The 60,564-nt window shown below is 56.3% G+C and overlaps 2 protein-coding genes across 8 annotated transcripts; both read left to right on the top strand.

The window, feature by feature from the left end:
* The first annotated feature begins 1,299 nt into the window (after nucleotides 1–1,299).
* SCLY (selenocysteine lyase) lies at nucleotides 1,300–31,355 on the top strand. Of its 6 annotated transcripts, none has more exons than XM_060107101.1 (12): nucleotides 1,300–1,446; nucleotides 4,252–4,364; nucleotides 10,862–10,962; nucleotides 15,876–16,056; nucleotides 19,269–19,396; nucleotides 19,577–19,741; nucleotides 20,756–20,862; nucleotides 24,484–24,520; nucleotides 27,234–27,317; nucleotides 27,786–27,885; nucleotides 29,349–29,424; nucleotides 30,306–31,355. In XM_060107101.1, the coding sequence occupies exons 1-12, from the start codon at nucleotides 1,358–1,360 to the stop codon at nucleotides 30,457–30,459; spliced, it is 1,335 nt and encodes a 444-aa protein (XP_059963084.1). In that variant the 5' UTR covers nucleotides 1,300–1,357; the 3' UTR covers nucleotides 30,460–31,355. The 6 variants fall into 6 exon arrangements, with proteins under 6 accessions (XP_059963084.1, XP_059963083.1, XP_059963089.1 ...); XM_060107100.1 differs by having other exon boundaries at nucleotides 4,249–4,364; XM_060107106.1 differs by having other exon boundaries at nucleotides 1,300–1,523; nucleotides 4,249–4,364.
* A 1,025-nt stretch (nucleotides 31,356–32,380) lies between these two features.
* On the top strand, nucleotides 32,381–59,150 carry ESPNL (espin like). 2 transcript variants are annotated; one of them, XM_060107127.1, is made up of 10 exons: nucleotides 32,381–32,674; nucleotides 33,966–34,156; nucleotides 35,791–35,977; nucleotides 38,904–39,086; nucleotides 46,778–46,909; nucleotides 53,106–53,205; nucleotides 54,165–54,185; nucleotides 54,233–54,342; nucleotides 55,227–55,421; nucleotides 57,546–59,150. In XM_060107127.1, the coding sequence occupies exons 1-10, from the start codon at nucleotides 32,381–32,383 to the stop codon at nucleotides 59,148–59,150; spliced, it is 3,018 nt and encodes a 1,005-aa protein (XP_059963110.1). The 2 variants fall into 2 exon arrangements, with proteins under 2 accessions (XP_059963110.1, XP_059963111.1); XM_060107128.1 differs by lacking the exon at nucleotides 54,165–54,185 and having other exon boundaries at nucleotides 53,106–53,223.
* Nucleotides 59,151–60,564: the final 1,414 nt, after the last annotated feature.

The raw sequence follows: 60,564 nt of genomic DNA, 5'->3' as shown, positions 1-60,564 counted from the left end.
ACAAACATCCAATTAAAATTCAATTTTTTTTTTTTTTTTTTTTTTTGCGGTACGCGGGCCTCTCCCTGCTGTGGCCTCTCCCACTGTGGAGCACAGGCTCCAGACGCGCAGGCTCAGCGACCATGGGTCACGAGCCCAGCCGCTCCGCGGCATGTGGGATCTTCCCGGACCGGGGCACGAACCCGTGTCCCCTGCATCAGCAGGCGGACTCTCAACCATTGCGCCACCAGGGAAGCCCCAAAATTCAATTTCTTGACAAAGCATTCCTGCATTCAAATTCTGGCTCCATTACTCCCCGTGTAAAGTTGGGCAAGATGCTGACCTTTTCTGTACCTGACTTTCCTCATATATAAAGTGGGGATAAAGGCACCCACTTGATAAGGGTGTTATCAAGAGGAAACTAGTGAATACAGGAAAGGCGCTTGGAACAGTGCCTGACACATGCTCAGGGCTCAATTAAACTTAGAAATTGTTATTTTGTCAAAAGGGCGAGACGGGGGGTGGCTTCATTAGAATTCAAGCATCTGGATCTTTGCCCTCTCTCACCGCTTTCGCAACTGACTTGTGTTATGGTTGGCAGGATACACGAATGCTAGACATGTCCATTTGGCTGCCTCTCAGACAAAGCAACAGGTCGGAAACTCAGCCCATCACCTTCCCCGCCCCGGGGCTCCTTCCTGTCCGGGTAAAGGGACTAACATCCTCCTCCCTCACCCTCCCGCGTGCCCCACATTCAGCAGACCCCGTTCCCTAAATCTGTCCCGGATCCATCTTTCCTGCGTTTTGCGCCCGGGCCTGGTGTTCCTCGTGTCTTGCCTTGGCTCCTGTAACAGCCTCCACTCCAGACCCCTCAGATCCACCCGCAGGAAATGAGCCTTAATTTCACCCAAAGTCACCCAAGCAGAGGGTCGGATCATGGTGGAGCCCCCCGGGACAGCGGTGACGTAGGGCGTGGCCCGCCGGCCTCGGAGGACCGGGGCTCCCGCTCCAGCCGGGCGGAAGCACGCTGACCCCTCGCTCCCCGGCCGCCCCCGGGCCCCCGCCGCCCTCGCTCCCGGTGCCGCCTACCCGCTCACCGCCCAGGGCCCGCGCACAGCACTTCCATCCGCGCTCCGCCGCCGGGACCACGCCCCGCTGTGACGCGCCTGAAGCCCCGCCCCCTGACCGCACGCAGCCGGGGCCCCGCCTCCCGGCGGAACGCCACTGAAGCGCGAGGATTGGCTGGGAGGGCGCACCTCAGCCAATCCGGACTCGGCCCGGCCCTCGCGGCCCCGCCTCCTCCCGGTGGCGCTCCTGGCAGCTACATGCTCTGCGGGTTGGGGCCGAGCCCGGGGCGGCCGGGCTGGGAGGTGTTGGGATGGAGGCGGCCGGGCCGCGGAGCAGGGACGCGCGGGGGCGAGCGGCGAGTCAGCCTGGCAGCCGAGCAGAGAAGAGCCCGCCGGAGAGGTGCGCTCCTTGAGCGGAAGGCAGGGGAAGCCGTCGGCGCCCTCCTCCAGGAAGCCCTCCAGGCGCCGCGTGGCGAGGTCTGAGAGTGGCGGCCGGCCGGTGGTCACTCCCTGAGGGAGGGGGCGGTCAGATGGTGGTCACTTTCCAGGGGAGGGGTCCTTCCCGGAGAGGGGCCGCCAGCTGGCCGGTCTCTCGCGGGCATGAGGGTCCGCGCGGGGATGCAGCGCCGCCCGGCTGTCCGCGCGGGAGGCCTAAAGCAGGGATGAGCGCTGGGAGGACGAGCGGATGCGAGGCGTGGCCTGCAAAGGGCTCCGGGAAGGTGACGCTTGGGCTAAAACCTGAGTGACATCCAGGAGTGAGCCGCACAAGTTCTGGGAGCGAGCGCGCGGGGAAGAGGAAACCGCAGCAAAGGACCCGAGGGCAGGAACGAGCCCTCGGCGTCCAGGGCAGCGAAAACTGCGGAGCGGAGGGGCTTGGGGCAACTGTCCGCGAGCAGAGCCGCAGAGCCCAGGAAGGACTTGGGGTGTCCTGGAGGTTTGAGAGGGGAGTGACGTCATTTAATTATATTACAAATTACTACTTTATATTTTAAAGGAATCCTTCTGGCTGCTTTGTAGGGAGTAGGGGTTGCAGGTAGCAGGGAAGCCAGTTGGGAATCTTTTGTCCTAATCGAGGAGGGAGAGGCGGTGTGGACCGCAGTGGTGGCAGGGGTGGCGGGAGGAGGGTTTGTACTGAGAATAAACCCGCACTTGCTGATGCGTCCTCCGAGTAGGGGGGAGGTGGGGTTAAGAAGGATGCCCCGAGGCTGCTGGCCTGAGCACCTGGCAGAGTGGGGGTGAAGACAGGGGGCCACTCCAGCCCACAGAGCTGTTCCAGCCTGCTGGGACCTTCCCCTAGGTGGGGGTGGGGGGAGATGCATCCGTGTTTGTTTGTTTGTGAGTCTTCACCCTCAATCCAGGAATTTGTTAAATACTTTCTGGGTAGGAAGGGTAATCCTCTCTACCTGAGTATGAGGAGCGGGTGTGTGTCTTTAAAATGTGGGTCCAGGCCTAAATCTGCCACGTCTTTCATTAGGTCTCACTTGCTTGGAACTGAGAAAAGGGAGCTGGGAGAATGTACTGAGTGGAGAAGAGATTCGTGATGCCTTTTTCTTTTTGGTTATGACCTTAATAATTAAGTTTAGCTTCCCGTGCAATACTGATAGCACTTTAAAGAAGTAACAAGGGCAGAGTAATCTCTGAAGTGTTCTGAAATTCAGGCTTTGAATGAGCTTAGCCAAGCAGGAGATTGAAGAGCTGTGGTCACTAGTAGTTTGAGTAATTTTGGAATACTTATCATTGGAAGTGAGAGCAGAGTTAGGGGCACATGCAGGTTTAAGACTCAACAGGACCCAGGGATTCCTAATACCCGGGTGGCCAAGGATGGCTGCTCAGACTTCCCAAGCCCCAAAGCCTTGTGCTTGGGCATCTTAGAGACAAGATGCTGCATTAAAACACTCCATGGGGGGACTTCCCTGGTGGTCCAGTGGTTAAGAGTCCTCACTTACATTGCAGGGGCCACGGGTTTGATCCCTGGTCGGGGAACTAAGATCCCACATGCTGCAAGGCGCGACCAAAAGAAAAACACTCCATGGGTTAAAGAACCTGTGTTTTAACAGCCACCATTGGAAATTGTGCTTGAATTTTCATGTGGATTGGTTTAAATGCTATTGCTGACTTTAAAGTCAGGTGAAATAATTAATGGTATCTGGCAGGATTGCCTACTATTACATATTCACGAAAGTTTCTGAAAGTTTTTGATACTGGTAAAAAGATATATGGATAAATTTCACTTAGGGATCTTTCAGGGGCTGTGCACTTGGTGTGACATTTGTCACCTTATAAACCAAGCCCCTACTCTGTGCCAGCCGTCGTCCTCAGTGTTGGCGACAGAGCTGGGAGGAAAACGGGAGCTTGTGGAGCTGCTGTTCTTTTACTTTCTGTTGATACAGAGAATAAACAAGGAACAAGTCTAGTGTGTTAGATGATGGGGTGCCTTGGAGAAACGGGGTGCCAGGGGGCACAGCCCTGGGGAGGAGGGCATGGGTGGCTGCAATTTTATTTAGAGCCCAGTTTGCCTCACAAGAAGGTCAAGTTGGAGCAAAGACCTAAAAAGTAAGGGGGGGGGGTCGGTGTGGTCATTCTAGGCGAAGAAAACGGAAAGGGCAAAGGGAGGAGAAGCAAGCCTGCACATGCCCCCCACCCCGCAGAGGAGACTGCAGCTCAGGGGAAGCAGAGTGGGGAGAGGGGGAGCAGTGGTCGCCTAGATCACCCGAGCCTCACGGCCATCGCAGGCACTGCAGGGAAACAAAGGAAAACTACTGGTGAAGTGGTGAAGTTGAAAAACCAGGGAAAAGGCCCTGGGGAATGTGGGGCTCCCTGGGACTGCAAGGTTCCCCTGCTTCCTTCAGGAGGAAGGCCAGAGTCAGGTAGGTAGCCGAGGCCCAGCGGGCCACCCCTCCTACCAAGCGGTGGAAAGAAGTTTTGAAAGTTTTGAAAGTCCAAAGGGACAATTTCCTAACAGTGATAAAGGAAACTAGCAAATACTATTGATAGATGGTTGGAAAACACATATACATTTTCCATAAATAATGAAGATGTGGAGACTTCTGAGCACAGCTTGTAGAATCCGGCACATGTAAATGCAGAGAAACACCCTAACCTTGACATTATTTGCTTCTGTTGATATGATAGACAGGGTGCAGCTGTGTTTCCAGATTTCACCTTCTTTTCCCTAATAGGCACGTCTTTATTTTCTCTCCAGCAGGAAAGTGTATATGGACTATAATGCAACCACCCCCCTGGAGCCAGAAGTCATCCAGGCCATGACTGAAGCCATGCAGGAAGCCTGGGGAAATCCCAGCAGCCCTTACCCGGCAGGTAATTCTGGAAGACACACACAGATCAGAGACGTGGGGGGCAGAGGTACTCTTAGAGAAATTGTGTACCATGTGGTATGACTCGGTTTTGGATAGATTTTCTGTTCACGGCAAATCTTTAGCTGTGATTTTGGGTAGTTTTTTCCTGAGAAGCCCAAATTTGAGCCTTGTTGGTACCATAATCTTTCATCTTTAACATACTCTCCTGTCCTCCTTTCCCAGATGAAAAAGCTGTCTTATTAAGAGTTGTTTGTAGTGACAGTGCCTATTCAAACCCTGTCACGTATCTGTCTCAGTCAACCATTACAAAATTTACAAAATAGATCTTTTGCAACATCAGGATCACATAGAATCCTGGTCTCCTTTTTTTAAAAATAAAAATTACTTTCAAATTCTTTAATTATAAATATTCTTATATGTTTCTCGTTTATTCTTGTTTTAATGTAGAGGATTAAATTGGAGGTCTTGGAAAAGAATTTGCTTCAAATCAGGAGTTACATGGCAGAGTCACGTTGTGTCTTTCAGACAGTGAGCTGAAGCTGTGTCTTCTTATTTAATGCTTTATCAGGGATAATGAAGATAAACTGTCTTAACTGTGGATCACAATGAACTAAAATAACTTTCAGACTACTGCCATGCCCTAGGATTTAGCAATACCTGTGTACAAATTGATAGGCTTTTGTGGGTTTTCATGTCGGTTTGCTTATTGAAAGCTTCACAACTTGATGACTAAAAGCTTTTGCAAAATCAGATACTAGTCATTCATTAACTTTGTTGTTGGTTTATCTTATACATATGTTCTGGCTAATCTTCTGGAAGTTGCCTTGTAGCTAATCTTTCCTCTAGGGAAACTGAAGTTTCTGACGCATAAAACTGGAGAATCCAGAGAACAGTTAAGTGCTAATAAAAAGCATTTATCATGAAGAAATTTAGGAATAACCCTCAAGGAGAAATAACCCTTCTAGACCTGATGAAGCCTGTCTGTGGATTGCATGTTGCCTTGACAGCCTTTGTTTCCACAAATTAAGAACCATAACTAAAAATGCATTGCAGTAATTCTCTGTTGACACTCAGGTAGAAATGGAAAAGAAAAAGAAAAAGGAAAGAAAGAAAAAATCACCTGTATGATAGAATGGTTTAATTATTTTCACAATATTATGATTTAATAATGATAATAGTTTCTTGGAGGGTAATCTGTTTTAAGGCAGATATTAAGGCGGTATGGGAAGAGTTTAGAAACCCAAGATGTTTTTTACTACCTTGCTTATAACCTCAGTCAGTGTCCATCAGTCAAGGATGGATCACATAAAGTATGCAGAAGCCCTGGCGTGAGTTCTGGTCCCCCTTAAAGCAATGGTGTGGACTACATTGATGACCTAGGAGGAGAGTTGCGGCATTTGGCCCAAGTGGAAAATGCACGTTATAAATGTGCAGTGTGATTGATTTCCCCTGCCCACCACCCAAGAAAAAATTCTGTAGAGCAAGTATGGAAAATGTATAGTTTTTCTGTGAGAGACAGAAACTCCCAAATAACTGTAGATTAAACAGCTTGAAATTTATTTCTCTCACAGTCCAGGGCCCATGTGGCTGCTCAGCCACTACCAGAGATCCAGCTCCTTCTATCTTAAAACTTTTTCCATCTTTAACATGCACCTGCCCCTTGGGGTCAAGATGGCTCCTGCAGCTCAAGCCATCATGTAAGCAGTCCGGCCTGTGGGACGGAGAGAAAGAGGAGGAGAAAGGGCTGCCTCAGTCCTTTAGAGACACTTCTGGAAGTTGCAAGGACCACTCTGGCCTGTAACCCACTGCCAGAGGTTGGTCCCATGGCCACGCGTTGGCATTTCCGTTGCAGTGGAAGTTGGGAAATGGGGTCTAAATTCTGAACTCCTCTAAGACTTTCTTCATTTAAATGTGGCCTTAATGAAGATGTGTTCCAGCTGAAAATGTCTCCGTGGTAGAGGGAGGGAGAGTGGCAGCAAGGGCAGCCCCAGCACAGACGGGACGCCCGCCGGACGCTCCTGCCGCAGTTACCTTGGAGTAGTGGGACTGCAGGAGGTTTTGAGCATTTTCTTTTTGTATCCCGGTATTTAATTCTTCTACAGTCAGCATGCCTACTGTAATGAGAAGAAAACTTTACTAAAGCCAAGCTTTTGTCTCTTCAAAACTCTGTTTCTCGGGCCTCCCTGGTGGCGCAAGTGGTTGAGAGTCCGCCTGCCGATGCAGGGGATACGGGTTCGTGCCCCGGTCTGGGAGGATCCCATATGCCGCGGAGCGGCTGGGCCCGTGAGCCATGGCCGCTGAGCCTGCGCGTCCGGAGCCTGCGCGTCCGGAGCCTGTGCTCCGCAACGGGGGAGGCCACAACAGTGAGAGGCCCGCATACCGCAAAAAAAAAAAAAACAAACAAAAAAAACAAACAAACAAACAAACAAAAACTCTGTTTCTTAGCTGACACAGCAGTATACACGCTGTGCTATGACATTCCCCGGCTCACCCCCCAGCGCTTGTGGGTGCCTCTGGCTGTGGAAATGCGGGGAGGGTCACTGTGTGCACAGTGAGTTAGGTTGACCGTGCTCTCGCACGCACCCACGTCTCTTTATTAGTGAGAACCTGCATGGTGGGTGGGGATCAGAGCTCAGGTTCACAGCTGAGGGCGTCCTCTCTCAGAGTGGGCCAGCGGCCTGCAGCATCTCGGGCTGGTCCCCAGATGGAACCCAGCTCTCCTAGCCCCGGGTTCTGGAGTTTCCCCACCATCACCCCTCCTGCTGCAGTCAGGGATTCCCTAGGGCCTTTTCCCCAGGTGTCTTCTGACACACTCAAGGGCAGCCCTCCCTCAGGAGGGAGGGTCTGGGGCTCACCTTCAAGGGCTCCAGTCCTCCCCTGTGAGCCGTCCACTCAGCTTGCCTGGAGGGCGCTTACTCTGTGTCTGGTGGGTGGAGCAGCCAACAGACAAAGGTCCTGCTCTTGGGAGGGGGCAGCAGGCAGCGGGCAGTTAACAGATGCAAGTGTGTGAGGTGGACAAAGCCCTGTGGGGAGCAGTGAAGCCGGATAAAGGGCAGACAGTGCTGGGGGAGGGGTCCCCCTTTGCGGAGGATGATCCTAATCTCAGATGACATACGTTTGCAGATGAGGAGGGGACACCTGGGGAGGCACTTCGGGCAGAGGGTTGTGGGTGACAGCAGGGGCTTCGGGGGACCAAGGGGTTTGGGGGCAGTGCCACGCTGGGCTGTGGAGGCCACTGTGAGGTGAGAGCCGGCTCTCGTGGGCCTGGGGTGGAGTGCGTCTGGAGGGCCTGAGCAGAGGGGTGACATAACTGAGGTCACTCACGAGACCCCACACTCTGAAAACGTATTAAGGACCCCAAAGAGCCTCTGCTTATGCACGCTTTGTCTGTAGATATTTGCCATATCAGAACTTAACACTAAAAAACTTTAGATACGTATCTATTCATTAAAAGTAACAATAATAAATCCATTACATGTTAACTTTTTTTTTATGAAAAAGAAACTATCTTTTCCAAAACAGAACAGATTTAGTGAGAAGAATGGCACTGTTGTACATGTTTGAAAATCTTCAAGGTCTGGATAAACAGAAGATGTTTGGGTCCCATACCTGGCTCTGTATCCAGTCCATTGCAATATTCACATCACGTAGCCTCTGGAGGGCTTCCTTACATACCTGTGAGAAAATGAGTGAAAAAAAGGCAAATGATGTCTCAGTATTATTATGAAAATAGCTTTGACTTTGTGGACCCCCAGAGTTCCCCAGACCACACTTTGAACACAGGTGATTTAACCAATATTGGTTGAGTACCTACTGTGTGCTGAGCATTGTTCCTGGTGAGGGAAAAGCACAGAGCACAAAGAATTGTTGGGTTTTCAAGGCATTACCTTGGCCGCTTTGTGGAGAATGGACCACAGTGGGGTCCGTGGAGTTGGGGTCATGCCAGGGGAATATCACAGCAGTGGCCTTGACTCAGCTGGTGGCTGAGGCAGGGGGAGGTGGGGTTGGATTCTGGATATTTTTGACAGCAGTTCCTACAGGATTTGATAATGGGTTGGGTGATGGGGTAGGAGAAAGAGGAGCTTTCACCCTGGTCCCCTGGAAGGATTGAGTTGCCGTTTACTTACTGAAAAAGGAAAGGCTGGGAGCCTTTGAGAAAGGAGCCAGTTTGGGGGGAGGGAGGCAGGCATTCAGCTTTTTTGTTTGTTTGTTTGTTTTCGTTTTTAAATTTATTATTTATTTATTTTTGGCTGCATTGGGTCTTCATTGCTGCGCACGGGCTTTCTCTAGTTGCGGCGAGCGGGGGCTACTTTTCATTGCGGTGCGAGGGCTTCTCATTGCGGTGGCTTCTCTTGTTGCAGAGCACGGGCTCTAGGCGCGTGGGCTTCAGTAGTTGTGGCCCGTGGGCTCAGTCGTTGTGGCTCGCGGGCTCTAGAGCGCAGGCTCAGTAGTTGCGGCACACGGGCTTAGTTGCTCTGCAACATGTGGGATCTTCCCGGACCAGGGCTCGAACCTGTGTCCCCTGCCTTGGCAGGCGGATTCTTAACCACTGCGCCACCAGGGAAGTCCCCGGACGTTCAGCTTTGAATGTATGTAGTTTCAGATGCCTGTTGGACATCCAGGTAGGGTGAGTGGCATCCAGAACAAGGTCTGGGTTGGAATTTTGGGCATATGTTGATGTACAAGTTGTGGACATCACCTTCTTTTTTCTTGGGTAAACACTATTTGCCATAAACACCTAGGAGCAGAACGGCGGGGTCAGATGGGAGGTGTAAGTTTGACTTCCTAAGGAACTGCTGTGCTCTCTCCAAAGTGCTTGTACCCGTTTCTGTTCCCACTGATGTGAATGAGAGTTGCGTTTTCTCCACATCCTCCCGACCACTTGGACTGACCAATCTCTTCATTTCAGCTGTTCCAATAGGTACATCACGGTGGTGAGGTAGCCCCCCGAATCCTTGTGTAGAAGGGTCTCCAAGACTTGTCGATAAGTGGAAAGGGAAGGTGTTTTTAGGGGGTTTTTTGTTTGTTTGTTTGTTTGTTTGTTTTTGTAGTACGCGGGCCTCTCACTGTTGTGGCCTCTCCCATTGTGGAGCACAGGCTCCAGACGCACAGGCTCAGCGGCTATGGCTCACGGGCCCAGCCGCTCCGCGGCACATGGGATCTTCCCAGACCGGGGCACGAACCTGTGTCCCCTGTATCGGCAGGCTAACTCTCAATCACTGCGCCACCAGGGAAGCCCTGAAAGGGAAGTTTTTGCAAACCAATTTGTAAATTATGAAACCCATTTTTGAAAAGGAAAAAGAAAACCCTGTGAAATGCTTATATGAAGGTCTACAGGCACATCGAAACAGGCTCTGGGGGCTACATGCCACATGGGCCACCCGATTGTCCTGGGAAGGGCAGTGGGGCATGGGCAAGGGACCTGCCGCTGTGGGACCAGCCCAGCAGCCCCTCAGAGGGGGCTTCTCAGCAGAATCCTGGAAGAAGAGTGGGCCGTGAGCTGGTGGACGGGCTTTGAGCGGCACTCAGGAGGAGCTAACAGTGTACCGGGCCGGGGTCCTGGCCAAACTGATTGACGTTTACTGCAGTCTTTTAAAGTATCACTGATTGAAAGGACTGGGTTTCCTAGACACCCCAGACCTTCATTGCTTGTAATTAGAACCTACGCAATAGTCTTAAGGAGTGTGTGGATTACTTTGTATATTTATTTTTACCACATCGTTTTACATTTCTATCTTTACGTATGTTTTATTATTTATATGTTTATTTTAGTGGTACCTGCTCAAAAAAATTTTTTTATAAATAGGACCGAATAGTCAAAAAAGTTTGGAGTCTACTGGTCTACAGACTAAAAATGGTCATCAAAATTTTCAGAATTCCCATCCCAGAGCCTTTCTTTCTCTGCCACATGAAGTTTGGTTCCTGTTTTCCTGCTCTCCAGTGAAACTGGGAGTAGCTGGGCTCCTAGCAGCTGTTTGAAAGCAAACGTGTCCCTGAGGCAGTGACCTTTCTCGTTACCTAGGGGACGGGCAGTATGACATATGGCATTGGGCTTTGTGTCGCGGAGTCACAAGTTCTATTTTTGCTTATTTTTGTTGTTTTGCAGCGTGATCTTAAGCAAATTATTCCATCCTTTCATTCTCCTGTCTTGACGGATGGGAAGCAAGGCAGATGGCCACAGCTTCCCCTCTCCCGTAGCATCCGGTAAGAAGGAAACCATGTCTCAGGGAATTTTAGGGTTCCCAGGCATCGTCCCATATTTGTTTCTGGCTCTTACTAAGTTACTGAAATCTCAGTAGTTTTCACTGGTTTGCTCACATCTTACAGCTGCCCCTTGGCCAAGTGATTTCTGGTTGTAGCTCACGTAGGTGGAGCACGTTTTGTCTTAGAACTGCCCACTCAGATCTCTCACTCCTTCATGTCTGGTTGTTCTTTTAAACATGTGTTGATTGGACTTGGTGAAGCAAAGTTAATGAATTTCCACTTTGGTCCCTCAAGGTAGGAAGGCCAAGGAGATTATCAATGCAGCTCGGGAAAACCTTGCCAAGATGATAGGTGGGAGACCTCAAGACATGATCTTCACTTCCGGGGGCACAGAGGTAAACAGTCTCAACAGTCTCATGTTCTTTTAGCTGTAAGTTATTTTTTTTTTAAAGTAGAAGGTGACTGCCTCTTGGTATTATTGTTTTTTAAAGAAAGAGAAATACTTTGTCCTTGATATAATTAGCCAACATTTATCCTATAAGTGAATTCCAGGGGGCTGATAGGATATTTGTTACATAACATATAAATTAATTTGCTTTGCATTGCTATTTCAATAAAGAGAGTTTCCCCTTCATTTTGGCCTGTAGTCATTCCTTTGAATCCCACTAAGTTGCTTACCTTGTTAAGAGTGAGGTTTCCAGTCAGAATGGCCATCATCAGAACATCTACAAATAATAAATGTGGAGAGGGTGTGGAGAAGAGAGGACCCTTCTACACTGTTGGTAGGAATGTAAATTGGTGCAGCCACCATGGAGAACAGTACAGAGGTTCCTTAAAAAACTAAAAATAGAACTGCCATATGACCCAGCAATCCCACTCCTCGACATACATCTGGAAAAGACAAAAACTCTAATTCGAAAAGATACATGCACCCCAATGTTGATAGCAGCACTATTTACAATAACCAAGACATGGGAACAACCTGAATGTCCATGGACAGATGAATGGATCAAGATGTGGTATATATACACAACGGAATACTACTCAGCCATAAAAAAGCATGAAATAATGCCATTTGCAGCAACATGGATGGACCTAGAGATTATCATACTGAGTAAAGTAAGACAGAGAAAGACAAATATAATGTGATATCACTTATATGTGGAACCTTAAAAAATGATATAAATGAACTTATTTACAAAACAAATAGACTCACAGACACAGAAAACAAACTAAGGCTTATCAAAGGGGAAACGGGGGAGAGATAAATTAGGAGTTTGGGATTAACAGATACACACTACTTTATATAAAATAAACAACCAACAAGGACCTACTGTATAGCACAGGGAACTATATTCAGTATCTGGTAATAATCTGTAATGGAAGAGAATCTGAAAAAGAACATATATATAATGGAATCACTTTGCTGTACACCTGAAACTAACACAACATTGTAAATCAACTATACTTCAATTAAAAAAAAAAACACACGGGGCTTCCCTGGTGGCACAGTGGTTGAGAGTCCGCCTGCCGATGCAGGGGACACGGGTTCGTGCCCCAATCCTGGAAGATCCCACATGCCGCGGAGCGGCTGGGCCCGCGAGCCATGGCCGCGGAGCCTGTGCGTCCGGAGCCTGTGTTCCGCAACGGGAGAGGCCACAGCAGCGAGAGGCCTGCATACAGCAAAAAAAAAAAAAAACAAAAACAAAAACAAAAACAAAAAAAAACACAAAAGAGCTTGAGGTTTGACCCGATTTCAAAGGTACTTCTTTTTAAATTGATAGAAGATACTCAGTGACAGTGTGATGATGTCAAGGTCTCTACTCAAGTAGTAATTCTCACCATCTCATTTCCTTATTGGAGAAGAAGGTCATCCACAGGTGATGTGACTGTCCACATAAAAAACCAAGAGACTCTGCAGCTAGATTATTAGAGTTAGTAAGTAAATTCAGCAAAGTTATTAGATAAAAAAATCAATTGTATTTTTATGTACCAGCAACAAACAGGTATTTACCAGAGCATCAAAAAATATCAAATACTTAGGAAATAAATCTAGTAAAAAAGCTTTTGTAAGACATCTGCACACACACGTTGGGAAAGGAATAGAAGCATTACCGAGAGCCTTCAAAGAAGTTCTACATAAATGCAGCATATACCATGTTCACAGATGGGAAGACTCAGTGTGATAAGTATGTCAGCTCTTTCCAGGTGGATCTGTAGATGCAAAGCAACTTCAGTCAAAATTCTGACTCTTTTTCGATGGAATCTCGCAAACTAATTTATATGGAAATACACAATGCCGACGAGAATAGCCAGATCTTCTTCAAGATTAAGAACACAGTGAATTGTTCTAACTAATTAAGGCAGACGGTCTTAGGGCAAGGAGAGACACGAGGCCCGAAACAGGGCCATACCTGGATGGGTCCTTGTCATGTGACAAGGCCTGGCCTTTGTGATGTTGAAGAGATGGATTCCTTAGATAAAATACAGAGAACTTGGGCTTCCCTGGTGGCGCAGTGGTTGAGAGTCCGCCTGCCGATGCGGGGGACGCGGGTTCGTGTCCTGGTCTGGGAGGATCCCGCGTGCCGCGGAGCGGCTGGGCCTGTGAGCCATGGCCGCTGAGCCTGCGCATGCGGAGCCTGTGCTCTGCAGCGGGAGAGGCCACAACAGTGAGAGGCCCACGTATCGCAAAAAAAAAAAAAAAATACAGAGAACTTTAATCATAAAAGAAAAGGATAAATTCTACCACCACCACCACCACTAAACAATTTGTAGTTCATCAGAGAACCTTGGAGGAAATCAGAAGACCAGCCTGACAGTGGGCAAAGATGGTAGAAAAATGGGCGAGAAAAGTGAACATGTACTTCACAGAGAAACCCCTGTGGTTTCTACGGGGGAGAAGGTGCTCAGCCTCATTACGTGGTCAGAATACAAAGGTAAACAACAACGTGGGTCGCCTCTGCCCACCCATCAGGATGGTAACAAGAAGTCCAACAACAGGAAGTATCGACAAAGGATGCACAGCAGCGAGCACGCACGGCGCTGGCAGGAGTGTAGACTGGAAACCGTTCTGGAAGGTGGGTTGGCATCACCTCGTGAAGTCGAGGCCACGCCACCCTATCAGCCAGCAGCTCCTCTCAGGTACGTACCATAGAAGAACGGGGCACGTGGGCCGCAGGGGCAGGCAGGACTGTCAGTGGTAGCGTTCACGACAGCCAGAGACTGGGGACAGCGCAGATGTCCCTCCAAGTAGCATGGACCGATATTCACACCTCTGCTGAAGTCCTGGGTGGAAGGGTACCACACAGTCCCCTGCAGCCACGCGGAGGGATGGAGAGTGTGGAGCGGAGGGCGTCAGCCAGAGGCTGTGCTGAGTCGGGCCGGGCCGGGCCGGGCCAAGCTGACCAGAGGGGAGGGGAGCTGCCGCCAGGCCCCTGGGCACCGACCACCCCCCAGGACCAGACTCCTGGTGCCCCGCAAGGGGCCGCCCCAGCTGCCCCGTGGGCCGTCCTGGTCTTGCCTGGGACCAGATGCTGAGGGGCCTGGTGGCCTGGGGGCATGTGGTACGTTTTTAGTTGTGACTGACCGGTTCCGACAGAGGCTGCTGTGCCCCCAGTGCCACCTGGGCGCTCAGCGTGGAGTCCTGTGCCCTTTGGTACCTGCAGGTGGGGGCAGCACATGGGAGGGGCCCAGGCACCTTTGTCACGTTCATGGTGAGTTGGCTCAGCTCTGACCGGAGGTGTGCGGCCCCCGAAGGCCCTCCTTTCCGGACCAGGAGTCGCTGTGTTTTCTGCGAGGGGCTGACCTAGGGCTTTCAAGGGCCATCCACCTTCAGAGGAACACATGCAGCCTTCCATCCTGGCCGTCTCCTCCCCATCATCTGGTTTGCTGTGTCTCAGACCTGGGTGAGCCCTGCCGTCGGCCGCCTCGTCCTCCATCAGGGCCACCTGTTGGACTCTCAGTGCCTTTCAAGTCCTCTGAGCACCGGCTGACCCTGTGTGGGTTCCTCAGCACAGGACAAGCAGCAGCCACCGCCTTCCCGCTGGGCGGTGCCTTCAGACACGTGAATAGGTTGGATCTTCAGTTGAGAAAAAAATTAATTCAGTCCAATTCCATTCATTTGAAGGTCAAAAAGAGGCAAAATAACTTAGGGATCCTTACCTAGGAAGGAAAAGCATAAAGAAAAGCAAGGAAACGATTACCATGCAAATCAGGGTGGAGGTTAGCTGGCATGGGGGTGGGGCAGTGATTGAGGGCGGGTGGGAGGTGTTCCCTGGTGTGGGTCATGTTTTCATCTTGACCCAGGTCACGGTTACTCAGGCCTTCACTGTCATACTTTCTCATGAAACTTAAATTTCTATTTTATACACTTTTCTGTGTATATGTTGTATTTAGCAATAAGAGAAAAGGTCCTTAAAAACAAAAATCTCCCACCCATCCCCTCAGTTATCCACTTCCTCTCCCTACAGGAGACCAGCATTGTTAGTTTCTGTCGAGTCCTGCAGAGATAGCCTTTGCCTTAGAAACAGATTAGGTGTGTAGATTTATATATTCTTTTCTCCTTCCCTTTTTACCTCTTCAAGGATTTGGGGGATGTATAAGCAAATGTGTATGTATCTCGCCCTTTTTATACAAATTGTATGATGCTGTATATAATGCTCGCTACCTTTTTTCATTTAACAAGTTCCTCTTGAGATCTCTGGCATCAGCCCTTAGGGCATTCCCTCTGTGCTTTTACATCTGCTTGGTGTCCACTTGGCGTCCACTGAACAAGTCCCCTTATGGATAGACGTTGAAGGGTTTCCTAAGGTTTTGCTGTTACGTCATTGTACACTTAACCAGTAACCTTTTACATCCATCATTTTGCTTCTGTTTAAGTGTAGCTGTAGGATCAAGTCCAAGAACTAGACTTCCTGGGTCAGAGGGCCTGTTTGATAGATATGCCAGATGGCCCTTAACAGAGGTTGTGCCAGTTCACGTTCCCACCAGCGATGGGTGCCTGGGCAAAATACTCTTTTTTGACAGATTTAGAAAATTTTAAAAATGCATAATGTTGCTTAACAAAACGCCTGCATAATCCACCGGAAACGAATTCTGACATTTTTGAAAGTTGAAAACCCCCAAATCTTTGTAGTTAGGCCTTTCAGAAGGTGCAGCTCAGGAGCTGATTTTCTTTGAGACCATTTTTTTGTTTGGTTGTTTTCTTTTTAAATGTTAGCTACAAAGGAAACTACAAATGAGAGAGATTGTTACTCTAAGTCTACCCTTAGGATAGTTTTCGTCAATGATTTTTCTGCTCTGTCTGCAGTCAAATAACTTAGTCATCCATTCTGTGGTGAAACACTTCCACAAAGTCCATGCCGGAGTGGGGGACCCGGCCGAGCGTCCCAGCCCAGTGGAGGGGCCCCTGCCTCACATCGTCACCTGCACCGTGGAACACGACTCCATCCGCCTGCCCCTGGAGCACCTGGTGGAAGAACAAGTGGCCGGTGAGTGGGCAGCTGGCTGAGGTCCGGCGACCCGGGTGCCCCGTGAATCACTTACCCTCTGGCGCTTGGGCTGCCTGGCTGTGCCCAGGGGCGAAGGTTACAAGGCCTGTCCTTCCAGATTTTCCTTGAGGGAGAAATCAGTCACCAGTGCGTGGAACTGGTCATTTATCACCGCATGATACGTCAGACTCTTGTACATGATATATACGTGCATATTTACTAGCATGCCTATAAATGCTAACCCGTGCTTTTCATTGTTTGATTTTAATGATTGAATCTTGGCTTGCACTCCCTCTGGTAGGAAGAAAAAGGATCCAATAGACCTCAACTTCTGGTGGTAAAAACAAGAATAGGTGCACCCCTGCTGGGAGCCTGTTATCTCAGTAGAGAGGAGGTGAGGGCCTCCAGGGGTGAGGAGAGCAGAGGTGGGGGGGGGGTGCTGGGGCCCCACTGGGAGGTGCACCTGGCCAGGCAGTCTGAGGGGCAGGTGGAGCCTGCCCAGCAGTGGCAGTGGCCCTGTTTACTTCTGGTCCTTTCATATTTCCTGTGATGTGACATCTCAAGACACAGGGTATAGATACTAGCTTTTGAAAACGTAAGAGACATTTTTCCCAGGACTGCCAGGGTTGACCTCTCCTTGGAATAAGACTGGTTTTCTCCAAAGCATTTGCCTTCTTACCTAATCTGCCTGGAAACCTGAAGGGGAGGCAGGGGAGAGTGTTCTTATCTTAAAGATAAAGGAGGGCTTCCCTGGTGGCGCAGTGGTTGAGAGTCCGCCGGCCGATGCAGGGGACACGGGTTCGTGCCCCGGTCCGGGAAGATCCCACATGCCGCAGAGCGGCTGGGCCCGTGAGCCATGACCACTGAGCCTGCACGTCCGGAGGCTGTGCTCCACAACGGGAGAGGCCACAACAGTGAGAGGTCCGCGTACCGCAAAAAAAAAAAAAGATAAAGGAGTGTGCCAGAACTGCTGGGTTTGACTGTGAGCCTTGTTACCACTTTTCCCCTTTGACCACTGGAAAGGTTTTTCTCTTTATGCACCACTCTAACTAAAAAAAAGTCAGGTCCAACTTTCTTGTTTAAACTGTCCTTGCTTTTAATCCCTGGTGCCTTTTTTTCTGTGTCTCAGGTACAGGGAAGGGCAACTTAATACATTGTTATTAGTTGCTGTTACATTTTACCTCTTGTTTAAAATTGTACACGTTTTTATGAAGAATAGACGTGCACCTAAAGATCACAGAAGGGCTTCAAGCATTGCTATAAAGTACAGGCTCTTCCCCGCCACCCCCAGTCCCGCCCCTCAGAGGCAGCCGCCCCTCAAGTCTGCCTTCAGGTTTTCTCGTGGTTGTGGCATTATCACTTTAATTACTTCCACTTTACTACTTAATAACTTACACACATAATCTTCATTTCTTACTTTATTAACTCAAGCATCTACTGGTTGACTCCCTGGTATAAACTGGGGGCTTGACCCCAACTGTCTCACACCCCTCCACCTCCACACTGTCCAGTTGTTGCTGTTGTTGTTTTTTTACTATATATGTGTCAGCTTTATGGAGATGGAACTCACGTATGATACTCTTCACCCGGTTGAAGTGTGCGATTCAGTAGTTTTTAGTGAATCCACAGAGTTGTGCAACCATCACCACAGTCAATTATAGAGCATTTCCTGACCCTCAAAAGAACCTCGCATCTGTTAACTGTAACTCTGTTTCCCTCAACCCTGGGCAACCACTAATACATTCTGTCTCTGGAGATTTCCCCATTCTGGACTTTCATATGAATGGAGCCACGTGATATGTGGTCTTTTGTAATTGGCTTCTTTCACTTAGCTTCATGTTTTCAGGATTCATCCACGTTGTAGCCTGTGTCAGTATTCCATTCCTTTTTTTGGGTGAGTAATATTCACATTTTATCCATTCGTCAGTTGATGAACATTTGATGGACATTTGATACTATGAATAATGCCATTGTGAGCATTTGTGTAGAAGTCTTTGTGTGGACGAATGTTTTTGTTTCTCTTGAGTATATACCCGGTAGTGGAATTGCTGTGTCACGTGGTAACTCTGTTTCCCCTTTTGAAGTATCTGGGTGTTTAACCCTAACCTCTGTATTCCGCAGTAGCTGCACCATTTTCCATTCCCACCAGCAGTGCCTGGGGGCTGCATTTTCTCCATGTCCTCGCCAACATGTGTCAGTGTCTGTGTTTTCTGTAACAGCCGTCCTAGCGGGTGTGAAGTGGGAGCCCATGGGGGTTTTGATCTGCGTCTCCCTGAGGGCTGATGCTGTTGAGCAGGTGCTCATACACTTAATACAAAGGCGGAAGTCCTGGCCGGAGTCGCCGTTCCTTTGCTCCCCTTTGAGCCCCGCCGTGGATGCACCAGCCCCGCCCTTCTCTTGCTGCCCCGCACCCCGCCCACCCCGGAGCCCGCGGGCTGTCGAGGCCACCGCTGCTGCCATCCACTTGCTGGGCAGGAGGCGGGGGTCCTTGTCCATCGGAACCTGGTCCCTGCCTGCCTTAGCAGTCGGCCCCCACCCTGCCCTCCACAAGTGCACCCTGAACGTGGGTGGCCTCTGGATCCTTTCCTACTCTCTGTGGAGTTCGTTTTCACCTATCAGTGTCTGGGGTGGGTTTTCCCTGATGCTGTTAGTCTAATGACATCATCTTTCTGTATTCTGGGCATGGCTCAAAATTCCTTGTCCACAGGTGGTCGCCCTTATTGAGAAATATATCTGTTCTCTTGTTTCAGTGGGACCTTGAGGGGAAAGTGGGTGTGTTTGTCTTCACCATTTTGAACCCAAAACTTCGATTTGGTTACCTCTCGTTATTTTCCATCTGCAGTAGTAGGATTCTAGGTGCCCAGAGCAGCGCCTGGCACACGGTAGGTGCTTAACAAAGGCTGGGTCAGTGCCGAGTGAGGGAAGGTTAAGTACTTAGCACCTCGAGACGCTCCCATGAACTGAGGGTGTCTCAGCTGCTTGCGGGTCCCTTAGAGGCGGAACAGGGTGTCCCCAGACAGCCCCCCAACTGAAGCTCATTGACGAAGCCTTCAAGCCAGTTGTCTGTGGGCGGGGCGATAAAGGGGGCTCATATTCCTTCTTCATAGTTTTCTGAACCTTTATGATAAATTGCTTTTTTCACTGTGTCTAAGTAAACGTTCCAGAAAGGATACTTTGTGGGTTTGACCTCATACTTGTGTCTTATTCCTCAGAGGTCACCTTTGTCCCCGTGTCCAAGGTGAATGGGCAGGCGGAGGCCGAGGACATCCTGGCGGCCGTCCGCCCGGCCACGTGCCTCGTGACCATCATGCTGGCCAATAACGAGACAGGTGTCATCATGGTGAGTCGCTGTCCCTCTTAGGAAGATGGAGTGGGGACTCTGGCTTCCCAGCCCCACCTCTTCTTTCCCCTGTTCTTCAATCCGGGAACTATTTGGTGCATCCTCATTAACAACTCCTCATTTCTTTCATTCCGTCTTCATCACATCAACACCCTCAGCCGTGTGTTTCTCCCTCTCCAGCCGGTGTCTGAGATCAGCCGGCGAGTCCGAGCCCTGAACCAGCAGCGGGAGGCGGGCGGGCTGCCAGGGGTGCTCGTGCACACGGACGCCGCCCAGGCCTTGGGGAAGCGGCGTGTGGACGTGCGGGACCTGGGCGTGGACTTCCTGACCGTCGTGGGGCACAAGGTGCGTCCATCCGCCTTCCTGCCCTCCTGCCGGGGAGACACCTCAATGCCCGCGAGGCTCACCTGCGAGCAGAGCCCGTGGTCCCGCTCATCCTCCATCACCGGTGCACCCGGCGCACATGCCCAGCGAGGCCCTGGGTCATGGTGATGGGCAGACTGCAGCCCTGCCCTCGGCAGCTCAGACGAGAGCCCGGCGGAGCTAGGATGCCGAGGGCTGAGTGCCCACCGGGAATGCTGGGCAGCACAGCCCATAGGGGGCAGGAGGGGAGGCCAGGCAAGGCCTTCGGGGGAGGTGGTAGTGGGAGGGGGAGAGGCGGGGTCGGGAGGAGGATGGGGGGAGTGGAGGTCACAGGTGGGTTTAGCCCAGGAGTGAGTGATCTCTGCAGCCCGGAGCGTGCGTGCAGACCCCTCCTCAGCCCACTCACCCCCACACCCAGGGACGGAAGATGCAGGATTCAGGAATGATGGCCTCTCTAACTTGACTTAAAGTGTGGCTCTGAGTGTGAGGGTGTGGTTTTCACGGCCCTCATCTCTGGGGTGTGCTGGGGAAATAGTTAACAGTGAAGACCCTTCTGAAGCTTTTGCTCATCTTTCCAGCAGCTGACTAGAGCTGGAATATTTTTAGTAATTTCCCCTCAGCTGGTTCCCAAGGGAGTGAGGTGCTGGCCTGACACGGCGGCCCTTAAGATTTCTAGCTCATGTGGATGTGAGAGCGTGGAGTCCTCCGCAGGACGGCCCTTGGCCATCTCTCTCCCCAGCCCCTCCTCCTTCACAGGGTCTCCCAGTGCCGGGCAGGTGCTCTGCTGCCCCTGAGCTGGAGGCCAGAGTCCAGCACCTGCCCCCACCCGAAGGCTTCTGTGACCCCCGCGTGTCTGCAGTGGGGATGGGTGGCCACCTGCGGGACCAGAGGAGGTGGGCCCGGACGTCGTAGAGTATCTCTGGGGGCCTCTCAATACGTATATGGAGAAGGTCCCCAGAAGGTTCTTGTTGAATAAATGACTGACTTTTCTTTCAGTTCTATGGCCCCAGGATTGGAGCACTTTATGTCCGAGGGCTCGGTGAGCTCACCCCTCTGTACCCCATGCTGTTTGGAGGTGGACAAGAACGGAATTTCAGGCCGGGGTAAGGTAGACGTTGAACGAGGTGTCTGGCCCGCTGGCTGTGTTGTCTGTATGTAGGGCAGTGGCTCTCCCGTCTCTTGGAAGCACGGTGACAGCACAGCGCTCTCATCTCCACTGAGTCAGACGTGGGTCCACTGGCCGGTTCTACACTTGGGACTCACAGATCTGCAGTCTCGTTGGGGATGATTCAAAGCAGATGAAGGAAGTCTCTTTCAGCTGCTTCAAAGCATCCAGCTCCTTTGGTTATTTTGGCCCAGCCCACCAAAGAGGTGCCACCGGAGCCCCCCGGCTGAGATGTGCTGTCCTTCTCTTGCCTGTGGGGTGAGCAGGGCCACGTAGAAGCACCTGGTTTCCTCTCTGAAAGCTCCTGTGTCCCCATGACCTGCAGGGGTGTGTTAACCAAGGACTGAGGTGGCAGCAGCCCCACACGTGTTGTCAGAAACGTGATAACGGGAGGAAGAAACAGACAACGCATGGTGGGTTCCCTAGGGTTTCTCTTGCTTCCTTTATTCCAGAATTAGAGCAGAAGAAGCCAGCAACTCGGAAACACCCATAAGGGCTGATGAAAAATGCCCAAGAAAGCCCTCTCTCTCCAGCCAGTGGACCAGGGAAAGGAGAGCCTAGCAATACAGAGAACTTTTAGACAACACTTGCTTTTCTCCAGCCAGTCACCATGGTAAACTGATGCCATCCCCACCTGTGCCACAAAGGAGAGTCGGGAGCCCAGACTTCACCCACACAGGCTGTGACAAGAGCCCCACGCCCCTCCTGTGTCAGACAGGGCCTAGTGAAGAGCCAGGACTTTTGCCCCACCACAGTCGTGCCCCCCACCAAGGTGTCAGTGGAGACCACGTGGGCACCCTGGGCTTCCACCCATACTCGTCACTAACAAGGTGAGTTCTCCTCTTGGATGTTGACACAGGCCGAGGAGGGAACCTGGATGTCTACTCCCGCTTGGCAGTAGTCAGTTGGCACACTCCTCCTGCCAGAGGAAGGTCAGAAAAAGACAGCTAATATGGAAGGGTTAAGAAACATCCAGACTCATAATGACATAGGGCTGTCCAGGTTTCAACTGAAAATCGCTCATCATACTGAGAACCAGAAAGATCTTAAATCAAAGAAAAAAGACGATCGATAGATGTCAACACTGAGATGACCAAGATGTTAGAATTATCTGATAAGAGATTTTAAGGCAAAAACAATAAAAATGCTTTAATGAGCAATTATGAACACACTTGAAACAGAAGAAATAGAAAGTGTCAGCAAAGAAGAAGAAGATGTAGAGAAGAACTAGACAGAAATTTTAGAACTAAAAACTACAACAGCCAAAGTAAAAAGCTCAGTGGACAGGCTCACCAGCAGAATAGGGGCAACAGAGGAAAGAGTGAACTGAAAGAACAATAGAAGTAACCAATATGAAAAACGGACAGGAAGTAGACTGGAAGAAGATTGAACAGAGCCTCCGGGGACCTGTGGGACTATAGCAAAAGATCTAACATTCATTTCGTTGAGGTCCTGGAGGGCTAGGAGAAAGAGGGTGGGATGAAAAAGAACTTGAAGAAATAATGGCTGAAAACTTCCCAAATTTGGCAAGAGACACAAACCCACAGATTAGAGAAGCGGAACAAAACCCAAACAGGATAAACCAAAAGAAATCTACCCTAAGACATAAAAAGTAAACTTCTGTAAATGAAAGACAAAAATCTTGAAAGCAGCCAGAGGAAAGAATAAATAACACCTTATCTATAGGAAAAAAATAATTCAAATGACAGTAGATTACTCATCTGAAGCCATGGAAGCCAGAGGAAGTATGCAAAAATTTTCAAGTGCTCAAAGAAAAGAACTGTCAAGCCAAATTAAAAACACAGCAGAAATATTCTTCAGGAACAAAGAGGAAATCAAGGCATTCTCAGATGAAGGACAAAACTAACAGAATTTGTCACCAGAAAACCTATGCTAAAAATGACTAAAGAAGTTCTTTACACAGAAAAGAAACAGTAAAAGAAGGAACCTTGGAACATCAGAGAGAAAGAGCATGGTAAACAAAAATATGGGTAAATAAAATAGACTTTCCTTCTCTTCAGTTTTCTAAATTATGTTTGATGGCCTAAGCAAAAATCATAGCACTGTCTGATGTGGTTCAAAATGTATGTGGAAGAAATATTTAAGATAATTATATTATAAATGGGGGAGGGTAGAGGGATGTAAAAGGAGGTAAGGTTTCTGTTCTTCACTTGAACTTCTGAAAACTGTTTAAGTAACCCACAGAAAGGCAGGAAAAAGAAAACAGAAAAAATAAAATGGAAGACTTAAGCCCGAATATCAACAATTACATTAAATGTAAATGGTATAAGTATACCAATTAAAAGGCAGAGATTGGCAGAATAAAAATTTTTAAAACTCATCCAACTATATTCAGTCTATAAGAAACTTGCTTCAAATATAGCAAGAGGCAAGTTGAAAGTAAAGGTTGGAAAAAAGTATATCACACTAACATTAATCTAAGGAAAGCAGGAATGGCTATATAACATGAGATAAAGGAGACTCCAGAGCAGAGAAAATAGAAAATTACCGGGGGTGGGGGAGGCAGGGGGAATTATATAATGATAAAAGAATCAGTCCACCAAGAAGACATAGTAATCCTAATGCGGATGCACTAAACAGTAGAGCTGAAAAATATGTGAGGAAAAAAAAAAACCAAACTAAACTGAAAGGAAAAATAGACAAATCCACAATTATAGATGGAGACTTCAACACCCTTCCCTCAACAACGGATAGAACAACTAGACAAAAATTGTCTAAGGTATAGAAGAACGCAATAACACCCATCAACCAACAGGATCTAATCAACCTGTTTGGAACACTCCACCCAACAACAGCAAAATACACATTCTTTTTTTTTTTTTTTTTTGCGGTACGCGGGCCTCTCACTGCTGTGGCCTCTCCTGTTGCGGAGCACAGGCTCCAGACGCAGGCTCAGTGGCATGGCTCATGGTCCCAGCCGCTCCGCGGCATGTGGGATCCTCCTGGACCGGGGCACAAATCCGTGTCCCCTGAATCGGCAGGCGGACTCTCAACCACTGCGCCACCAGGGAAGCCTGAAGAGTTGTTTTTCAGTTTGTTACATCAGTGTATGGGAACCACTGGTCTTCGGGGGTGTTCCTGTCCCCTCCTGCACAGCCCCCCTGAACACACACACTACGCCCCAAGTCTCTAGTAACAAAAGATTCATCCCATATTACAGTTGAGAGGCTTCAGCTGAAACATCAGCTGAAGGGAACGGGGTGGGGAGTGAGTTCCTCAGACCCTCACCTGGTTTGGCAGGGAGACCAAAGATGGGGGCTCTGGGGCCTGCAGTCGGAGGAGGGCTTTCTCCTGGGTAGGAGGCGGGTCCAGGTAGAATTGTCACTTGGACACCTACTGTATATTGCCCACAGTGAGCCATGTCTACTGTCTCTGGGCGATGACGAGGGTTTGGGGGCTGGCAGCTGCCCTTGTTCAGGAAAGATGTTGGTGTGACTTTTTATTTGAACACCTGACTTTCAGATACACAGGATTCCTTCCGGGGATGTTTGTTAATCGCTTTGCATGGAAATAGGATTGAATCCCTTGTCTCTTACAGGACAGAAAACACCCCGATGATTGCCGGCCTTGGGAAGGTAAGCCTTGGTGACCTCGACAGCTGAAGCCGTTGCATTGTCCATCGATGTCTTCCTCCTGTGTTTCCGCCTCACTCTCACACCACTGCCACACTCACCACACTTCTGACACCAGATGTGCGGGGGTTGGGGGTCCCCACCCAGCAATTCTGTGGCACCAGCTGAGTTTCCTACAATTCATTTCTGACACTGTCTACCCAGAGTTAGTGTCAGAGCCCACAGGCTAAGGGCTCAGTTGTGGGCACCCACAGCTTCAGATGCCAACTGTCACCTGCACTTCTGACCAACCAGCTGTAAATCAGAGGTTCCCATGGCCCCCTCCTTGAGTTCAATGTATTTGCTAGAACAGCTCACAGAACTCAGAGAAACTAGATTACTGGTTTATTATGAAAGGATATGATAAAGGATACAGGTGAACATCCAGAAGGAAGAGAAGTGTAGGGCAGGGGATGTGGGAAGGGGCTTCCATGCCCTCTCCAGGCACCAGCCTCCTAGCACCTCTGTGATCAGCAACCTGGAAGCTTTCTGAACCCACATTGTTGAGGTTTCCATGGAGGCTTTGATCAGTCATCACCTCCATTTCCAGCCCCTCTCCCGTCTCTACAAAAATTCCAGGCTTCTAATCAGGGCTCGGTGACCAGCCCCTATCCAGGAGCCCACCCAGGGTCGCCTCATTAGGGCAAAAGACACCGTCACCCAGGAAGTTCCAAAGGATTTAGGAGCTCGGCAGCAGGAAGCAGAGCCCAAGACCAAATATTAGAATAAAGGCTGCTCCTCGTGCTTAGGAAATTCCAAGGGTCTCAGGAGCTCTGTGCCTGGTCCAGGGCGGAGACCAGAGTGCCTATTTTCTGTGATCTCACATCAGTTTCCCAGCAGCTTTAATAGGTTTCCTGGCTTTAGGAGAGATCACGTTCATGATCCCAAGAAACAGACCAACATGCGAGGAACCTTGAATTTTATTTATCAACCTGGAGATGCGCTTTTTAAGATCTGTGGAGTGGGTTTCATACGCTTAGCATTTAAAAGGGAAGTATCTTTTCTCAAGTCTCTTCTAATATTAAAAGCAATGACGTCATGACCACAGGTTTGCTCATCCCCTGGGTCCAGTTACCCCCCCGCCCCCCGAGATGGGGACAGGGGCAGCTTCTTAAAGGTCTTCCTGGTGAGGATTAGATGGTGGCGCAGCCGCAGGCCCCTCCGCTCCCTTCTGCAGCCGTGACCCTTTCCTCGCTCCTGGCTTGCAGCTTTGCCCAGGCCCTCTGACCCTGCTGACACTGGGGGGGGGGGGGTGGCACACCATTGTCGCCCCCTCCCCTTGCGCAGCCTGGCCCTCCTCGCTGTGGTCTGGCTCGGGACACGCCCCGGCCCCTCTCCCCTGGGAGGTGTGTCCTGGCCCCCCTGGGGCGAGTCGAGGTCTCCCCGCTGCCTTTCACCCCTTCCCCGTGTGCCGGCGGAAGAAAGGCGCCCCCCTGCGGCTGCCCCCTGCCCTGCACCCTCACAGTCCTCTGCCAGGGTGTTCCTCCCCCAGCCTTGAAAACCGTCCTCCCTTAGTCCTCGCCACTCCGGCCTCTTCCCGCGTCCTCCGCCCCGCGGAGCAGCCCGCACGCACTCTCACCCCCTCCCGTTCTCCGGACACCTGCTCTGCTCTGTAGAAGCTGGTCGAGGGGGTCCCCATGTGACCTCCTGCAGCTGTGGGACCGCTTCTCCCCCCAGAGGTGCCTTCTCTGCCTCTTCACCTGTCAGCCTCCTGGGTGCTGGCCTAGCCTCCTCTCCCTCTCACTGTGCTCACCCTGTCCCGTGGCTCTGATGCCAGCCTGTGCTCTGGTCTTGGACTTGACGTCTCAGGGCAGGTCCTGACCTGCTGGGAGGCCCGCGTCCCACCTGCTTCCTCAGCGTGTCCTCTGAGCCCACGAGGTGTCCTGCTCTCTCTCCTGCATCGTGGGCGTCTCTCCCTGTGGTGCCTCCTGCCACCCAGGCTCTCAGCTGAGAAATCTAGTAGGTGCCCTTGATCTGCCCTTTCCCGTCCCCCGCACCTGGTGCAGCAGCCGGGCCTGTCTGTTCAGTCTCCACGAGAGGTCCAGGACCTGCCTCTTGTACCGACTCTAGGCCAGATCATCCCCGTCTTGTGTGTGGACGCCTCATCCATTCTCCATGTAGCCTCCAGTTCTAACACACATCAGAGCAGCTCACCCCTTCCTCAGAATCCACGTGCATCTGCCTTGTGTTTAGGCTCAGATCCCGCCTGTCCTGGGGCCTCTGGGGCGCTGTCCTCCTCGCTCACTCTGTTCCAGGAGCGCTCGCCTTTCCCCCTGCAGGGCCTTTGCCTGGAATGCCCTTCCCCGCTGCCCCAAGTTCCCATCACGGCGCCCACCCGTCGGTCTACTGTGGTCACCTCTTCCCTGGTGTGTCTGTCCCTGGGATGGATGTGCCTTCAGGACTGGGATTGCCTTTGGTCACCAGCTAGGGACTCTCTAGTGCCTGGGGTATCCGGAAGCCTGAAAAAGTAAATTCCTGTTAACAAGTGGAGGGGACTCGGCACTTATCCCAGCCCCGGTCACTCGGTCTGCGCATACTGTGTATGTGGGAGGTTCCAGGAAATGAGCAATTTGAGGCCATGTCACCTGTCTGTCTTCGGGGAGAATCACTTCTGCTGCTTAAAGCTGTCTTGCTCCCCTTGTTTTACCGTAACTGAGGGGCCCTCCTGTGTCCCTAGGCGGCTGAGCTGGTGGCAGAGAAGTGCGAGGCCTACGAAGCCCACATGCGGGCTGTGCGCGACTACCTGGAGGAGAGGCTGGTGGTGAGTGCCCGTGGCCCGGAGCTCTGGGGACAGCGGGGCCGAGACCTCCAAGGACGGCTGCAGATCAGGCGACTTTCTCACAGACACGTGACAGAAATACCAGAGACGGAATATCTAAGGGTTGTGTGAAGACAATCCAAATGCATTCAGAAGTTGTTTCTCCCAATTACCTTTGCTGTCCATAGTCAGTCTCCCTGACTATTATCAGTAGATGCTTATCAGTAAGATAATCATTCTGTGTGTTGAGGGTGAGGGTTTTTTTTTCCTGCCACACCGTGTGGCTTCCGAGATCTTAGTTCCCCAACCAGGGATTGCACCCAGGCCCTGAGCAGGGAGAGTGTAGGCCTAACCACTGGACTGCCAGGGAACTCCCGAGAGTGAGGTTTTGTTTTCCAGAAAGTCTGAAGTTCAAACAGTTGGCGAGAGGGGGCTTCAAAGATGTTACTGCATCTTCTGTTAATTTTCCAGGCTGAGTTTGGTGAGAGAATCCACCTGAACAGCCAGTTTCCAGGCACTGAGCGACTCCCCAACACCTGTAACTTCTCCATCCAGGGACCCCAGCTGCAAGGTGACGACTGCCCCCAGCTCTCCCTGGCTGGGGGCTGGGCTGGGCTGGGCTGGGCACAGCTTGAGCTGTGGGGAGGTGTGGGCACTGGCCGAGGGCAGGGTCACCCCACCAGGCACTGTCCCGTGGTGGTGGGACCCTGGGCACAGCTGCTGACCTGCTCCGGGTGCTAAGGCCCTGGACACAGCACAGCGGCACTCAGCTCTCACAGGGTCCTAGCCCCGCCCCAAAGATGTGAGGGACGGAGATAAAGTGAACTGAATTTTAGGCTAGTTGGTCCATCTTTGCGATTTTTAAAAAACATTTTATGAGGGTCGGGAAAGTAGAGGCAACCAACTGAAAACTGTCTCAGAGTCAGGCTGAAGTGCAGATCTGTGGGCTTCATTAGTACCTGCGATCTCTGCCTCCCAGCTGGAAAAGTTAGGGTTAGGGTTAGGATTAGGCTTGGGGTTAGCGTTAGGATTAGCCTTAGGGCGACTCGTACCCCAGACGCGCATGTAGGACTTGGCTGCCCGGAGTCCCTGAGGCTTGAGTCCAGGGTGTAGAGCGTCCTGTTTGTCTGGGAGGAGATTACGGTGGCCCCGAGAGCACGGGAGAGCCGACCTGAAGGGCAGTTTTCACCTCTTAGAAGAAGAGGTCGTTGCCTCGTGGTCACTCTGAGAAACGGGGCAGCGTGTTTGGACCATGAAGAAACCCTGGGGTGGCCGTCACCGGGGCTGCAGTGCATCCTCATTGGGAAGGAAGCACATGGCAAACTCTCCACATCTCCCTGCTGTGGGAAGGGAAGTTCCTCCCTCTAGTGTCTTCGCCCCTTTTTCTTGGGGCAGACTTTATATTCTGTGATGACCTGTGTTAATTTAAATGAGACAGGCTGCTCATTTTAATTAAATCGGCAGTCATCGGTGTTGGGTTTTTTTTGTTGTTGTTTATGTTTTGGGGTTTTTTTGGCTGCGCCACGTGGCTTGTGGGATTTTTAGTTCCCCGACCAGGGATCGAACCCAGGTCCTCGGCAGTGAGAGGGCAGAGTCGTACCCACTGGACCGCCAGGGAATTCCCATCATCGTATTTTTTTAAATCTCTGTGCCTGTGAAGGAAGAGGGAAGTGCCTCCTAGCTTAACAAGGACAGCTCCCAGTGTCTCTCCCTTTAGAAAACGGAGACGCCAGGTTAGACGTTATGACCAGGACAACACGTTATTCGGTAAGGCAGCTCGTCAGGATTCTGCGTGTCCTGCCAGGCAGCTGACGGATACCACATTCTCAAGGCCAGTCTTACGAGGCCGAAGCGTATCTGCTTTTCTGCAGCCAAGGGGCAGAGGAAGCGCTTCCTCTCACCTGCCGTCAGAGGGACCTGTGCCCTGGGGTTCCGTCAGGTGGTAGGAGGGAGGGAGCATCCAAACTTGCAGCAGGGAAGAGAGGCAGCCCCCCCCCGGACTCCACCTCAGGGGCCCTGTGCTATGTCTCCTAGGCCGCGTGGTGCTGGCCCAGTGCCGGACGCTGCTGGCCAGCCTGGGGGCCGCGTGCCACTCGGACCGTGGAGACTGGTGAGTGTGCTCCCCACGTACTTGGCCGCGGCGTCCAGGGCGCATCCGGGCTCTAGGTTTGGGCAGCTCTGCAGCCTAGCAGGGACGTGGACAGTGACCAGACGGCGCAGGCCCTCGGGAGGAACGAGTGGGAGCTGCAGCCTACAGGGGCCTCGGGCTGGACCGGGAGACGGGCAGCAGGGCTCCACGTGAGGCAGGGAGAGGGGAGGAGGGGCGGGCTGGCGCAGCAGGGCCGGGCTGCGGGCGCCCACTTCGGCCTCGAGAAAACCGGGAGCTGTGACCAGATTTGGGTTCAGATCACGCCCCCTGCCAGGAGCAGGCGGAAGCGGGAGGGGAGGGTGTGGAGCCTCGGGCATGGGCATTGGGAGCAGCCCTGCTGGAGGAGGAGAAGGGGGTTGGGTTTCTTGTGGGGGGGCCCGCAGGCGGGAGTAGGGCTGGATGCGGCCGCCTGGGCTCTGGAGAGAGCGGAGCTGTGGTCGTGATGAGCGACAGGCCTCCGTTCGAGGCCAGGGCACCGGGACTAAACTCAGCACTGACTCGGGCGGGCCGCAGGCTCCAGTGTCTGCAGGAGGCCGTCCCTCTGCCTCGCGTGTGGCTCTGCGTCCCCTCCGGGAACCGAGCCCGCTAGCTCCTTGGAGACGGGAGTTGCCACTGTACCCCGGGCTCCGGCTCTCGGGTGCAGGGGCCGACGGCCACCTCTGTGCTCCCGGGGTCAGGGTCTGTGCCGGGGCAGGCCCGGCTGGAGAGCAGGGAGGCTTTGAGCCGGCCCTTGGCGACAGTGGGCCAAAGAGTGTGCGTGGCCAGTGGGGAGCTGGCCGAGGACACGCGGCAGGCTGGGAAAGCCTGTGTCCTGACGGCTGGCCCGTCGCCCCGCCCCACAGGCCATCCCCGGTGCTGCTGAGCTGCGGCGTCCCCTTGGACCTGGCCAGGAACGCCATCCGGCTCAGCGTGGGCCGCGGCACCACCCAGGCCGAAGTGGACCTCGTCGTGCAGGACCTGAAGCAGGCGGTGGCCCGGCTGGAGGGCCAGGCCTAGTGCCCAGGGCGGTGCCAGAAGGAGTCTTCCGCTTGTCCCAGAGCATGTGGGCTCCGGGCTCCCTCCCGTCCCTTGGTCAGTGAGGGAGCGGGTCTGCTGGACCCACAGACGCCACCAGTGCTGAGGGGCCCAGGACAAGATGCTCTCGTGGGACCGTCCCTGTCACTGCTGCCCAGTGGCACCAGTTGGATTAGAAACGCTTTAGCCGCGTCCACCCTCCCCTCTGGGAAGTGGGGCGAGCTTGTTATAAGCACGCCCTTCCTAGAAGGTGGCATTTTTATCCGAAAGGTAAAATCCTAGTATTTATAATTGATTGTCAGCTGCTCTCATGGAAATAGGAGACCTGGTTTTTGGCTGCTGTCCTGGCCTCTGTGCACCTGTTGGCTGAGAGGTCGGTCCCTCCTCACCCTCATGGCCCTTCTCAAGCCCTTTCCAGAGGGTGGGGGCCCCTGCGGTCAGGCCCCCTCCCCACTTGGCATCCCCCTGCCTCCTGGGCCTGCCCATCCTCCTGATCACTTGGTCACTCGGGCCATCGACCACTGGGCGCCCTCTCTCCCAGTCCGCAGGCCCCTCCCGTCCCTTCCATTCGATCATTTACTCAGGGTTTCAGCTCAGCCATCAGAGTCACGGGCGGCAGCGCCTGCGTTACGCTGGCTCATTCCCAAGGCGGAAAATCGTTCATCCCTCGCTCAGCTCCCATCTCAGTTGTATTTGCGGGAGGATTCTTTGATCTTCACAGAGGCATTGTGGTGTCTGATTCACATCAAATGTCATGTCTATGGAGACATTTACATAGGAGTGGTTTTTTTTTTTAATTGAATAACACTTTTAACGTGCGGTTGAAAGGTGCAAGGAACTTCGTGATGGCACTGAGGAAACAACCGTCAGAAATTAGATGAACTAATAAAAGCTTCCAATGCTTGTTTTGGACATTTTGTGGTTCTTCTAGTGGGTGCTTCTCTTGGGGGCACCAGTGTGTCTGCGCCGGCAGTGGGGTGGGGTCAGACCCACTGCTCACTGCATAATCACGCTTTAGCTTCAGGAACTCGGCTTGCGACTGTGTCTCTGGGAGCTCTAGAAAGTAGGTCCCTAACATGCAGCATCCTGCTTCCGCCAGGCAGAGGCTGTGGTGTCCCGATTCCCCCAGCAAAGAACTATGGGTGTCCAGCCCCACGGAAGAGAACAGTCTGGAAAAAGATGCTTGGCAGCTCTGAAAAATGCACTCGGGACCTTTAGCTGCAGCCCCAGAGACTCTCGGTCAGGGCCCTGTGCCCATCACCGGCCCTGGGGAGCAGCTGCTGTCCAGAGGTTCACGGAGCCTCCAAGGCCAGCTGAGGCCAGGATCCAGCATAGATTTCCCAGGGGCCAGGCAGGCCCCCAGCTCCCAGTGGGTGACAACACGTCCCAAACACTTAAGGTCCCCAGGAAGGGCTCCACTTGGATGGGTCTGCCCTCCTGTGAGAAGGGTCTCCCAGGTGGCTTCCCGTGGCCCAGCACAGCCCTCAGGGCGGCTGCCCCCAGCCTGGGGGAAGCAGACGCTCAGGAGCCTACCACTTTCTGGAAAGGACACGGTCACTGTGAACACCCGCTCGACGCGGGAAGTCCATCCCAGCCCTCGCTCCACGGGAGAAGGAGGCATGGGCCAGCACAGGGCAGTGCCCCCTGGGCCAGCGCCCATCCCCAACCCAAACCCGGTGTGGGCCCTTCCCCCACGCACTCTGCCCACTACAGCTCCGGGCACCGCGGGAGCGGCTGGGGCTGGGCTGCGGAGGCCCGGTCCCCAAGGCCCGTCCCCCCACCCCCCGCCGCCTCCCATCTGCCCTCTGCGCCGCTTATCAGGTAACCGGAGCCGGGAGCTGCGTCCACGCCTGAAACAGGAAGCCCGGGCCTGTGCGCGAGTCGAGGAGAGCCGGCCGGGTGGATGGAGGAGCAGCGGGCGCTCGCGGCCGCCAAGGATGGGGACCTGGCCACCCTGGAGCAGCTGCTGGAGGCGGGCGCCCTGGGCCCGGGCGTCACCGACGCCCTGGGGGCTGGCCTGGTGCACCACGCCACCCGGGCCGGCCACCTGGCCTGCGTCAAGTTCCTGGTGCAGCGGGCCCAGCTGCCCGGCAACCAGCGGGCCCATAACGGGGCCACGCCAGTGCATGACGCCGCCGCCACCGGCAGCCTGGCCGAGCTGTGCTGGCTGGTGCGCGAAGGGGGCTGCGGTCTGCAGGTGAGCCGAGCGGGCACGGTGGCTGCTGGGGGACCCGTGTTCATGGGGATCGAGGGAGGCGTGAGCCGAGAGCCGGAGCCCTCGGCCTCCCCTGGGCACCTCGGCCCTGGGCTGTTCCTCTCGGGGAGTCACCACGCGAGCCCCACGGCACAGTCAGCGGCGTCTGTCTCTGCCCTACATCCCTCCACCCCCAAAGCGGGCACCTCCTAAACCCCCTCGCGTTCCCCAGCGCCCAGCAGAGTGGCCACCCTTGTTCTTTCTCCCCGCGTCCCGCCCAGGAGCGTCTGGCCTTGCCAGTGGCGACCTCACGGGGCCCTTTTCAGGCCTGATCCGTGGGGCCTGTTTCCGAAGGGTCTAGAAAAGGTCCCGTACAAAGAGAAGCAAGGTGGGCACTTGGGCTCAGGCGCTGTGGGCACCGTCCTGGACGCCCGGGGGCCCCTGTGGGTGACAGCACAGGCGCAGCAGTGGGCGCAGTGGGACGAGAACCTTGATGTAAAGAGAAGAGTCCCGGGGCTCAGTGACGGTCTCGTCAGGCTCGTTTCTACCCGGCCCTCCTCTCCCTTCTCCTGCCGGCCCGGTGGGTGCTCCGTGTGTGGGTGAAGGACCACGGGAGGTCGGTGAGCCAGCTCTGACGGTGTAAGGACGTCCTCCCAGAGGCCGGAACCGGGGGGGCATCACCGTGACCCGCTCGGTCCGGGATGGGGAGGACTCAGCGGTCACAGCCTGAGCGTCCCAACAGCCTCCGAGCCGCCGGCCTCATCCTCAGCGGCTCTTCCCACAACCCCGAGGGCGGGAGCGGGGCCACTTCTGTGCCTGGGAGAACGCCCAGGTCTGCCAGAGGCCCACGGTGGATAGGGTCCCGCAAGAGGACTCGGGGGCCGGCGGGTGGGCGCTCAGTGGGGGTGGGGCAGAGGCCCAGAGATGCAGCCCTGGACACGGGGCAGGCCACCGGCCCGGCGCGGGCGCAGCTGGGCGAGCAGAAGCCCTTCTGACTGCGAGCAGAGAAGGGGAGGGAGCTCGGATGCTCAGGATCAGGGACTTGGACCCAAAAGGCCTGGGCTTGATCCTGGCCCTGCCGCCGACCTCGAGCAGGTGGCCGGGCTCAGTCCCAGAGACCTCCCTCCGCACGCCCCGCGATGGAGCACGCCGGAGGGAGGGCCGGGGCGGAAGCTCTCCGGCGGGGTCCCGGGCGCTGTGGTCCTGGGCGGCTGGCCCTGGCCACGCTGGTGCTGCCCGGCAGGGCTGGGTCCGGGCCCGCCGTCCGCTCACCGCCCCGTCCGTGCCTCCGTAGGACCGAGACTCCTCGGGCGTCTCCCCGCTGCACCTGGCCGCCCGCTTCGGACACCCGGTGCTGGTGGAGTGGCTGCTGCGAGAGGGCCACGCGGCCACGCTGGAGACGCTGGAGGGGGCCTTGCCGCTGCACCACGCCGCCGTCAGCGGGGACCTGACCTGCCTGAAGCTCCTGACGGCCGCCCACGGCAGGTGAGGAGCCGCAGCGCCGCCTGTTGGGCAGTCCGGGGGGTGCAGGTGCTGGGGAGGCCGCACCGAGGGGGCGGAGGAGGAGGGGCTGCCGCCTTGGAGGCGGGCCTTGGGGGAGGGGGAGTGTGGAGGGACAAGTCTGGAGCCAAGGCGCGGGCGGAGAGCGCTCGGGGTGAGGCTCGGAGCGCGGAGGGGGCAGTGAGAACGGCGAGGAAGCTGCTGCAGCAGTCAGAGCAGGAGGCGCTCTATATGCTCAGGCAGCTCCCGGCCCTGCCTGGGGGCGTCTCAGGGCCCGGCTTCCCCTGGCTGGGAAGGTGGCCCTCTCAAGTCACCCGAAGGGAGCAGAGGCTGTGCAGTGGACTTGGGGGCCCCATCAGGTCGGCCTGAATTCTCCCTCCACACTGTCCTGTTCCTGACACTGCGAACCCCTGTCCCACCGCCTGGAGTTGGTGGATGGTGAGGTGGGGGCAGGGGGCAGCAGGAGTCCCCTTCCCCGTCGTGGGCACTGCTGTGGTCCTTGCCCCCCACAGAAGATACCCTGGGCACACAACGGGCCATCTAGGGTGCCGTGCACGAGGCCTGCCCCCCACCGTCTGTTCTCAGGGCTACTGCCCTGGCTGGGGGTGAGACTCTGTGTCCACTCCACACCTGACCTGGCCTTTGTCCCCCAAACCCGCCTGCCTCTGTAACCACACCCCTTCTCCTCTGCGGGGCCTCTTGTTGGCCGGCTGGCTGTCCTGGCCACCCCACGGTTGTTTCCGGACAAGGCCGGACAGCTCAGCTGTGGAACAGTGTTCCTGTTCCTGGGCCTTCCCATCCCGACCCCTCGGCAAAGGCCTTCGGGACTCGCTTCTGCGGATCTTCCCCAGAGCGTCCATACCAGCTGCCCCGGGCCCGGCCGGCCAGAGTGTCTCTTAGACCCACAGTTTTAGAAGCAGTTTCTGTCATTTGAAAAGTGGAAGATTTCACATTAAAGCACACACAAGCACACAGGAAGGTCCCCCGCCCCAGGGCCCACATTCCCACTGGCACCGACCACAGGACCTAGAGGTGAAGTCTTTGTCAACAGGGCGAGTCCGGTTTGGGGAGGGGGCTGCCCTGGGGACCAAGAACTCTCCTGGACCTGCAGCACCACAGAGGCAAAGCCGGATGCAGGAAATCTGACGACCCTGCCCCAGTCCATCCACGTGGGGGCCTGGAATTCTGCCAGGGCTGGGCACCACAGAAGGGCTAGTGTCCTGCTCACTGGCCCCTTGTACAGAGCAGGCCCCCAGCTCTGGAGGTTCCCTGACCCATCCACTGCAGGCCCTGCTGGGCTAGTCACCCCCTAAGAAGCGCCCCCTGCCGGCCAACCCTCGGCGGCGCGCACATCTTGATGGAGAGGGGGTGTGGGGGAGAGGAAGCTGGATTCCGGCGGCCCATGCCCACCTCACCCTCGACCCCGTGCCCTTGCGCCATGCGCAACCTGTGCAACGCTACAGGTGGCCGACTGGGACCCTCACCTCAGCCAGGAAGCGGGGTGGCCGCAACAGCTCAGCCAGGTGCTGGGACGCCCCTTCCAAATCTGGGCCCTTGGCTGGAGCGGCTCCCCGCGACCCCCGGGCCGAGCGCCCTCTGAACCCCGCCCTCCCCCATAGTGGCGTGAACCGGCGGACGCGCAGCGGCGCCTCCCCGCTCTACCTGGCCTGCCAGGAGGGCCACCTGCACCTGGCCCAGTTCCTGGTGAAGGACTGCGGCGCCGACGTGCACCTGCGCGCCCTCGACGGCATGAGCGCCCTGCACGCCGCCGCTGCCCGCGGCCACTACTCGCTCGTCGTCTGGCTGGTAAGGGGCCGCCGGGGGCGCGGGCAGGGGAGGGCCGGGAAGGCTGGCACCTCGCCTGCAGAACCGCCTTCGAGCGAGCGGCGCCCGGCTGGGGTGGGCGCGGCACACCCAAACTGGGTCTCAGTTTGCCCGCAGGAAGTCCGAGGACCCACACAGTGATTAGGAGAGCAGATGGGCCGGCCCATGGCTCGGAGCACCCACATGCCAGGCCCAGTCTCGGCCCCGGGGTGCAGCCCGGAGCCCACAGCTTTGACTGGAGGTGGCTGCGGACTGAAAGTCAGCCCCTGCAGGACCGTGGGCGTGTGCAGGGCCCCCTGGGGGCTCTCCTGCCCCTCCCCCAGGAGTCCTGGTGGGTCTCCTGGGTGCTCTCAGGGTCGGTGGCACCCAGCTGCTCTGTCTGGCACAGGCAGTGCCTGGCCCTGGCCATTTGGAGCCCAGGGCCAGACCCCACCCCTCTTGCCCTCTGGACCCACAGAAGGGTCACCCAGGCCTCCTTCCAGAAGGAACACAGAGTGACCCAGCTTGGGGAGGATGCCTTCCGCCAAGACTTCTTCCAGGGCTGAGGACTTCCCGACTCTGCCACCAAAAACCTGGCCTGGTGGGGGGTCTGGGAGCTCTGAGGGTCCATTACAGAGACCCGGCCACGTCTCAGAGTGGGGAGGTCTCTCTGGGAAGGGGCGGAACTGAGGCTGGGCAGGGGGTGGGGGCCCCAGAGCAGGTTCCTGGAGGAGCGGGGGCCCGGCTCAGTCTCAGTTGGGAGAGCCCGTGGGGCGGGGTGAGGTGGAAAGGCAGGCCGAGGCCCCGGGAGGACCTGGGCTCTTTCCTGGGGCACTAGGGAGCCGCTGAAGTGCTGCGAGCTGGGAGCGCCAGGGTCTGCTGGCATCTCTGAAGGTCACGCAGGTCACTGGTGGAGAAGGGAGAGCCCTTCCTCACTCGGAACCTCCCTCCCTTCGCGTTGGGCCTGCTTTTCCAGCCCTCCCTCCAGCAGGCTGGCCTCCCTGCCCCAGGGACCTTTGCGCGTGCTGCACCCTCTGCCTGGTGACAGCGCCCCAGGTGTGCCTCCCCCCCACTGCGTCCCTCGTCCACCTGTTCAGGATGGCAGCCACCTGGCCCAGCACACCGTCCTGCTCTCCTGCTGTCTTTCCTGCACCAACATTGATAACCCTTGTATTTGACTTCATCTTGGTGGTAGTCTATTCCCACCCCAGGCTGTAAGTTCCAGCAGCTCCAGGAAGCAGTGGCGCAGCCCTGCTGCTGCATTCCTTGTGCCTGGCACATAGTAAGGGCTCCAGAGATGTTTGATGAGTGAGTGAAGGAGGGAAGAAATCTGGCCTCCAGCCACTTACCTTGGCCTCAGAGGCCGCCAGCAGTTGCCTCCAGCTTCCCTTCACTGCTGGATCTCCCAGGCTGGCCTTAGCCCCTCAGGCAGCCGCACCTTAGTACAGGCTGCATCCCCTCCCGGGCTGCATCCCCTCCTGGGCCCCCTCGCTGCAGCCCCTCCTACACGGCCAGCTCCTCTCTCAGGAGAAAGTTCTGCGGCTCCTGCTGCACTAACTTTCCTGTCTTTGGCCCCGCCCGGGCCGTTGGGTGGAGTTGTCCTTATGTCCCGTCACTGTAGTTCAGATCTTGGCCTCCCAGAAATGTGCCTGTCCCCAGACCTGGACTCCTCACCCTGCAGGAGCCTGAGTCCTGGTCATCTCTGGCCGCAGGGCCACAAACACAGCAGGTGCTCAGCAAACGGTGTGCAAGTGAGGCACTGGGCTGTGCAGGGCGAGGAGAAGCAGCTCGGAGCAGCGGGGGTGCCAGGAGCAGGGGGAGGGTGGGCAGGAGGGAAGAATGTCCACCGAGCCCCATGGAGCCCCACAGGGGCTCATCCTGGGAAAAAACAGCTGGGGCCACGGGGTCCCAGGGCCAGAAAGGCTTTTCCAGATGTGACTCCCCATCCCCGCCTCCTGCAGGATGGACCGAGACGGGAGGGGCCAGCGTCCAGCCTGGCTCACCCACTCAGCGCTGGGCACCCCCTCCCTTCGGGGAGCTGGCTGATGGGAGGGTCTCTGTTCCCGGTTCACTGTCCTTTTTCTAACAGACACGTTTGGATGTTGGATCAGACAGCATTTGGCTGCAGTGACCAGTGCACTAAACCACAAAAGGTTGTCCCTCCCACCTAGAGGCCATTGACACTGGGTCACATCTCTGCTGTTCTCCTGGCCTCTCTCTCATGGTGAAAGTTGGCCGCGTTCAAGGCAGGAAGAGGGAGAAAAGGGGGTGACCCCACATCCACCAGCCCCTTCTATCAGGAAGGCAGAAGAAGAGCCCCTTACGTCTCACTGTCACACGACTGCCCCGGTTGCACGCAGTCCATTGCGTGCCCACAGGCCTGGCCAGGTGCCGTGGACCAGAGCCCACCGGTGCCCTCACAGAGGGGCAGCTGAGGGCCCGTGAGGAGAGCCGGCCAGAAGTCACTCATGTGGCTGCCAGCAGGACGGGGCCCAAGCCACAGGGTGACCAGGCTTGGTCCACCATGAGGAAGGCTGCTCAGGACCCACCTCCCAGCACCCCTGCATCTTCGTGCTGGAGACGTGATCAGGGTACAAACAGGCCTGGTGCCAGGATGTCCTTTCTCTCCCTCCCTCACTCCCTCCCTTCATCAGCAAACATCTGTTTACTGTCCCTTAGGTGCTGCCCAAAGGCATTTCTTTATTTGATATGTGAAACCAGCCCCTGGGGGTGTTCAGCTTAGGGTCAGGGCTGGGGCAGATTTGGGGACCATGGAACCTCCCAGCAAAATCCCCGAGCTCACTTTCCTCCCGTGTTGCCCGGGACGTGCCAAGAGGAGCCAGCTCTGTCCCAGGGCTTCCTGCCCCGAGGTAGGAGTGGTCACCCCCATCCAGCCTCAGCTGGCCCATCCCCCCTCCTCGTCCCTCAGGTCACCTTCACGGACATCGGCCTGACGGCGCGGGATAACGAGGGGGCCACCGTCCTCCACTTTGCCGCTCGAGGTGGCCACACGCCCATTCTAGACCGGCTCCTGCTGATGGGCGCCCCCATCATGAGAGACTCCTGGGGTGGGACCCCTCTCCATGACGCAGCAGAGAATGGGCAAATGGAGGTGAGGCAGGGGCTGGGGGAGGATGCACGGTGGGGCTGGGGGGCCCCCGAGAGCCAGCAGTGCTGGAAGGCTTCCTGTGAATAAGTCATTTAACCCTCACCACAACCCTGTAGAATAGATGTTATTAGTCCCCTTTTACAGACAGGTAAACTGAGGCTCAGAGGGCCAGTCACTTGCCCAGGATCCAGACTCTGACCTATCGGGGAACAAAATCCGTGCTCTCGGCCCCTCCCTTCGCACAGAGACTCCCTGGGTGCCCGCTCAGGGAGCGGTCTTCCTGCCGGCCCTCCCCGGAGGGCCTTTTGGCTGCTGGCCCCCTGATGTGAGCAGCCTGGGAGAAGAGCCCTGCCGGGGGGTGTGAGGTTAGCCCCTTCGCTATGATCCAGATAGACCTGGGGGCTCCTATGGCCCAGTTCCCAGGAAACAGCATCCAGAAATCCAGAGTAGGCAGGGATGGTGTTCAAATATTTAAGGTCCAACGCTGGGAATAGACCTGGCCATCAGCCACTGGCCCCGCACTGGCATCACCTGCCCACTGACCTCCTGTAAAGGCAAGGCTGCATCTGAGGGGAATGCACAGGTTGGCTCCTCTACCTGCCCCACCCAGGCCCACACAGCAGGGCTCCGAAGTGAGTCAGCTCATCCCATGACGTCTCCCGGGCTTTCCCGTGTCATTTCCACGGCCCCCAGGGCTCAGCCTGCTGCATCTGCAGTCATGAGAAATGTGCTCCTGGTCCAGGAAAGGCTAGTCAAGGGGGAGGGCTTCACTGAGGTGCAACCGAGTATCCCATTTTGGGCCTACATTCTGGACAGCTGTTTCCAGCTGGAACCCAAAGTGTTCCTGGGGCCCAGTCTGAGCAGCGTTGTGTAAAAGCAGCACAGGGCAGCCACCAAGAGTCATGGGAAGGCACATGGTCCTTTTTTTTTTTTTTTTTTTTTTTGCGGTATGCGGGCCTCTCACTGTTGTGGCCTCTCCTGTTGCGGAGCACAGGCTCCGGACGCACAGGCTCAGCGGCCATGGTTCACGGGCCCAGCCACTCCGCGGCATGTGGGATCTTCCCAGACCGGGGCACAAACCCATGTCCCCTGCATCGGCAGGCGGACTCTCAACCATTGCGCCACCAGGGAAACCCCACATGGTCCTTTTGAAGAATCAGAAAGAGACCCAATCCAGCTCAAGGCAGTGCTGCTGAAAATTGTCTTCCTCTGACTCTCAGTAGTCCTGAGGGCCCCTCCTGCTCTCCACCCCTCCACCCCAGCCCCCTCCTCTCACCCCTGCAAGCCACCACTCCGCCCTCCCTGGCTCAATGCCCCCAATCCGCCCCTATCTAGAGGGAGGGGAAGGGCAGGCATGAACCTCAGTCCGGGCCAGGCCAGTCCTCAGAGAAGAGGAAGAGCCTGCAGTTACCCCTACAGTCATCCCTTTTGTCCTGGACACGAGAGAAGAAGAAGCTGAACAGATGACAGGATGGGGAGTCCAGAGGTGCCCCTGGGTGGGAGGCGGGGAGGGCGTGTCCCCGCAGGCGGTTGGTGGCCTGAAGAGCCCTGAGCCATTGCAGTGTGGCTCAGGCAGCCGCCCGTCTCCCAGCCTCCGGCTCCATAATCGGGAGGGTGGCTGGAACAGCACTCTAAAAACTCTATTTTTAAGCAGCATCATCTTTTTCAAGTGAAATAGTCTATAGGAGCCCGAGAAGCTCACCAGATAAGCCAAGAGACCACCACCTCCTCACTCTCCCTTAGTACGAAAATAAAATAGCTCAAGCCTCAAAGCTGAGAACTGCTTTCCTTTTCAATCTGTTTGTTATGAAAACTCTAAACACACAAGAGCACGAGCCTCCTGCCTCAGCTCATTGGCCTTTCTTGGCCATTCCCTCCACCCCACTATTATTTAAGATCAAGTCAGAGAAGGCACATCTTTTTAATCCATAAATACTTTAGTGGACTTCTCCAGGAGACAAAGACTCCCTTTGTTTCTTATCACAACCTCAAACCATTATCACGCCTAAAAATAATTCATGATCATTTCTTTTATTTATTTATTTATTTATTTATTAGACTACTTTTTAAAAATAATTAATTAAATTTTTTGTCCTGCGTTGGGTCTTCGTTGCTAAGCATGGGCTTTCTCTAGTTGTGGCGAGCGGGGGATATTCTCTGTTGCGGTGCACGGGCTTCTCACTGCAGTGGCTTCTCTTGTTCTGGAGCACCAGCTCTAGGCACGTGGGCTTCAGTAGTTGCAGCATGTGGGCTCAGTAGTTGTGGCTCGCAGGCTCTAGAGCGCAGGGTCAGTAGTTGTGGTGCACTGGCTTAGTTGCTCCGTGGCATGTGAGATCTTCCCGGACCAGGGTTCGAGCCCGTGTCCCCTGCATTGGCAGGTGGATTCCTAACCACTGTGCCACCAGGGAAGCTCCCAATAATTTCTTAATATCATCTAATATCCAGTCTGTCTAGTAGCCATCTAATATCCATTTCCCTGCTTGTGCTGTAATCAGGAGTGAAGCAAAGTCCACACATTATTGATTTGTCTGTTGGGTCTTAATCTGTTAGCAATTCAAGAAATATATTCATCCAGGAAATATAGGATAATGCTTCATTCCCACCGCACGCCAAACCTCGTTTTAAAATAAATTCTATTTGAGAATAGTTTGGAAGAGTTTTAGATTTGTAGACAAATTCAGACACTAGTGCAGACAGTTCTCACCGAGTTCACATCCATTTCCCCCTATTATTAACAAGTTACATTACCATGGTATGTTTGTCACAATTAATGTACCAAAATTGATACAATATTACTAACCGAAGTCCATTCTTCATTCAGGTTTCCTTACTTTTCACCTGATGTACTTTTCCTGTTCCAGGATCCCTTCCATGACACCACGTGGCATTTCATCATCTTGTCTCCTTAGGCTCCCCCGAGCTGTGACAGTTCCCCCCCGCCAACCCTTTAAAAACAAAACTTCAGAATAATGAGCTGGTGCCCTAGCATCCCCAATGGGGGATGATGATAGTTTAGTATGTGTTTTGTTTTGCTATATCGCAGTCTTTCTTATGTCACAAATTACACTGATTACTTGGTTTTTTAATTGAGTAAAAAATACATAACATAAAATTGACCATCTTCACCATTTCTAAGTATACAGTGCAGAAGTGTAAATATATGCACATTGTTGTACAACACATCTCCAGAACTTTAATCTTGCAAAACGGAAAGTCTGTACCCATTAAGCAACAACTCCCCATCCCCACTTCCCCAGCCCCTGACAACCACCATTCTCCTTTCTGTCTCTATGAGTTTGATTACTCTAGGAACCTCATACAAGTGGAATCATACAGTATTTATCTTTTTGTGACCGGCTTATTTCACTTAGCATAATGTCCTCAAGGTTCATTCATGTTGTGTCATGTATCAGGATTTCTTTCTTTTATAAGGCTGAATAATATTCGACAGTATGTTATGCCACGTTGTCTTTATCCATTCATCCATCAATGGATATTTGGGTTCCACCTTTGGGCTATTGTGAATAATGCTGCAATGAACATGGGTGTGCAACTATCTCTTCAAGACCTTGCTTTCTACTCTGATCACTCTTTAGAATGTTAACCCAACCTTGCATTCTTGGAGTAAACTCAACTTGGTCATGAAAAACGATCTCTTTTATACATAGGTGAATTTAATTTGCTAACATTTTGTTTAGGATTTTAAGTGTGGTAGATAGCACTAGTGTAATGGTTCTCAAACGTGGCTGCACACGAGAACTCTCCAGAACAGGTTTAAAATATTCTAATACCTGAGCTCCACCTACCCCAGCGATTCTGGTTTAATTGGTCCTAGGGAGCTCACGTAACAGGACTTCTTAAAGCTCCCCAGGTGACTCTAATATATATAAAATTTGTGAACCATCTATGTGAGTAGCGTTAGCTGAGCTAATCTAGAAAGAATTCATAGAGATGGTCATTCTTTTCTTTTTGAGTTACTGACACAGAGTTTATTGGAAGACGGTCATTCTTAAAGCAGTGATTTGAATGTCGGAAGGAGCAGGATTTCTAGCAAGGGAGAGAGGGTTATAAGTGCTCAGAGTGCTAGGACGGAGTGGAGAGTAGAAGCTGGGGCTTGTAGTGAGAGATCAGTGGTGGAAGACCTTGAACTAGGTTTAATATTGTGTAAGGAGCCATTTGGGAGCTGCTGTGGGATCCCGAGAAGAGGGCATATGATTTCTTTGCTGTTTGGAGGAGGGCTAGCTATGGACCGGGAAGTTGCCATAAGATGGGGTGTGGTCTGGGGCTTTGCTGATGAGGTTGAAGAGGAAACGGCAGAAGACAGGGGTAAGCGAGGTCCCTTCAAGGTTTAGATATGCGGTTAAAACTCGTTGGTAGTTCTCTACCTAGCTTAACATTGCTGCTAATTCAAGAGAGAATTTTTACTGAGTATTGTGAGTCCCCAAAAATGCGTTCCGAGCAGACTATTGCCTCTGTCAACTTTCTGTGCTGGCTAATTTTTTAGAGTTTTTAATGGTCAACGATTCATGTCCACGCTTTCCTTCATGCAGACACTCACTCATTCAACGAAGAGTTATTGAGCACTTGCTTAGTATGTGACCAAGGATTCGAGAACCAGAGAATATCTGCAATAGATGAGTGGTCGGTTTTGGAAATTTCTGGGCTGTTTCTGTTGTTACAACGATTGGGGTGCTCTTGTGGGGAGGCTGGGTGGCCCGCTATTCCAGAACATTCCTGCACAGTGAGCAAGGGTCTTGTGCCCCAAGCAACTTCCCAATGGATCGGACATGTATGTAGGTAGAAAACTTGTTCATAGTTACCTGAGCTTTGAACCTAACTCAAGTACATGTAATTATCTAAGCTTAGAACCTAAATTCAAATATACGTACACATACAACAATGTTTCTTCATAGTTTTAACCTACATAAGAGTTTTCCAAGAATGGTCCACCTGTATATATTGAGGGAAGATAGAATTTTGTTTTATTTAGCACTTTACCAAAAATTATCACTATTTGAGCAAATGACATCACCAATGGCAATGCTGAACCTGATGTTTGAGTCTTCAGTTGTCTGATTTTTAACTGTGAATTTGTAATGATTCCACATGTTAAAGGATAATTTTTTAAAGTGCTGGTAATCATGACTTTCATTCAACTATAAAATGAGCCTGTGTCAAACATTTTTATTTAATTCATTAATTAATGAGGAAACCAGTAATTCAAAGTGATAGTATCTTTTCAAATTAAAGTTTTCATTTTTCCGGATATAGGCCCAGGAGTGGGATTGCTGGGTCAATATAGTAGTTCTATTTTTAGTTTTTTAAGGAACCTCCATACTGTTCTCCATAGTGGCTGTATCAATTTACATCCCCACCAACAGTGCAGGAGGGTTCCCTTTTCTCCACACCCTCTCCAGCATTTATTGTTTGTAGACTTTTTGATGATGGCCATTCTGACTAGTGTGAGGTGATTGTGGTTTTGATCTGCATCCTCTAATAATTAGTGGTGTTGAGCATCTTTGCATGTGCCTGTTGCCCATCTGTATGTCTTCTTTGGAGAAATGTCTATTTAGGTCTTCTGCCCTTTTTTTTTTTTTTTTTTTTTGGTTGCGCCAGGTCTTAGTTGCAGCAGGTGGTCTCCTTAGTTGCGGCTGGAGGGCTCCTTAGTTGTGGCATGTGAACTCTTAGTTGCCGTATGTGGGATCTAGTTCCCTGACCAGATATCGAACCCGGGCCCCCTGCATTGGGAGTGCAGAGTCTTAACCACTGCGCCACCAAGGAAGTCCCTTCTGCCCATTTTTTGATTGGGTTGTTTTTGATGTCGAGTTGTATGAGCTGTTTTGTATATTTTGGATATTAACCCCTTGTCAGTCACATTGTTTGCAAGTATTTTCTCCCATTCCGTAGGTTGTCTTTTCATTTTGTTGATGGTTTAAAATCTGTGCTGCTTTTTAGAATTTACAATTCCATGCCTAAATTTTCAAGCTTGGTTTTTACTTCTTTGAAAGCAGTGAGCACAGCTGTGTTACCGTCTGCTATTTCTCAGGACTTGGTGGGTCTGTTTCTTTGTGTGTTGGGTCCTCTGGTTCTCGTTTCTGGTATCTTATTTCCTTGTGCTCCTGGTTTGGTTTGACTCTATGCTGCACATCATTATTTATGGCCTTAGGTGACATCTTATTTGCTTCTGGCTGACAGGCGCATGTGGGAACTGTGGGTCAGGATCATCTTAGTCCACAATCCGGGCTTGAGATTCCTGGGGCACCCGCGTGACGGGAAGCAGAGGGCGGGCTGGCTCCTGCTTCACCGTTTTCTGAGGGCGGAGGCCCGGCCTGCGGTGGACCCTGAGCTGTTGCTGGTCCCCCTAGTCTCGTAAGCCTGTGACACAGGTACTCTGGTTACAGCCGTGTCTTCTGCGTCAACCTGCTCTTAGGGCGAAAGCTGTTCTGAGCGGTGGGCTTATCCCTCAGGACTTTCCTTGTCTCCCGAGCTTGGTCTGACAAGTCTTCACTTCCCTGTTGCCCGTCTGATGCTCTAGGAAGGTGTCTTTCACATTTAGTCCATTTTTTATGTTGACTCCGGAGAGTGGATTGGTGTTACCTGCCTGGTTCTCAACTCCTTGACGCGGATCCGTCTGCCCACCTGTTTTTGCCGCTGGCACGGCTACGTCATGGATTTCCAGACCTAACTCTTGGTCCTCTGTAACCACCCACCCTCTGCTCACAGATGGGTCACCATCGTTTGCCAGCAGTCATCGCCGTCATTCTGCGGGAAAGTTCTCTCCTCCCCCTCTCCCTCCCCCGGCTGCTGTCCCCGCCCCATCTGGGGCCAGGCCTGACACTCCGGTGCCCCCTGCTCCACTCCGCTTCCACTGTGACCCCCACCCCACGCTCTGGACGCACAGCCGGCTCCTGCAGCGCCCTGTATTCTCCCCCCCACCCCACCGCAGCCTCCTTCACAAAGGGCCCTTCACAGACCCGGACCTCCTCTCGCTTTGCTCTCCTCCCTCCTCCCCCCTCCTCCCAGCTTCTGAGCCTCCAGGCCTTCCTCTCCTCCCAGCTCCCCTCACACGAGCCCAGAGGACCAGTCAGGAGGGAGACAAGGGGGCCCAGGCCCGGCGTGACCAAGGAGAGAGCACGCGTGTGGCTGGTGGAGCCGTGTGCTCAGACAGAGAGACACAGAGGAGGAGGGTGGGAGCCCCCAGAGCTCGCCTAGGCTTGGGGCCAAGAAGAGGGGCTCATCGAGTGCCAGGCCTGACCGGGAGGCCAAGGAGTGGGCAGGGTGAGGTGGGCAAGGGCACAGGCCCGGAGTCCTGGGGGTGGAGCCACGCTGTTTAGCCTCCTGCACCCCGGTTTCTTCGTGTGAAAATGACACACACCTCCAAAGGTCACTGTAAAAATGGAAACCGGCTCCGTATCTGAACCCGAGGCAAGGGTTACAAGGACAAAGTCGGGATCAGGCTGCCTGGCTAGGATCCGGCTGAGTCGCTGACTGGCCAGCTGGGCCCTTGGTGAGCTCCTGAGCGCGGGCGCCTGGGGTTCCCGCCCGGGACAGGGGCATGCCGGTGCCCGCGGGCAGGGTGGCCTGGGTCCGGGCACGGGTTCAGGCCGTGCCCCAGACTTAACGGGCTCGGTGCCCCAGCTCGGGGCTGGGGGTGCGGGGGCGGCGGTGTGGCCACGGGTGCGCCCTCCCCGCAGAGCTGCCAGACCCTGCTCGCCCACCGCGTGGACCCCGCCCTGCGGGACGAGGACGGCTACACGGCCGCAGACCTGGCGGACTACCACGGCCACCGCGACTGCGCCCAGTACCTCCGCGACAGCAGCCGGCCGGTAAGCTTCGCGGTCCCCATCCCCCGGGCCGGGTGACAGACCCCTGCCGCGCTGACGGCGGGTAGCTGGGGAGCCGTCTGCGTACGCAGTGTCATCGTCAGGGGAAAGGTCCTGGCCGCACCTAAGCCGGTGCCGGGACCGGGGCCGTGACAGCCGGGACCAGGGCTGGGCTGTGGCTGGACCTCGGCCGAGGTCTGCCCTCCACCTGGGCCACAGCAACCACACTTGGGACCTGGGATCCATGCTTCCAGCCAGGGCTGCTGTTGGGTGACGCTGTGTCAGGCTGAAGACACCCCGGGGGTGGGAGCAGGGCCCTGGGCCCTCGGTGAGTGACCCAGTGAGGCGGGCCAGCCCTGTGCAGCCCTCCTATCTGGGCACGTGACCTCGCCGGGCCTCGGTCCGCAAGGGCAAGGACCTCGTGGGTCCCAGCCCCCAGCACGTGACAGGCCATGCGTGTGTGCTGAATGAGTGGAGCAGTGGACAGGCGGGTGAGCGAGTGGACAGGTGAGGGTGGCTGGGCGGGTGTGTGGTGGGGAAGCGTAGGGCCAGTGCCCTCCCGCCCCGCCTCCGCCCCCGACTCCAGGCCCCGGGCGGCGACCGACAATTCATCCCAACCTGCGCAGATCGAGCCGCAGTTTTCTGTTGAGGCCATTCCTTCGGAAGGCGTCCCTGGGATTGCCTGGCCCTGCCTTCAGGTGAGAGCACCGAGGCCCAGAGGGGCGATGTGCCCCCCACAACGGGTGTCACCCGCGGCTGCAGTGCTTCCTTTTCCCTCGGGGCATCCCCCGGGGCATCCGCGACCAACTGAGGCTGAGCCACCGTCCCCGGCCCTGGGCCAGTGGGATGGTCCTCACCCAACCACCACTGAGAGCCTCTTGTCTCCACTGCCTGAAAGCCACACCCAGGCCGCCTTGGGTCAAAGGCCAGGGGTGCTTCGGGACACACGAGTTGGAGTCCTGGTTTGTCCTGGTGTCGTAGTTTCAGAAACAGGACTATACTCACTGCTTGAAGTAATCAATGTACTGATTATTCACTAACCCTTTGATTGGCTATTGTATGATAAGGGTTGTCTTTCTGGCTTGGGTTCCTGAAGTTGCGGGAACTCAGTGGGTTCCTGGTGTAGCGGACAGAGCTCTGCAGTCCACCGGCCAGGGATGCCCTGGCCGCCTGAGCCCCCCAGCCTCTGTGTGGGCCCTGGGGCCGGCCTGGAGGTGGGGTGGGCAGCTGCTCGGCTGCCAGGGAGCAGGTGCCGCCTGGCCTCTGGCTGGGGTCCCCTGCTTGTCCCCAGCCCACACGGCGGTGCCCATGTCCAAGCAGGGTCTCTGCCCCCTGCTCTCCATCCCCAGGTCCTGGCACATCTGCCAGCCCCTCCTGGCCACTGTGCCCAGCTCTTCTAGGGGGGGTGGAGGCTCTGGGCGCTCTCCTGAGCCCCCAGGGTTTTGGGGACCAGCCCATGTCAGGCTTCCTGCAGTTTCGCCTGGTCCTGGTGGTCTCCTTGGTGTCACCACAGGATACAAGGCAGCATCCCCTCCACTCAGGATTCCCCAAGCCGGGCTGGGCTGTCTGTGTAGCCTCCCCTCCCAGCCTTCCGGCCCGCTGTGTCCAGCCCGTCCACATGCCCCACCTGCAGTGGTGGAGTGTGGGCAGGCTGGGCCACCTCCCTGAGATCCACTGCGTCCGGGGCTGGCTGGAATCGCTCCCCGCCAGCCCCCGCCTCACCAGCAGTCTCAGCCCCAAGGACGGCAGGCCGTCAGCTGTGCGCCTGATGCAGTATTGATGGAAACACAATATCCAGAGGTCGCCCGCGCGGCCTCTCCCTGTGTCGGGCTCAGAGGAGGTGGTGAAAGCCATCTTTTTCCTCTCCACAGGGCCACCTGCCTCTGCCCCCAGGGAGCCGTGGGTCCCAAGAGAGGCAGCGTTGGGGGGCACGGCTGGACGGGGAGCAGAGACCTGCCCTGTGGGAGGCGCCCCCTTCCTGGGAGGCTTCGCAGGGCCTGGGTTCCCCCGCTGCCCATTGCAGGGCCTCCACGAGGCTCGGGAAGGCCAGCCCCTGCCTCGGCCACGCCACCTCGACCTTGACCAAGTCTTGCCACCCCCTGGGCCTGGGGTACCCCTCTGCACAGTGAGGGCTTGGGCCTCTCTGACCTGAATGGGGCAGCGGCTAGAGGGGTCCCCTGCATCCCGACCCCCGAGGAGTGGGCCGGGCAGCTGGGCTCCTGGCTGCAGGGCCAGGTTAGAGTGAGACGCTGGATGGCAGCAACAGTGAGGAGAGGCCCAGGACGGGGAGCCCAGCCCTTCAGCTTGCCCCCAGCCCGGCACTCAGCGCTCACCAGAGCCGGAGTGAGTCTCCCCGGCCGGGTGGCACCCCCAGTTCTGAGCGTCTGTGAGCCTCCATGTTCTTATCTGTATAATGTAACTCAGGAGCCTTGCTGGCCAGTAGACGTGTGCCTTGAGCACACAGAGGGTGCTAATTTCCCTCCCCTGGGTCCAGAAGAGCCCTAGGACCCCTTCCTTTTACAGATGGGGAAACTGAGGCCCAGAGAGGGCAAGGGACTCCCCTGGGCAGTCTCCTCCCCCAGGGAGGGGCGGGGCCTGGCCGTGCAGCCAGTAACCGAATCTCAGCCGTCGCCCATCTGTGGGTCATGATTTTCTCGGCCCGGGTGGCATTACAGGCCTGTAACCCGGCTCGCCACAGCTGTCCTCGATGTATAATGCATGGCACGCACGGCGCTGCTCAAATCTCATCAAAAACACAGAAAAGGAGACACCAGGCCGTGGGAAGGGCACCAGCCCGGGGCCAGGTGCCCCCTTTGGGGGCAGCACACGCCCAGCTGTCAGAACCCCAAATGTCGGGACCCAACATCTGCCACTCCCTCGGGTCCTCGTAGATTCGGTTAGTGTCCAGGGCCTGAATGAGGGACACGGGATGTGGATACTCCTGTCACCTGGGAAACCCCACAGCCGACCCCCGTCCCGGCTGAAATGCAGAGATCATCAATTCACTGTGCTATCAACAGCAGAGAGGTCTGAGAGCCACGGTGTGCCAGGCCCTGCCAGGGGCCCTCAGTAACTCCTCATCTTCCCAGCAAAGGCAGAGAAACTCAGACCTGGGGGACACTGAGTGACTCCGCAAGGCTTCTCCTTGGTGAGGGTTGGAACAGACTTCAGCCTCAGGGACCAGGTGGCATGAGGTCTCCCAGGCTGTGGGTACTGTACTGGCGCCAAGTCCATGCCCCTGGGCCCTGGACCAACTTCCTGCCTCTTCCATCTTCCCCGGAATGAGAGGGCCCTGGCCACCCCAGCTGATCCCTTCACTCTGCAGGGACTGGGAGGCCCTTGCCCCTCAGCCCAAGAGCAGATTCAATTGCGGGGAGGGGCTGCAGGCTCCCAGGCAGGGGCAGGGGAGAGCGTGGCAGCCTCACAGCCCAGTCCTGGCTGTGCAGGGGCCCGGGGCCAACCTGGGACTCAGCCTGCTCTGCCCATCAGACTGTCAGTGCCAGCCGTGGGGTCTGGGGTCTGACTCGACCCTGCATAAAGTTCCTAAGCCAACTTGCTCCTGCCTTGCGGACGCTGGAAGAAGACAGGGGATTCCCAGGTCGGAGACACATGGCGGGGAGAAAGCATCGTGTTTTGTCAGATCCCCTCCCCCTCCAAGTCCCAGTGTGACCGATATGGGCCCAGGTGGCTGCTGCGTGCACACACTTGTGTCACAGGCGGGGACCCCTGAGCCTGGGAAGGCCCGTGTTCTGTAGCAGCCGCGAGCAGCCTGCTCTTCCTTTTGGGTCCCTCCTGTGCAAAGGCAGCCCAGAGGAAGAGCCGGGTGAAGAGCAGCCAGGGCTTTGCATCCTTGGTAGGGGCGTGAGGCCCCGCCTGCCTGCCTCTTCCTCCACTGCTGATGCCCCTGGACAAAAGGAGCAGCAATTCGAGGGGCTCTCAGTCCTGGAAGGAGCAAGGAGGGGGGTCTCAAGTAAGATTCTGGTCCCAACTCTGCCCCGTTCCAGCTGTGGGCCCTTGAGAAAGCTCCTTGCCTCTCTGACTCTCGGTTTCCCCATCTGTGCCTGGGGGACTGTACTGCGGGAGTCCTCTGGGTGGTCTCTTCTTGCGTGACCAGGGATCTCAGGTCTCCCCCACCTCTCCCGAGGGTCCGCTCCCCGGGCCCCTGCGCTGCGGAGGGTTAAAGCACAGTGGTAAGGGATCCCACACCCAGCCCAAGCCCTCCGGGCCACCTGACACCTCAGCCTTCAAATATTAATGCGACACCTCCAGCTCCTGGGGGCGGCAGCTGGGACGGCCCCCGACGGCCCAGGACGGCCACAGCTTCCTGTGCTCACAGCCCAGCACCTGCTTCTGAAGGTCCTCCCGGCTGGGGGCTGGCGGACACCCCCCCGCCCTGCCGGACCAGGGCTCTTGGGCTCTCGGCACAGATACCTGCAGAGAGTGAGGTATGAGGTGCAGGGCGGTGGCAGATGAGGGCTCGGGCTGTGTTCCCCTCCCCGTGGCTCCGGCGGGCCGAGGGTCCTGGACGGGAATGCGACTGAGGGGCCCGAGGCAGTGGCTGCAGAGCCGGGGATTCTTCTGACGGGACCCCCCAGGCTGAGGAGGCCACCTAATGCCTGTGCCTCCTTGCCCGCGGGAGGGACAGGGCCCACCTACGGGTGAGCCAGGGGATGCTCAGCGTGGCCAGGGGACTTGGCCCTGCAGCTCCAGCTACATCACGTGCAGGGCTTAGTGCAAAATGAAAACGTGGGCTTCTTGTTAACAACTGATTAAGAATTTCAAGACAGAGACTGGAGAACCTTCAGCAGAGCTGCGGCACGAACCAGCCACGCGTGACGCCAGCGCTGGTGCCAAAGCACACGTCCCACCTGGGGGCGGCGGGCTGGGACCAGCCCCTCTGCCCCGCCTGGCAGCCCTGAGGCCACCTTCCGCCGCAGCTACCCACTGGAGGGAGGGGGGTGAGGAGCTTCGGTCTGACGGCCAGCGGTGGGTGCCCAGAGGGACCGCTGTGAGTGGCCCTCCCGGCTGGGGACCCGAGCTGGGGAGGCCGTGTGCTCTCAGGCATCCAGGCGACACTGGCTCAGCCGGGAGCCACGTCATTTGAAAGACGGCCGGCCAGCCTTTTGACGTTCAGCTTTAAACCAAAAGGCAGCAAGCCCGGCTCTGGAGTCCTTGGAGGACAGCTCAGCGTCCTCCCGGAGAACTTCTCTGCCGCCTGGGGAGGGACAGGCGGAGGCAGGGAGGCAAGGGCAGTCCCGCTCCTGTCACCGCCTGTGGCCTCACGGCAGCCTGCGCGCTCCAGTCTCGACTCTTAGCTCCCATCGGTCAGATGCAAAAGCTGAGACCTTGCAGGCCTCAGCTGGGGGGGATGCAGGGGGCAGTGGCACCTCCAGGTCGAGGATTCTTTCCGGCTGCCCACCAGTCAGCGATTGGGGGCAGGGGAGATGGTCAAGGCCAGGTCTGTGCCTCACCCCAGACCCGGGGAAGACATGGGGTTGAAATGCGGGTACCCCTGCCGCCGCAAACTGGGGCTGATGGATCTCCCTGACCCCAGGCTGCCGGGGACCAATGTTGGTGGTCTCTGTCTCCAGGTGACCCTTGGGAGAGTGGCCTAGACACTGCATGGTGGGTCCTGGGCACAGCGCCTCTGCTCTGAGGCGCGGTCACACGGCCGCACTGTTTACGGGGCTGAGACGAGTTGCAAGTTCGTTGTGGTTTCCCCTATGCCCAGGGCTGAGGGAGGGGGCAGGTCCAGGCAGTGTGTCTCAGCACAGTCAGGGGACAGTCAGAGAGGGGGTGTGTGTGTGTGTGTGTGCAAGTGTGCACGTGTCTCTTGTAAGGCCAAGGAGTGGTGAGTGAGCACAAGGGGGGCACCAGACTCTGACCCAGAGCCCAGAGCCGCTGAGTTAAGCTGCCTCCAGAGGGAGCCGGGCCTTGAGATGAGGGGTGGCAGCCCTCAGACAAGTGCGTGCGTGTGTTTGGGGAGCCCTGCTCACCAGTGTGGAGGGGTGGACGGAACCTCTAGGGGCGCTGCGCCTCACTCCCGCAAACTTACCTCTCTGAGCTCGGTTCAGATGCACAGCCCCAGCCCCAGGGAGACCGGGCCAGGGCTAGCCTGCTGGATGCCTCCCACCCCCACCTGGGAGCCCAGGTGGAGGCCCACCTGGGCCTCCCAGTGACCAGGCCTGTCTGCCCCCAGGTGCCACTCCTGATGGCGCCCCCGCCGCCGCCGCCGTTCCCCCCTCCTCCGCTGTCGGCTGCAAGGCACTCCCTGGAGGATGGACGAAGAGGGGGCCCAGGTCTCGGGGATCGCACTGGTGCGTACACGTCTCCAGGGAGGACTGGCCTGGGCCGTGGGTGCTGGCAGTGGGCCTTCCTGGCCTCACCTCCGAGGTCCTTCGAAGGGGCCGGGGGGAGGTGGGGGGCAGCAGACTCGGCAGCTGGGCACGCAGGACACTGAGGACAGGGCCGGGACCACCCCTTCCCATGAGCCAGTACCCCAACTCTTCCAGGATTCCTTTATTGTCTGTGGCCTTTTTCAAGTGAGGACAAACGTGTTCCATAACCACAATTAAACAGCCTCCTGCCCAGCCCTCGGGCATCTCTCTGTGAGCCCTGAACCCCCCGCGGCCTGACTCTCCTGCCGCTGTGATCTCGGGCAGCCTCCTCCCTTCTCTGGGCCTCAGCCTGTCCAGAGGGAAATCAAAGGTTGTGTCTGAAGGGGCCTTCCGAGTCCGCTGCTGTTGCCTGAGATTCCAGCAGGGGGCAGGGGAACGGTCCTCAAACTGCAGGTCACCACCCGTTAGGGAACTGTGACAGCACTTACCAACGGCATGGAAGAGCGTGACACGTGTCCGCAGGCCCCGCGTGCAGGCTTCATGGGACGGGCTGTAGTTATACAGTCACACGTAGGGGTGCGTGCGTGCGTGCGTGTGTGTGTGTGTGTGTGTGTGTGTGTAGTGGAGAGAAGAGCAGTGAAAGCACGGGTCTGTGGTCTGATGGGGCTGCATTAGATCCCCAGACCACGGAACCCTATGCCCTTTCTAGCTCCTTGTAGGCTACAGGAGGGGCTGGGGAGGGGATGAGGTGGGTAAAATGCAGGGTCCCCAACCAGCAGGGCTTGGAGGGGGCTCCAAGGACACCTCTGGAACTCCAGGGATGAATGAGTTTGCCCAGGTCCCAGGGCACTTGGCAGGGAGCTGCTTGGGCCTTTGGCTCCAAGTCCAGTGGTCCTTCAGGACGGCCGGTCCTGCCCCAGGTCCGGGGTCTCCTGCTCCCCGTCCCCCGACCTCTCTGACTCCAGCTGCCCCTTCCTTCCAGTGGCAGCGTCTCTCAGCCCAGCCTGGCCCGGCCAGCCTGACCAGCCTCTTCCGAGGGAGCACGTGACCCGCACAGCACCCCCGAGGGTCACCCCCGGTGCCACAGCTATCCGTATGGTGAGAGCCCCCGCCATATCCCTGTCTCCCAAGGTACCCCAGCCAAAGCCCGGCTGGCTTCTCACCGTGTTCTCCTACATAGGCCCCAGCCAGGTCACTCCTGGGGCAGCCAGGCCCTTTCCTCCAGGAGGCCCCTGGGGTGACTGGCTGGCATCTGAGGAGATGGAGATTCCAAGGCCAGAAGCAACCTGTCTCCCCGTCATAGTAGACGAGGGACACTGCTCTGATTCCAGGGGCTCCCAGTGGCCCAAGCCCCTCATCCTGACAGACGCTACTGTCATGGTACAGGGGAGCATCAGTCCATGGGAAGGGTGGGCCTGGCGCCCACTGCTCTCCTCCTCGGGGGGCTCCCAGCGGCCCACTCCTCCTTCTCCTCTTTCTGGGCACCAGCCCCTTTTAAATCCAGCCCACCCTTTCCCTGAATGGGTCCTGGGAACTCTCAGCCCCTGAGATGCTCTTTTTGAGTTTGGGAAATGCTGCATAGCGCTGCCCCCTTGTAGAGTCACAGTGCACACAGCACATGAAAGGCTCTGACAAGTCCTGCAGTCCAGAATTGGCCACCAGACTGTCTATGCAACTGTTCCCCAAACGAGTTTGCCCATCCACATGGCATGCTCTGGGCGGAATCTCTGATTGCCTCTCTCAGCCAGCAAGCCTCCCAACACGTCCCTGGGTCCCACAGGGCACAGTGGGGTCCCTGCCCTCAGAAGACTCACACTTAGACAGGCTGGGGGTGCCGCTAGTGGTCAGCTCCCCTGCCCTACCGGGTCAGCCTCCACCGCCCCTCCTCCCTCAGCTGCGCTTGCCCCGGGGCGGTCCTCCCTTGCGCTCCCTCCCGGACCAGAGGCCCATAGGGGCCTTGAACGACCTGCCTGTCCACACAGGGGACGGAGACGGCAGCGGGGGGCGCCCCGGACAGCCTGGTCGCGCTGCAGCTGGACGGGCTGCCCTTGGGCGACCTCGACGGGCTGGTGCCCACGCGGGATGAGCGCGGCCGGCCCATCCCCGAGTGGAAGCGGCAGGTGATGGTGCGGAAGCTGCAGGCTCGCCTGGGCGCAGCTGCAGCGCCAGAGGCCCAGGTGGGGCCCGGCGGGGAGAGGGTGGGGGCGGGGCCTGGCTTGGAGGGCAGGGCTGGACGGGGTGAGGGGCGGGGCGTTGTGGGAGGTGGGCGGGGGCAGGGTGGGACCAGAGCGTAGGGGGCGGAGGCGGGGGCAGGAGGCTTTGTACTGGCTGGTGGACATGGAAGGTGGGGTCCCTGAGCACACACCTCGAGTCCTGAGACCCGGAACCCCACTGCGTGTCCCTCTGTGGCCTCAGCTTCCTCTTCTGCCAGACCATGGAGCTGAACCAGATCAGAGGGCTGTGTCCCTTCACCTGTAACCCTTCATCTCTAACGATGTGGTCCCCACATGTTCTTGGATCTAACGATTGTATCCCGTGCCCATCGTGTGCCAAGCTCTGTCCTCAGCAGCGAAGGAGACCAGCCCCGCCCCCTGGCGCTTATATTCCAGCAGGGAAGGCAGGGTGACTGGGCAGCTGCGCTGAGGGTGGTTCCAAGAGCTAAGGAGAGAAGCGAAGCAGTGAAAAGGGGAGGGGCTATTCCGTCCGGGTGGTCAGGGGCAGCCTCTCTGGGGCGTGGCCTTGAGCAGGGGCCAGAAGGAAGTGAGAGGGGAGCCCTATGGGAATGTGGGACAAGTGATTGGGAGCAGAGGGAACAGCAAGTGCAAAGGTCCTGAGGCATATGGATGGGCTGGCCCAGGGGAGGAGCAGGAGGATGCTGCTACTGGTACTGCCGGAGTGCAGTGAATAAGGCCTGGTGGGCAGAGGTGAGGTCAGAGAGGGGTCAGGCAGATATTACCTTGGTGGGAACCGTTGAGAATCTGAGCAGGGAAGGGCTGTGATCTGACTTGGATTTCAACAGGCTCCCTCTGGCTACCATGTGGACCATTGTTGTAGAGTCTTATCCTGGAAGGATACAATTTTGTCTGAATGATGTATTCTGCACCCTTGGTCTAGAGCTGCCCTGTCAATACAATAATGCCAGCCATATGTGGCTATTTAAATGAATTAAAATGAAATAAAAATAAACCCCCTGCCCCTCAGTTATCTGCATTAGCCACATTTCACTTCCATAGCCCCAGGTGGCTAATGGCCACCGCAGGTTTCGGTATGCCATCCCCTCAGCTCAGAAGTGTTGGGTGGCGCTGGTCTAATGGCCCAGCCTGTCCTCGAAGTCCGGGATGGACACCCATGGGGTTGAGGGTGGAGCAAAGCAGGGGTGGGCGGGGCCTCCTGCCACAGCCGGGAAGCCCTTTGGAATCTGACCCTGGGGCAGGGCCAAGGGTATGGGGAAGAGCTCCGGGAACCAGGAAGGACAGACTGAAGGGGGAGGGGATTGGCTCAGTCACAGCCTGGCTGTAGGCTGCGAGTTCCTGTGCCCGACCCTTGTGGGCCGGACACTGCCCAGGGCAGCAGCTGCCCCCCCCACCCCCAGCGCCTGCTCCCCTCCCCGGGCCTCCTGGGACGAGGAATCAGAACTTACTTGTGCAGAGTGCCACCTGGCACTAGACAATCCCGGGGCTCTTGGCAACCAGGTGGCAACTCAGTCCCCTCACCTGTGAAATGGGGCAGACGCAGGACCTCCGTCAGGGGTCTCGGAGAAGTAATCAGGTGGGCACAGAGCTGCACCCAGAGGGAGCCCAGCTCGGAGGCTCTCTGTGTCGGTCTCCCCCGCAAACTGTGAGCGCTGGGGGCAGAGCTGTATGCTGGTGCCAGGGGAAGCCCCGAGGGGTGGCGTTTTGGGGTGAAGTTGGCCACGTGCTGCGAGAACTGAGAGCAGAGCTGTTGAGGCCGCCCATCCTTAGGGCCGCCGTCCGACCGCAGAAGACTCTGTGGAGGCGTTGGGGGGCTCTGGGGAGAGAGAAATCAACATTGAGGAGATGAGGAGGATGTGGGGGTTTACCCCTTCTGAGGGGAAGCCTGGGCCCTCCAGGGCGGGTGACTGCCCTGAGCCTCAGACTTGGAAACGGGGCTGGCTGCTCACCTCGTTGGCCCTCTGAGTCCAGGCAGCGGCCAGCAGGTGTCCAGGGGCTGGGCTGGGGTTCCCAGGGGTACCCGGGCCCAGGCCACCCAGGGGAGCTTGTGTCCAGCAGGAACTCGCCATGTGGGCTGTGGCCCCGCTGAGCTGCCCTCCCTGTGCCCAGGACGATGGTGGGAGTGCAGGCACCACGGAGCAGGCGGCCTGGCGGTACTCGCAGACTCACCAGGCCATCCTTGGCCCCTTCGGGGAGCTGCTGACCGAGGACGACCTGGTGTACCTGGAGAAGCAGATCGCAGACCTGCAGCTGCGGCGCCGCTGCCAGGAGTACGAGAGCGAGCTGGGCCGGCTGGCGGCCGAGCTGCAGGCCCTGCTGCCTGCGCCCCTCGTCAGCATCACTGTCAACAGCCATTTCCTGCCCCACGCGCCCGGGCTGGAGGGCGAGGAAGCCCCCAGCCCCGAGGTCGAGCCTGAGGGCTCCATGGGGGCTTCGCAGGCCACACCCGGCGCGCAGCCCCTGCCCTTCTGGTGCAGCCACGTCGCCCGGCTGGTGCGCAGCTTGTCCCTGCTGCTGAAGGGTGTGAACGGGCTGGTGCAGGGCGAGGAGAGGCCCCCACTGGAGGCCCACAGAGAGGCCCACAGGGAGGCCCCAGCCAGCCCTCCGAGGAGCGAGGCCCAGCGCGAGATCCAGGAGTATGGGGTGTCGGTGCAGACACTTCGTGGCAACTTCGAGTCAGCCCCCGGCCGGCCCTGCGCCCGGAGCGCTGGCCCCTGTGAGCTGGGGCCCCATCCGGCGCCGTGCCTGAGAGGCTGCTGGCCCTCCCCCTTGCAGCCCCGCGGCGGCCCGATCGGAGGGGAGCCGGGGCTGGGCGACGCGGAGGAGGCCAGCGACTCGGGCATCAGCTGCGAGGAGGCCCCATCGGAGGCGGGAGCCGTGCCCGGCCCTGACCTGGCCAGCCTGCGCAAGGAGCGCATCGTTATGCTCTTCCTCAGCCACTGGAAGAAGTCGGCCTATACGCCGGCCCTGAAGACGGCGGCCTGCAGGACCATGGAGGCCCGGCGCGTGGAGCCGCGGGGCCGGGAGGCGGCGGGGGCCCCTCGGCTGCCCTCCCCGCCGCCCAGCGAGAGCCCGCGGCTGGGCCACCTGTGGCAGCAACGCAGCATCATCGCCCACCTGCTGGGCAACTGGAAGTCCATCCTGGCCCACGTGCCCGCCCGGCAGCTGCGGCGGCTGAGCCGGCGGCCCCGCGGCCCCCTGTCCCCCGAGCAGTTCCTGCCCCACGTGGACGGGGCGCCGGTGCCCTACGGCAGCCTCACGCTGGACCTCTTCATGCTGGGCTACTTCCAGCTCCTGGAGTGCGACCTGTCGGCCGAGGAGCGTAAGATGCGCCACCTGCTCTGCTTCGAGGTCTTCGAGCACCTCGGCGCCCACGGCTGGGAGGCCGCGCGCGCCTTCCACAAGGCCGTGACGGACGAGGTGGCTGCCGGCCGCCGTGCCTGGACCGACGGCTTCGAGGACATCAAAGCCCGCTTTTTCGGCTCCAGCCGCAGTCTCCCCTGGGGCGCAGAGCCCGGCCGCAAGTCGGGCCTGACCCCGCTCCGGCCCCCGCCCCATGCCGGGCCCAGCGGCGGCCCCGGGCCCGCGGCACAGAGCCTGGGGTCCGGCCCCCAGCAGGGCAGCTTCAACAGCGAGGACATCTGTGGCTACATCGACCGGAGCTTTGCCTTCTGGAAGGAGAAAGAGGCCGAGATGTTCAGCTTCGGGGAGTGAGAAGGGCTCCGGCCTGCCTTCCTCCCAGCGGGGCTTCCGGGGTGGTTGTGGTCCTCTCTTCTCTTTTCCTTTCGCCCACCTGGTGGCCAGGTGAGCCTTGAGGGCAGGCCGGCGGACCCTCAGCGTGCTGGTTGCCACCCTCCAGGTCTGCCCCCTGGCAGGAATCCGCTTCAGAGCCCTTCTCACCGCTGGCCCGAGAGTCAGTCCCCCAGTCGGTCCCAAAGTTGGATGAGTTGCCCTCTCGGCCCGCGCGCTTCTGACTGGTCTTCCCTCAGGCACCTGAGATTCCAGCCCGGGTTTCCCACTGGTCCTCCTTCCGGAGTCGCCTGGGTGTCCCTTCTCTCAGTTCCTGTGGTGCTGGTGGCTCTGGGCGCGTCCCGAGCCTCTGCCTGCCCCCCTCGGGTCCTGCCTTGGTTCCTTCTGGTGACCTTGGGCCATGCCCCTCCTCCTCTTCTGTCCCCTTTCCCCACCTGTGAGGTGGCGGAGGCGCTGGGGGTCGGAGAGAACGGGATTCGACGGGCAAGAGACCAGACTCCCGAATTCTCTGGGTCAGGGAGGGAAACCAAGGGCTTTAGGGGAGAGGTGTCTTGCAGCCGAGCCGCAGCCCCAGCAGGCAGTGTGTGGGGGAGAGTTTTCAGGAATCTCCTACGGGCCGCCGCCTCCCCGCAGACAGACCCGTTGGGAGAGGGGTCTCTTGTGGTGTCCCTACGTGCCTACAGAGCTTGGAGGGCTCAGACGAGATGTGGGATGGAACAGAGGGTCCTCCTAGCCAGCTGGCTTGAGGCTGTCACAGGGAGGGACGATCAGGAAAATAGAAAGTTGGAGCTGCCAGGGCCGGGCGGGGGTCAGCGCTGGCAATGGCTCCAGCTCCAGACCCTCCTGCAGGGCGGACACCGGACGTGAGTTTGCTAAATAAAGATCCATTCCTGGCTGGCCTTCCCACCTGTGCCCATAGAGAGAGCGAGCCCCACCTGGAGGGCACTGAGACCCCAGTCCTCAGCTCAGCTCGGCCGAAACAACAGAGGCGACATCCTTAGCCCCACAGAGCCTCCACGTCCTCATCTGTAAAATGGGGGTATGGCATCGACCGCCCATTCCCAGCGTCCTGGTGAGGGTGGACTGAGGTCCCATATGAGGGGGTCTCTGTCCTGGGGTGACAGTGACAGCATCCTGTGTCAGTCTTTTAAGGAGCAGGTTCTAATAAGCAGGGCACCAACCCCAGGCAGCTGGGAGCATCCCACACGCTGTTGCCGTCAGGAGGCCCTGGCGCTTAGACCCAAAACTCAACCTTTGGAGCTAGACAAGGGCTGGTCTACAGGGTGCTTCCGCTGCCCAGGCTGGCGGGGTGCAAGTCCAAGGGGGGTGGGGGGAGCCCAGGGGCCGGGGGTCAGAAGGTGCTCTGATGTCTCTCTCC

Source organism: Mesoplodon densirostris, chromosome 8 (genome assembly GCF_025265405.1).
Source record: "Mesoplodon densirostris isolate mMesDen1 chromosome 8, mMesDen1 primary haplotype, whole genome shotgun sequence".
NCBI lineage: Eukaryota > Metazoa > Chordata > Mammalia > Artiodactyla > Ziphiidae > Mesoplodon > Mesoplodon densirostris.
The sequence above is the reverse complement of the archived record's forward strand: the minus strand, read 5'-3'. Positions and strand labels throughout refer to the sequence as shown.

Bases quoted from the DNA above. Each gene is read 5' to 3' on its own strand.
- ESPNL (XM_060107127.1), top strand. From the start codon at position 32,381: ATGGAGGAGCAGCGGGCGCTCGCGGCCGCCAAGGATGGGGACCTGGCC. The intron at 35,978-38,903 runs GTAAGGGGCCGC...CTCGTCCCTCAG, and splicing joins ACTCGCTCGTCGTCTGGCTG to GTCACCTTCACGGACATCGG. The intron at 54,343-55,226 runs GTGAGAGCCCCC...CTGTCCACACAG, and splicing joins GTGCCACAGCTATCCGTATG to GGGACGGAGACGGCAGCGGG.
- SCLY (XM_060107100.1), top strand. From the start codon at position 1,358: ATGGAGGCGGCCGGGCCGCGGAGCAGGGACGCGCGGGGGCGAGCGGCG. The intron at 4,365-10,861 runs GTAATTCTGGAA...TGGTCCCTCAAG, and splicing joins CAGCAGCCCTTACCCGGCAG to GTAGGAAGGCCAAGGAGATT. The intron at 19,397-19,576 runs GTGAGTCGCTGT...CTCCCTCTCCAG, and splicing joins ACGAGACAGGTGTCATCATG to CCGGTGTCTGAGATCAGCCG.